The sequence below is a fragment of the Prunus avium genome, chromosome 1 (genome assembly GCF_965620075.1).
Source record: "Prunus avium chromosome 1, drPruAviu1.hap1.1, whole genome shotgun sequence".
In the NCBI taxonomy this organism is placed as follows: Eukaryota; Viridiplantae; Streptophyta; class Magnoliopsida; order Rosales; family Rosaceae; genus Prunus; species Prunus avium.
Window position 1 is genome coordinate 16,728,565 of NC_142284.1, and position 72,089 is coordinate 16,800,653.

Below are 72,089 nucleotides of genomic sequence, written 5' to 3' on the forward strand. Positions count from 1 at the left end.
AACCCATAAATTAGGATAAATGGGGCAATCAATGTACGGTACTCAACGTTTGAGCAGCATTGTCGGATGTAACCCTTCGATACAACATTATCCAATACTTGACCAAATGTAAAAGTTATATCCTGGTTAAAAGAAAAAAGGTATACATTATATTATAGTATTAATAAATTCCTCTCATGGAAGCAAACAGAAAATGTCAAATCTGATATGGCTGTTCATCAATAATGGTGACATAAATTTGGATTTTCAATTGTTTTACTCTCCAATTTATGAAAAGAATTAAACTTAACTTCTCGAATTAAAAAATCAGCCAATTTAGTACTCGAACTCATTAAAACAACCAATTCAACCATGCTGTTAAGTTTCTCGAATTTCATCCAGTATTCTATCTTTAGGTGATGAATTTCAAAGTAAATCCTCTCAAGATCTTTAGGGCTTTATAGGAAATCATAAAGTTTGACTTGGTTCCAATAAAATGTCTTGTAATTGAAGAAATCAAAACACATAATAAATAACCATGAGATGTGGTGTGGTGGTAGCTCACCTCATTCCTTAACCATGAGGTTGGGGGTTCGATCCCCGTCCATGGGAATGGAGCGCATTTTGTGGCCAGCCATTTACCTCCATTGGGAGAGCTCCAGCGGCGAAAGGGATTAGTCACTACTGTCGGCGGTGGATACCCTTGGGTCTCACCTAAAAAAAAACACATAAAAAATACTTAAAAAATCTACATCAGTTCTAAATACTCACAGAAAGACCCAAAACTAGTTCAAATTTTTGAGAAATATGAACTTGGTTTTCATGAGTTTTGAAGAAACAGAAGAGATTGAATTTTTATTTTGGTTTTATGTATTTGCATTTTGTTTTACTCAAAATTACAAATTTACCCTTATTATTAAAGGAAAAATTGAATAAAAATTGAAAAACTTAACGGCAAGGGCTGAATTTGTTGTTTTAATAAGTTCGAATACTAAATTGACTGACTTTTTAGTTCGAGGGTTAAGTTAGATTAGGGTCATAGTTCGGGGGGATATGAAAGAAGCAGCAGTAGTATATCCTTTATACTTTAAGGCCCTGTTTGGTTCACAGAACGGATTTGATGGGAAATCATTTCCCATGTCATTTCCCAAGGGATGGGAAATGGTGATTCCTTTCCCATGTTTGGTAATGCCGGGAAAGTAACCCGGAAATATCACTTTATTTCCTTTCCCATGTTTGTTTTGAGTAGGAATGGAAAACAAATTTTGTTTAGTTTCCCAATTGTACCCCTATTAAAGAAATATGAATAAAAAAAATAAAAAAGAATACCAATAGTTGTTGGATAAAAACTGTAATTATGAATTGTTAGTAAGGACAAATTAGTCAGAAAAAAAGTGTATTTAATGCTAGCCTTACTTTCCCATGGGAAGGGAAAGTAAATTCAAGGAGGAAGGAAGGCTTCACTTTCCCTCCTACTTTATCATGTGCCAGGCAACGATTTCCCATGTCTGACTTACCAAACATGGGAAAGCAATTGATTTCCTATCCCCAAGATTCCTTTCCCATGAACCAAACGGGGCCTAAGGGTTTACTTATTGTTGTTCCAGTTTAGATTCCTAGAGAGGTGCATAAGATTTTATCAGAGTTCCATAAACTAATCTCGAATGACCTGCCCAATGAGCTACCTCCCATGAGAGACATTCAACACCAGATTAATTTAGTACCTGTTGCTAGCTTGCCAAACTTACCCCATTACCGCATGAGCCCCAAAGAAAATGAGATTTTGCATGAGAAAATTGAAGAGTTGCTGAAAAGTGTTCATCAAATTTGTTCGAGTAGAACGGTATTCATGTGGATGAAGACAAGGTTCGAGCCATCCAAGATGGAACTACCCCAAAATTAGTGAATGTAGTGAGGAGTTCTCATGGTCTTGCAACCTTTTACAGGTGATTTGTTAGAAATTTGAGCACTGTCACCACTCCCATTATAAAGTGTCATAAACAAGGCATATTTCATTAGGGAGAAGTGCAAGAGTCCAATTTTGCCTTGATCAAAGAAAAACTAGGTACGACACCTGTCCTAGCCCTTTCTAACCTCGAGAAAATATTCGAGGTTGAATGTGACGCAAGTGGAGTAGGTGTGGGCACTGTTTTGTCTCAAGAAAAGAAGCCAGTAGTAATTTTCTATGAAAAACTCAATGAAGCCCACCAGAAATGGAGCACATATGATCATGAATTTTATGCAGTGGCGAGGGTTTGAAACAGTGGGAACATTACCTTTTGCAATGAGAGTTCGTCCTTTATACTGATCATCAGTCCATGAAATTTATTAACAACCATAAAAGTGTCAACAAAATGCATGTCAGGTGGGCTACTTTCCTTCAAAAATTTCCTTGCAAAATATGAAAAGGCCTATTTGGGCTGCTAAACGATCTTGAACGCTTGAAAAAGCCCATACGTCATGGCAAAAAGATGAGTTTTACTCGTGGTGCTAGTCCTTTCGAAACGGTGGGTCATGGGCCCAAATCGGAGCTCGGGGCCCAAACTTGTAACTTGCCAGTTTTGCCTTTGAGCGCGCGACGTGTCAACTCCTCTTCTATTGCTTCATCCATCTATTCTACATCCAGTCCCTTCCACTTTAGAAGTAGTTGACCTCGATCTTCAACTTTCTGTCTCTTTAGCTTCAGTTGAATGATCCATTGTGAGGCCCATTCACTTTGTATTTTCACAATATAAATTGTTTTTTTAATAGGTATTCCCTCAAAGATATTCCCTGCAAAAATCACTTGAATCCGAAAATCATTTGGCCACTCAATCGATGTGGTAATAATTTTAGTGTTTTCTTGAACCACCTGGATCGTTGATTTTGCTGTTAACGCCTAGATGTCTTAATGGTTTTTGATTTTCGAATAAAGACTTTAAAAAAATGGACATTTTGAATCATGGAAATAAATTTGTATTAGACCTTACAAGGTGTCCCTCAATGAAAAGGTATATATATATATTTTCTATTGAGAACTTTTGTTGATCATTGTTCCTTATTTATTTAATTTAAATAATTTAAATTTTAATAGATTATTGTTTTTCGTATTTGTCTTTTTAAACTGTAGTTGTTGATTTTTTTTAAAACGAAGCCATTTTTGTTATTTGAAAATTTAACTGTAAATGACTTTTTGTTATATATACTAGCCTCTCTGCACGCGCTTCCGCGCTTGCGAAAGGCTTCTTTTTAAAAAAATTAAAATTTATTTTAGAATTAAAAAAGATAATGGGTAGTTGTGTTCCATAAAAATAGAATCCATTATCTGATTTTTCTTTTAATTTTAATTTTTTTTTAATATGAAAAAGTGTGAATTTACCATATTATCCTCATTTAATTAATAATTTTAATTATTAATGTTTGCATTAACCAAGGGCATTTTCTGGTATTTTGAATGTTTCACAATTCTCTGCCTTTTGCTTTATATATATAGATAATTCTTTTTATTATTCTAATATGTGTATATGGGTAGAAATGTACATGACTCACACCATTCACTTTTCCCACATTCTGACCTCATTTCGTTTCTATATATTTGTCTTTTTTTGTTGATATTAATAGGTTGTTCGGAATTAATTGTCAAAGGTCGTAAATACTTGTTGTTTTGATAATTGATTTTTTTTTTTCCTGTAATATTTTTTGATACAAAGGAGTTTTAGAGAGGTCGTAAATATTTTTTGATATTTTTTTTTTCCTGTAATAATTTCTTTTAACTGCATACACATGAATCTCGCATACACGTACGGTCTCTAAAACTTCGAAGGCAATCAACACAAGGTTAGTCCGAGAGAACCGAAAAGAAGAAAGAAAATAGCATGGAAATGAAAACACTGAAATGCAAAACTACATAAAAAAAAATTGATAAATAACAGTTTCATTGGTTTCAAAAATTTAACCTCTTGATTTCTTTCGAGAGGTTATTGAACTGATTTCTACAATATACATTAGGCCAGGACGATTGTAATTCACAAAACCCTTTTTCCTGAACAAAATTACAAGGCTGGGGAGTTGAGAAAAATCCTAAAATTTCTATGAACACACTAATATTTATGTTCTTTGTGATTGAATCTGCAGCTTCACCATATTTCTGGTACTTCTGGCAGAAGCACTTCTCCATGGGATTGGCACTTGCATGTTGAAATTTTGAGCGCTCACATTCAAATTCAAGAGCAATTCTTTTGCTCTGTTCATCAAATCCACACCCTCCTTTTGAATCTGCACTCTGTTGGGACATTTGAGCAAGCTAAGATAAGTCCCCAAGTCATGAACACATGAAGGGTTTTGCATGTTGAAGAAGTCCAATACTAATTCAACACCCACATGAGTATAACATGAGCAACTCCATGGAAACTCAAACGATCCCCCACCTCCCAAAACCCTAAAGTTCTCGAGATTGAAAACAACCCCAGGCATCTTGGTAATGGGGTCATTCACATTCACAATCCTCAAGACATTCACACCCAATTCATCACACCTTTGCTTGAACCCCGAGTTCCCTACCCTCGGGCCCCCGAACGAAAACACTGTAATCGGTATTTTCCTTCGGGAATTCTCTCGGTTCAACCCGAGCTCGGCGATGTCATAGCCAAGAAGAAGAGCCAAAGAACTCCCCATACTATGTCCTGCTAATGTTATGCTCAACTCTTCACCTTTGTATTTGTTTAGCAATCTGGACACCTCTGAAAGAAGCTGTTCCCGGCAGCTTCCTAGCCCGAACTTGCTTTCGCTTTCGTCGGACGTGTACAAGCTCAAAAATCCAGACTCCACCTTCACATCGTCCCTCGGATTATGAGGATCAAGCCGTGCCGGAGTCAATGAGCTCATTAGGTTTGCAACCCATTCAGGGTTTGTGACTGTGCCTCTGAAGGTGATTACAATATCTCTTCTTCCGAGCCTCTTAACTGCATCATCTGATGAAACGGCGACGTATCCCATCCAACGGCCACACGACTCGCCGTTTTGGATTGGGATGTTGATGTCCGGAGTGGCGTAGATGTACTTGGTGACTTCATAACCGCAACTCTCGAGCCCAACCTCTCTGAACATGTTCTTCTTGCCGTACTTGCAGTTGAGGTAGCGTTTGGAGTTTGGGTCGAGATCAAAGGCCTTGTAACACGCAGTGACAAAGTCACCGTATCGAATAATTTCTTGCCGGAGAAGTGGGTGCAATGGCTCCACCAGGTTTTCCCAATTGTTTGAACCTTGAATTTCTCTCCATTGATGAGTTAAATTACTAGTAGTACTAGTGCTGGCGGTGGTTTTCGTATTGGCTCTAGTACTGGTAGTAGTGGCTACTTCCACGGTCCCTAGTGCTGCGACAATTGTCTGTCTATCGCCAGCAATTTCGGTTCTTTTGGGCAGACAAACCTGCCCAAAAGAACCTGACCGTGGCCGAATGTTTTTAGGAAATGTGACATGCTGGTTCATATTTGTATTCTGCATCTGAATCACGGAAGCCATTTCTATAGCTCTGTTGAAGGAAAATGCGAGAGAGCTATAGAGAGAGAGAGAGAGAGAGAGAGAGAGAGAGAGTGGCTGAGTTTATGTTGTGAGAGGAGAGTCAGGGATATATGTATATGTATGTGTAAAGAGAGAACATGTGGTAGGGGAGGTGTGTGTGATAAATTTCTGTCATGTGGGTCATAAGGAAATAAAAGTAAAAGCATGTTTGGCGAGTATTTGACTGGGGACTAAATTCCACAGGTTTTAATTTAAGTGGTCGGTTGTGTTTTTCAGACCACGTACACTCGGCTTCTGTTGCGGCTTAGAATTAAAGAGCTCCTTTCTTTTCTTTTTCTTTTTTTTTTAAAAAAAAAAAATTTGGGTTTTCCTGATTCCTTGGCGTTGACTTCAAAGTTTCAAACAGAGTTTTTCGTTTTTTGGCCGGAAAAGATGCATACATAACTCAACAATGAGTGACAATAAGGTCAAATCTTGACATAATTTTGTTTGGGGTATGTCCAGTTAATGTTAACCCCACCATATTCATCACACTAAGCATTGTGATATAGTCCTGTTTATAATTGTTTCCCTAGACCTACACTATTTTTTTGCTTGTGTTTTGATTTGAAGAAAAAGGTATTTGCTAGATGTTCACACTCCTCGTTTGTCATTCTATATTCCGAAGTTAAAACACTCACAATTGTCTTTAAAACTCTTGATCGCTAAATTAATCTGCATGTACTAATTTACGTTCCAAGATAAAAATAAGTTTTTAATAGTGTTAATCATTTTTATTCTTCACAATTTTTTCACGTAGTAAGAAGTTAATTAAGAATTATTTTATAGAGATCCATTCAAAATAATTAGTTTCAAAGAATAATATTTATATAATAAAATGGATGGATAATCATGGAATATACTCTTAATCTTAAAAAAATAAAAAAAATAAATTTATCGTACATTGATTTGTCAAACCCATCTGTGAAGTTAGCTAACTTTTTACATATAAAAGTGAGTAAATTTTGACTTGGAGGGCTGCATGTTTACTTACAAAGTATGTAATAAGAAGTAGTAACACAATAATTGAGCAATTAATGTTGGGATCAAAAGAGGACCAATTATTGGATATATGCTTAGAAGAAAAGAACCACAGAAGTTGAGGAACCTTGCACGTGAACTGATCAATGATCAATTGCTATCTTATACAGACAACCTCTTTAATACAGATGAATCTCACATACACTGATAGGTCAACAATATAATCAATAAATGTAGTACAAATAATATTATTGTTACGCTAAAGAGGTCTAATCTCTCGTTTATATTTATTTATTGACTTAATTATGCTAGTGCTCATTGCCCCTCTAAAAATCATCAGGATTCACGCTATTGACCGATATTTTGCGTCTTACTTTACTTTTGGCTTTCTATCGTCATTGCTGACATAGCATGAATGAGGTCATTTTGTGGTAATTTGTATGTCATGGAGGTGCTACGTGTGAAAAAAAAATAGTTGTTTTAAAAAGGCACCTCAAAAAATGAGAATTAAAAAGGCTAATAAACCCCTTCATTCAGGTTGACAAAAATGCTAAGCGATAGAGGTTAGAAAGGCTAATAAAACAAACTGCGCCGACTATTTTCTATTTGGTTGCTCATCTTTAGCAAAATTACATGCATGCCCCAAATAAAAAAAGTACTGGTATTGTTATTCATGTTTGACGCACGCCTTGTGCGCTTGAGAATTGTGATGGTTTTGGTTGGTTCGCGTGGGAGTGACTAAAGAATATTCAACGCGGAGAGCCAAGTACTGTATTTTGATATCTCATATGATCCCATTAAAATGATGCAAAAGGTGGGGATTGTGAATAATACCTTTCTCCTTTTTGGCCCCTCAGCTCAGGTGGGCATAATGCATCATCACTTATTATAATCTATAAATAATATGTTAACGGGTCTAGCGGTAGAAAAGAACCTTAACTTGCAGAGACCAGTAATCTCATATTCGAACTTCCTTACATTTTGGCTTGTATTTTATAAAGATCTGCTCTCAGTACGTACAATGACTGCCTTTTTCCAATTTCATTTATCTATAAAAATCTGTATAAAATATAAATTGCCACTTCGGCTTTTTTCACTTTACACAGAGCATTATCCATTTTTAAAGAATATATGTAGGTAGCAGCCACGCGTTGTGGGGTTGCCATTCTTTGACTACCCTTCTGCTCTTTTAGTTCACTTTTCTTGTTTAAAATGGTGACAATCTTTTGATGGGCATATACACCATAAAGAAACCAAGATCAAGAAATGCAAAAGAATGTTTCGAATTTTTTTTTTTTTGGCAGTAGATTAGAGAAAAACTCCGGATTAATCTTTTGGTTTGATTTAAAGAAAATTTACCCTTTTTTTCATTGAGGATGTATTAGTTTTTGATGAGCTGATTTAGGGTTCGTTTGGGAGTGATTCTGGATAAGTCAAAAAAACACTTCTATGGAGAATCACTGATTTATATAATCACCTTCCCGCCAGGGACGGTACTTGGCTTTGGCTAACCTGGGCTACATCCCAGGTGGCTTTTAAAATCCCAGCCCAAAATTTTTTTATAGCCCAGCCAGCCATCCAAGTGAATATTCTAATCCTACCCTTCTTAGGAATCCTTTGCTTACACTGCTTGCATGTGGGGAATAAAAGAGAAAGCTGCAGCCTATAGCAACGGCACATAGGAGAGAAAAAAAGAAAAGGGAATGCACACAGCCTGTGGAAAAAAAGAAAGGAAAAAAGAAGAAATTTTTTAACTGTAGTTTTCTATCTACTTAGTATGTTTATATGTAAGGTAAATTTAGCCCAGTCAAGTTTGAAATCCTGGATCCGTCCCTGCTTCCAGCAGAGAGAGATTGATGAGAGAGATCTAATTTTGGTTAGGCTTTTAAACAAAAAGGATAAAATTGTATTTTAACTTTGTAATTTAGAGAGGCCCAACGAATCTATGCCTCTTCTTTGGCCTAATCCAAAACAAAATTTGATTTATAGATATTAAAACCCAAATATAAATTCTCTATGTCTCAAATTCTAATTAGTAGGGATTGTTATGTGTAATACCTAATTTTTCTTAGAAGTTTTCTGTGGAAAAGATATGTCCATATATTTTCAATGTATATATTAACACAAGCAACTATTATGTATAATTAATTAATCATTTCCACACCAATAATTTTGTCTCACAACAATTCAAATAATTTTTTCTGTAATTTTCTACTTCATTTCTTGGTGGTTTTGTAGTTGAAAATCTATATAAAGATTGTAATATAAATATTTCATATCTAAAAAATAATACAGCCAAATTTCAAAAGATATATTTAGCTGATATATAGGTATTTAAAATTCTTATAATTGATTTAAAGAAGGAAAGAAAAAGCGAAAGTGGATCAAATCAGTCTTGCGGCCGGAAAAAGAAAAAAAGCAAATCTGTCTTGTACCCACCTGTATCCACAAACTGTACCCACCTATAGCTGCATGTCTCACACAGACGCACACGAGAGGGGCATTTATATAAGAATAAATGTTAAGAGTTGTCGAGAATAAACAACTGTGCATGAAAAAGAAGATGGGAATTTGGTGGCTGGAGTGGTTGAGTTTTTGTTTATGTGTGGCAATTGGCCTTATCAAATATATACGTACTTTTGACATTGTGGGGGAGTGTTTCTTGTCAACAAAGTTACTTGAAAAAAGGTCACCTACAACTTGAAAAATTAGGTTTGATTCTTTTTTGTTTGTCAAGTAGGGGGAATATTAGGGTTTTGCATACACAAGTTTTGGCAATGCAGGTCAAATTTTGTATCTTTGCAAGATGGAGAAATTTCCCAAAACTAGTGAATCGTGATAGATTTTACTCTTGCTGAAAATGACCAAAAGCATTATAATTCAACTATTGCATTTTATTTTGTTTTGATGCCATGGGGGTTCATTGAGCTGGTGAGAGTAAATTTATACATCAATTAATCATTAGAGCCGCATCATTGATAAGATACAATTAATTTGTTTTATGATTTCTGATGATATGGGCATGAAAAAAGTTAGCCCAACAACCTCCTAATAATTTTGCTTTCAAACTTCAAATCATGTTTGAATTTCCATGCCATGCATAATACGCGAATTCCATTCATCGGCACATGGATGGTGACATGGGTTCGTAAGGATATGGGGCGGTTCTGTGTACAGGGTAGGGTCGGCGCCTGCCATTCCAAATTTTTTTTTAAACAAAAAATACCTATATATGTTATAACTCTCTCTCTCTCTTCTTGGGTGGGCAACAACATCTTCTTATTCTCATTGTCAACGAAAAGAATTCTTCTCATTCTCTCATCTTCTATATATATATATATATATATATATATATATATATATATATATATATATAATTATAGTTTTAATTTAAAATTAAGTATTCTAGGAATTAATTAGGGATGAATTATAATTTGGGGATTTTGTTAAAATTAATTAAGGCTTTGATTTTAGAAATTTTGTTGAGATGTTTGATTTGTTGTTGATATTGTTGAGATGCTCTATGACAATTTGTTTGATTTTTTGTTGGTATTTTTTATTAAAATTCTTTCTACATAAAAAAAAAATGTTGGTATGTATAGAGATGCATTTTAGGGTAAGGTTAATTACGTCCCCCGTATATCTTTTTTATGTTTATTAATGAAATTCACTTGTACCGTTGATTTTAGTATGTAAGTTTTGCCCATCCGGCTTTCATATCTTGGATCCGCCACGGGTAAGGATGAAGCAAATAATTGAGGTCTTTGTGTCATCAACCTCCTTCCAATCCTCTCCTCTCATCTTCCCTCTCAATCCCATCTTTTTTTTTTTTTGGGTAGTGACACTCTCATTCTCACTTCCATTCTCTCTCTTTTTTCTCTATACTCTAGCGCAAAAACTAAAAACTAAAATTGAAATGGTTATCAGACGGGCCCTTAGCTTTTAACTAGTTTTAATTTAATTTGAGTGTCAGATTTTCAGCACCATTGAATAACACTTTCTCTAATGTTTCAATCATGTATGCCACAAAGTTTACAAAAACAAAGTCATGCAACTTGCAAGCGTGCAAAAAAGTAGATTATTGACACATACATTTCCCCAAGTAGAAAAACCAAAGGCTGATTTGCAGCTGTAGTACTATTATCTCATTCTCCTTTTTGAATGTTTATCCTGGTCTCAAAATACTAAAGTCGCGCGGACGTCGATTTGATCTCTGAACAAATATCCTAAACCATGAGCTACTTTGACCTGAGCTTGATATACATCTTTTTTGAATATATGTAGCCTTGAATTGAAACCTCCCAAAGAAAATGGCTCTATTTCAAGTGTATCTAGCCCCCTTATTGCTATTTTGATTTTCAGTTCAACATGAAATTTCTTTGGCTGCATTTCTTCCTATCTTCGACTGCCCTCAATATAAAGGCTTTACAGCATGCATGGTCCAACACTAAGATGGAAATTTAGATTAGAACTTTAATCGATTTTGTTTTCCTTCTTCTCCTTCCTCGTTCTTTCCTATTAGCTACAATTAGTTCATTGGGTCATTGGTTTCAAATTAGTAGGCAACTAGATTTCAATAGAAGACCAAATATGACAATTCCCTTATGGAAGGGAGATGCATGTCCTAAAAGATTCAAGACCTTTGGTATGACTTAAAATGGTCATCCACCCACAGCGAATAATCAACAAATGTTATATTTTTCCCTTAACTAGACTAATACAAAGTACTTCAATCTAAGATATAAGTTCTGGTAGACTTGTTTGTGCCAAATTCTGCATTCTCGGGTCCGAATTTTTCGTGGACCAAATTGTGGCTTAAATCTTTATGCCAATTGTGGTGATTTGATATGATTTAGCAAGGAATTTAAGTGTAAAAGCTTGAATAGGGATTACGTTGTGATCAAGTCTTGCACGATAAGTAACCTTAGTTGTGAAAGAGTAAAAGTACGTACTATTCAAGTTAGGGTAATGATTAGTACATAAAGAAGATGATAAGAAGAGAGACACACACAACACAAACTATCTCAACATCTATCAAATTGACCGCATCGGTCACAACCCACTTCAAACAGCTTCCAACAATGATTCATGAGATTTTCAGCTAACAATTCCAGCTAGGTTTTCACCATTCCTCTTAAGATTACTCTACCACACACGTATGTTGGTATGATTTCCAGTTGATGATGAATCCAGCTAGTTGGTCCAAATTGTCAACTCTTCCACCCGAATCCAGTCTTTATTGCTTTCTCTGTCCTTTTCCAGCTTACCATGTTTTATTTTCTTCTTCTTCGCTATTTCCAGCGAAACTATGGCTAAAAGTCAAATTGCGGATAAGATTAAAATATTTATTCAACTAGTTTATAAAAACCACCACTAATAATTTTGGTCGTAAAAATTATAACCTTGATGTGGGAGCAAATTTCCTCCCACGAGAATATTGGCCTAAAGATTCCTTCGTCTTCTTCGCACCTCTCTCTCCCTGCAAAACAGATCGAAGTAAAAGGACCACACCCGGGGGGTGTTGGCCAAAGGCCCTCCGATGCCTAAGTTAGGATGGGTGTTTCAAGGAAAACCGGGTGGCCGGAGCTGTGTGTGGAGGCCGGAGCCTTGTGTGAGAGAGAGAGAGAGAAAGAAGATAGTGGCTAGGGTTTGTGAAATATAATTTCTGCAGAGTTTCAGTATGAATTTAGACGTACCTTAACCCTTTTGTGTAGCTAGGTATTTATAGGAGCCTCGGAGGCTAGGGTTTCAGAGGAATAATTCCGTAGATAGAAGGGAATTATTCCTCCCCTATTAGGCGAGATTTGATTAATTGGGGATTTGATTTATCTGATTTAAATCAAATCCCTAATTAGGGTAGGAATCAAATCAATCCCCATTTTAATTAGGTAATTGCCAATTTAATTGGGTAACTCCCAATTAAATTGAGTACCTCCCAATTAGGTCAAATAATCCCCAAATGTAAGGAATTATTTGACCTAGGGTGATTTAATTCGGTTCCCACACTTGACTCAAGTAGTTATTCCAATAATACGAGCCAAATTATGGCTATGATAGGCCGAAAAGTGGCTTGGATGATCAAAGTTATTTTAATGGCCAAAAAGAGCCAACCTATGGTTGTCGCCTGTACGGTTCTTTGAACATCTGGACATGGATTTGGAAATCTCTTCACCAGCTTTGGATATAGCTAGCATCATTAGAAGATTATACTGTAGTTTAATTATCCTAATCAATCCGAGAGTGTGTGATATATGTGCGCTGAGATTCACAGATGGACTCCTGTGTGAACACTTTGATATATGCTCCATTTTCCTTGGGAGTTCGTTTTCTGTGGTGGAACTAACATGGCTATAGTTTGTTTTCTGCGTGATATTAGCTGTTGTTCTTCTTTCCATGCATTAATTATTGGATTTAGTTTTTTCTTTTTCAAATTTCTCGTCTCTTCTTTGATACATTAATTCAAATCACATGCATCTGTCCTTGTTTCGTGTATCACGTTATAAAGATTGATCATTTCCATGGTATCTCTCAAAAAGAAGGCAATGTCCTGCCTTAGTGTTGTTTTCAAGTACAAGCCTCGAATTCGAGTGGATTGTCTTTCTCCTGTCACCATCCAACATGAAACCTAGGCCTCTGTAATGTATGTATGCAGTCGTTTGGATTCATTAAATTTTACCAAGCCATTCGGAGTGAGGAAGAGAGCGCCGTGAAGGAGCCATTGGACATGGCCACCAACAATTTCATACAAAGACAAGAATTGAAAAAGAAACGTGAGAATGAGATCATATGCTGGCAATTGGCATATATATGTAGATTTTCATGCCTTATTCAAACGCCCCCTAATCCTATCCCCCTCCCTAACACCCCCTTTTTCCTCGTCCCGCATTTCTCCAAAGCATGTATTGAAGAGAGAGAAATTTCATAGTAAATCAATGTTAAAGTTTATTTATTTATTTTTTGTGTGGGAATGTTTGCCTTTCATCTAACTCGTTCTCTCGAGTACTATTAAATTCTGTTACTATACACATTATTTGTCCTAGAGAATTGCATGCTGAGTTTAAGTGTTCTTGGTAATTTCTTCACTTTTCAAACAACACCTCTCTTATTACCATACCCATAAATCTTTGTTTGAAATTGTTGTTCTGGTTGGCAAAGAGATTGCAAAATCACCATCTTGTATTTTTGTTACAACAAGTAGTAATCATAGCCTCTCACATTCTTTTATGGTAGTAAAATACGGTATAGGAAAAATACAAATAAAATACGTATGTGTTTTATTCTCCAAAATTTTGACAAATTACAACTGAAATGTTCGGCCACTATATAATATTTTAATATAATATATTTAAATTTTTTAATATATATTATTTTTATTCAATAATAATATGTGAAAATTATGTGTATAATACATGAATTGTGTGTTATTGAAAATTTTGTAAAAAAATGTGTATTAAACATGAAAAATACGTACGTACGTATATAATATGAGTATTATACATTTGCTTTTTTAAAAGCATGTATTTTACTTAGTCTTTAAGACATGTACAACAAATAGATGTATTATTGAAAAATAAGTACGTACGTGTATAATACGAGTATTAAACATGAAAATGCTAAGTTCGTGTATAACACGAGGACTACAGGCGATATTACAAATGACAAATGACAAAGCATGTGAGAGATATCTAACAAATGACAAAGCATATCCCTGCCTGCTTCAATCCCGTCCCGTTTTACGTACACTATTCCTTCCAAGGGGATAATAATCACATGCTCCTGGCTTACATTGCAATTAGAATCACTCCCAAACGAGCCCCATAATTGATGTTAGAGATTCTTTTTGGCATATTAAATAATGACAATGTAATAAAGTGCACTTGTTAGAAGACTGTAGACATATTCTATCATCACAAAAAGTAGCAAACATATGCTGAGATGAAACAGTGCATTATCATTAATGTAACAAAACTGAAAATTCTGGGATCACATTTTGTAAACAGTACACCTCCTGTGCCATTAAGCTGTTAAACTAGCAGCTTAATGACAAAGACCCAGGAAAGAATGAGTTTGTGCAGCCAAAGTCTAAATCAAGCTGCTTCGAACTGCAATATATTTATCTGAAATCATATACCACCACAAGATTTTGAAGATGAAGCTAGAATTACACATTTAAGAAATCTTAATGGATAACATGCTATTTCCGAGTGCCATTGAGATGGGTCATGAACAGCCCAGTTCACATAGATAATTCTGATGACACGCAGCTTTGTGACGGTGGTCAAGCTATAGCCACGTTAGTTCCACCACAGAAAACAAACTCCCGAGGAAAAGGGAGCATATATCAAAGTGTTCACACAGGAGTCCATATGTGAATCTCAGCGCACATATATCACACACTCTCAGGTTGATTAGGAACAAGCTGGGAGCTTCGAACTTGCAAACTTCGGACCTGGTATCTTTGAGCTTGCAATAACTGTTTCATTGCATCGTGACATCTAAAAAGAAGAGTCAAACAAGAACATAAGACAACTTCTTGGCCAATTAGAAGTCAAAGAGGAAGAATAATCGAAAGGCAACTGTATTTTGATACCTCCAAGGAAGATGGTCGAGAAACATTGATGGTGACACAATAATATCTTTGAAGCTTTCTCTGTTCACAATATAAGCCTTATGACATTGTGTCTTCTCTTGGACTGCACAGCCTCTACACTGAGGCATATCGAAGCTTCTTGGTTGCGGTACTATATGAATCACAAGCCCTGGCAGATACATCTCTGGGGGATCCCTAGATGTCAAACTTTCCGATCTTGGGACACTTTCCATAAATTGGGACACAGGGTCATGATTTGAAATGACATCATTGGAAAAGGGGTTGGTGAATTCATCATGATCACTTTGAATAACTCTGTCCTCCGTCTCAGCATCATCCCACACGATTAAATCTTGATCCTCATCTTTGCACACTGCAACAGAAAAGGAATATCTGTGAAGATCCTTCGGCCACTGTGTCGCAACCCTCACACACCCATGATGATATGATAGTAGAAGTCATGTTGGGCGTTTTCAGCAAACATTTAACTTCAGGAAACTAAAAAAGTGGCTACCTTTAATATTAACCTGATACTCACTCTCATAGATGTGGTGGTTTAGTTTTTCATTTGTGATTGCCCTAGAAGTGACATCTGAAGCTGAATCCTTTACCTCGGTTCCATTTTGCTGGTACTTGCTTACATGGAGAAAATGGCGTGCAAGCCTTAGTATCATAGCCGTATCAGTTTCTGAATCTTGTGACATTGCTGTAATTGCAGCTGCTCGAAGCCGCATGATTGATCCAACTGATAGGCGTGAGGAGAATTCATTGTTGTATACAATGCTGCAGAGAGGTCAAGCACTTCAGATGTACATAGTAAAAAAGATAAAAATATGAAAACAAGTTACGGTTTTTGTTTTTTTTCTTTCTAAACTATCAGTAGCGTGAGTGACAAGCACAATTACCTTGTAACAAATTCAGAACATGCATTTGCTACAACCGAGTCCACACATGGAAGGGCCCCATATGTATAGACATGCAAATTTGGGTATTGGTGGTATAGCTACACACAAATATATAGAGAATAAAAATGAAGAAAGTACCTTCATCAAAATCAAAATGGATAAAATTGAAAATTAAACAAGGAAAACAAAAATGATTGGTATCAATACTCTAATTGCATCAGCTTGTGTATTTTTCTCAGTTTATGTGAGCTTCCATCAACCTTGAGGGAAAGGGGTCCTTGATCAACATTAAGTGTAAATTTCCACATAACTTCAAGTGAGCAGGAGATTCCATTAAAAGAAGAATTTTCAGAAGGAATACAAGAATGGTAGATAATCTACAATCTACTCATAAGTTTTTATTAATTTTATACCCATTACATACTGATGCTCATATTGCAATCATGAACCAAGGCAAAAAATCACAAGTTAATACAACTCAATAAAACCAAATTTCCTAGATGAGAGCTGGAAGTGCATAAAATATATTGAAACACATGGTCAGATTACTAACTGCAAATTCTGTCTGCAAGTAAAATTCACAAGACAAACATGATTACATGCCAACACTTGTACTTACAGCTTACGTACATGTATTTTCAAATCCTTCAACCATGAACTAGAAAAGTATGTCAAACAAACGAAAAAAAAACAATCACATTACTTTCAAGTAAGAAATTCCATACTCTGAGTCCAAGCAATGCAGCAACTGCACCTCCTAGGGAATGCCCCACTATGCGAATGCTATACCCCTCACACTCGCATCCAACTCCCAGCAAAGAAGAAAGAAGGCCACTTGAACCAGATCCTGCAACTCCAACATTTCGGTGGTAAGTGGGTGTATCTTTTGCTTTAATTCAATTTACAGAAACTCCTGAACAATGAAGCACATATTCTTTGAACACTTAAGATATGGATATGTATTCGATAGTTCAAATAAGTATCAGTCCACTTTTAGGAAACTCTGACTTTCAGAGACGGCAAGGACATGTGACTGAGACTGTGGAAATGGGTTATTTTGTAAATGCTTTAAGAATACCGAACTGTTTGTAATTTTTAGGACATAAAGGTCAATATGAAAAGAAAAAAAACACAAATAGAAGAAGAAGAGTTGGAAAGTAAAAGCTCTTCTTTACTTGCTGCAACAAATAGTAACAGAGGAGCTCGGATTTTTGTGGTTGTATCCCAGAGAAGAAGAGAAGGGCAGCAAAAAAATAATGTATGTAAATATACACCAAGGATCAACTGTGGACGTCTGCAAACTATGAAAACTGCAGCTGTCCAACATCCTATCTGCAGTCCAATGATTGGAATCATCTATGTTCTAGGTCATCTTTTATGGATCATTTCTGCAAAAGATCAGTCAAATAAAAAATCATGTAGCCATTTGATTGCCATCATCATCAATAATATTTTATCCCACAAACTGTATTTGTCTGCATACTATTGATGATCAAACGGTTTTTGACTAATTCTTTTGCATGGATAATCCTTTAGGACGGACCTAGATGGATGGTTTCAATCATTGAACTGCAGTGGGACGTGTCCAGGATAGTGGAAATCCGCACTAGTCAAAGTCTAAGAATGTCCACTCTTGCACCTTCTTGAAATAAAAAATTTATAACATTTTATTTCATATCCAAGTTTGTGGAGAGTTATTCTATCATTGTATGCTACAGTGTCTTTATCATGTATCCTATATCCTGTATCGGCATCGGTGGAACATAGTTCCTAAAAAGATCAAGGAGAAAGATTAAAATAAAATGTTACATAGGTTTTATATAGGGTAAGTTCTCTTGTCAGACTTTTATTGCCAGACAAATGCTTATGTTTCCAGACTGAAAGTGGACCACAGATTCAAGGAAGAGACTACCTAACCAATGGTCTAGAACATTTATCTGTTTATATACATATGTGATAAATGTATCTTTAAACTTTAGTTTTTTTTGGCACACAAAAGATCCAATCTACATAACTAAAGACAATAAAATATTCTAGTATGTCATAAGTGGGCCTTGATTTGAAACGCATTCTATTGCCAAATTTTGAAATGTCTGTAGTTTATAATAAAAGCTGATTAGAGATGAAATTGTTTAGAGCTTATTGTGGTCAAGTCTATCAGGAAACTTCTTATCCCACTGCTCCAGTTGATACTAATATCATTACTTTTTTTTATTTTATCAAACATACAAGTAATTAATTTAAGACACAAATACATTATGCTGTAAGGCAAAAGAATAAAGAACTCCAAGACAACATTCTTAAAGGGGTAAATTGATGTCAATTAAGGATAATAGAAGTTGGATGTGAGTATACCGAAACAGATTCCAAAGGAATCTGTTAGGACGGATCAGCATCACAGAGTCCAACAAGTTTGAAGGAGAGAGACAACAAAAAAGTCATCTATTTACCATCATCTCTAGGACTAACTTCAATTTGCATGAAGAGATCCCTTGCAGCCTCAACAATACCAGAGTGCCCATGGTGCGGGAAAGATGAAATCACGGATTGTCTCACTTCAGGATGAACATTAGGGCTACTGCAAACAAAACAAAAAATAAATGAAAATCTGAGTGCCAAATACAAATACAGTGCCTATGGTGCGGGAAAAATGCAGTAAACACAAGTTAGTGGTACAAACGGACAAAACCAGAGGTCCACAACCAGGGAAACGTTATTGCTTCATTAGTTTCATCACATCTTTTATTTTTCTCCTTTCTTTACTTATTCTTTTATTTTTTTTCATCTACAGACTTTTCACCACTGTAGTTTACAGTTTAAAGTCAATCATAAAGTTTTGAGACTCTAGTAAGGAGCAAATTATCAGACCACAAACACACATAAACATAACCACACAGATACAGATACAGATACAGATACAGAGAGAGAGAGGAAGACATACTTTATCAATCCATCCAAGTCTTCTACAGAAAGAGCACATTCCCTACATAAACTGTCAGTTATTAGATCTTCTGGGGTCTCAGTTCCCCGAACAGCAATCACCACAGATCTTAGATGATGCAGAACAAGAACAAAGTATGCAGCTTTACACTTTGCCTGAGACAGAAAATATATATAAAAGATTCTTAGATTATAAGCATGCTCTATCTCCCACAATCCTTCATTTGAAGTTCATAATGATGGAACATTCTTTGCATAGAACTCACTATTAATATTTTCTTTAGAAAAGACTAGGCATTTTATAATTTTGAACTATGTTTCCTTAGCATGTGATATTTTGTCTCTGTAAAGAGGCATATGGGGCCACAATGGTACGAAATGGTTGTTACTGCATAGGATTGGTTGGAACTTGGAAGAACCATAAAACTCACTGCATATGATGCATTTTAAAGGATTTGAAATAACTAGACATAATAAAAAAAAAATGTAGGTTTAAAATGATTCAATGTATAAGTGTATCAATCAAATACACACACACACACACACATAACACTAAAACAGATCCAATGGTTGAGCTCCCCATCCCTCAAATGACACTATTTGAGAGAACCCTCAACTGAAGAGGACTGTTGGAGTGTTGTGAGGCATTAGAGTAAGCAATGCTATCAGGATAACTCACCTGGTTAACACGCCCTTTCCTAAGTACCTCGGGGGATAGTTTAACATATTTTAGAAAAGCTGCTGCATGACCTCGCAACCAATTATCACCATCAAGTACGGGTCGCCTACGAAGGAAGAGGAAAAATAATTACCAAATATGGCAGTAAATGTCTACAACATTGCAAAAACAAATATTTTTTAAAAAAAAGAAAAGAAATTGTGATTAACTCAAGTTTAACAATGTCTATGATTATATTTGCCAAAAAATGCAGTATACATTATTACATGTGCATGAGTAAGATACCCGATGGATTAATGACCTGTTACGAGCCCATGGGGTCAAAATCCCTTGCCTATAGAGCCACACACACGGAAATAAGAAAGGATTTCTTCCAAAATCAAGCAATGGACCCTGCAGGATGCAGTGCTTATAAATATAAAAAGTGAATAATAAAGTCAAAAAAAGAAAAAGAAATGCGTACTTAAGAAAATACTTTGTCATAATACCGTGTAGGCAGCTTCTGCAAACTTATGAAGATCTGCAGCCTCCCTGATCTTTTCTTCAGGTGTCTCCACGCACTCTTCAAAGGATTTTGGTGACTGCCCCTGGTTCTGCAAAAGGGCTAGACCTGGACAATATATAGTACACACAGTGTCATGCATGCAAAACAAGAGACATGAAGGATGAAACTGGGAACGAGTAACTTCGGGTATAAATCAACTATGGATGCATTAACAAGTGAAACTATGATGTAAATAAAGGTAATATTGATGATAACAACAGCCTGATGATAGAGTTATTGCAAGTCCTGGACAACCAAGTCTAACTACTTTATCTTCTACTAGGCTGATGAGATACCTACAAAAGCCACTAATGGTTCAACAAACATCTTACTGCTCTCCCAACTGTACTGTGTTAAAGCTGCAATTAAGCTGCAGAACACCAATGAAGCCAGAGGCCTTAATTATACTAGCAGATTAAAGAGCTGAGCAACTCCAAATATTATCTTTGGCTCCCTAAACAGAGAAATGCCAAAACCGAAAGTCAATGGCTTGCTCTAAACTCTACTCTAATGGCTTGCTAGCTATGTTAACAGTTGTTGTGCAATGTAACTTTTTGCTGGATTATGTGGGTTGCACTATACATTGCACAACTTGATGCCAGTAGATAAACTCAATAGTATCAATGACTGGCTTGTCTTGTAGCCTAGGTAGGGCCATACGCGCTTTTTTCATATATTGGTCTCTTGACCTGCACAATCTTGTTGCTTGCACGGACGTTAAAAGCATAACTACAGAGGATTGCACCCATGTTTAACAACTTATAACATTTGCCTTAACCATTAACTCTTCGACCATGAATATAGTCATATGCCTCTTAACATGAATTAGATGTAATAGAAATATAAGATATAGATAATACTCCAACATCGTTGCCAAATATGTCAAAAATTCTACATTTATTTACATAATTTATTTTCACTGTCTTAAATAAAGGTCATATTTTTCATTACCTCCTCATTGGTGTGTACTGTGCAAATCCACAGGTGAAACAAATAGAAGAAATTTTGTGATAGAGAGGAAAGGTGGACTCATTGTGGGACATGATTAAATTCTTTGCTTCTCTCTGGGCTTCTTCGTCTAAACAGCTTAAGGATGTTCCCTTTAGTTTAATTATTTTGGATTGATTTTTTTTTTTTCTGGTCTAACAGTGTGAGTTTGATCTGTCCTTAGGCTGGTCTAGTGGTTCTTTGTTGTCCTTGTTTTCAGTTCCTGATGGACTTCTCTTCCACATTGCTTTGTAGTTTGTACTATATCTGTTTTTAATAAAGTTTATTGGTTCCAATTAAAAATCAGAACATGCATCATGCATGCTTATGTTATCAACTGATCCCAGCTTAAGATCTGAACGAAGACCTGTCTTGTTTAACAATCCGCATAATGTATAATCTTTTACATCAAACTAAAAATTATGACATATACACTTTTGGCTGTGTTGTTTGAGGCCTCTAGTAATGTAATACTTCTATGTAAAAACAAAACCCACAAGACTTTTAGTTCCAAGTCATTATCAAATTGCATTGGCTTAAAATGGCAGAAACCAATTACTCTCTCCCTCCAGAGATCTGTCTTGTTTTTAACCCACAGGAAAAAATCCGAGGATAATGTATTTATGAGACAGGAAAATTATCATAATGTGAAAAGAAAATGCTTTACATTCTGGTAAGGTATCTTGATGTGAAAAAGTAAATTGTGTTGCATTAGGATAATGTATATGTTTCCCAAATACATTAATTATTTTTCTTCTGCAGAATATTATATTCATCGTTGGTCTTGTTTAATAGATATTTGGCAAATGTTCTCCAAAAATTGAAAACTTCATGTAAAACAGACAAGTAGCATGAAAATCACAGTACTTTTAACTTTGAGAAAATGTTAGTAGTTATTATACTCAATAGAAACATTTAACAAAAATATATGCATATACATATACAGTCCATCCATAGAAACAGGTAAACAAATCAGTGCATGAGGGACCCAATTCAAAGGCGAAAAATAATTGTGCTTAGTCTAATCTTATGGTTTTGGGATTTGGATTTAAGATTTCTAAAATTTCTCACGTTATAGTTCTGAAAATTCTCTTTTAATGTGTTCCACTGTTTGATTCTGTGCATTGAGTGGCATGTATATGGTAGCACTTGGAAGCCACCAAAAATCAAGAAAATTCTAACTCAAAATTTAGCTAAATTAATACGAAATAAGCATTAGAATAATCCCTAGATTATACTCTCGCAGTGTGAACATTGGAGGCAAAATCACAAAATGTATGCAAGCGTGACTAGAAAATGTCAGGTACAAACAACTTAGTCATTCACAATATGAAACTTCACAAGTTCAGACAAAACCTGCCATAAGTTCCAGATGTCCTGTGCCGGCTGCACGATAGGCAACAAGATCACCTAGTAATCGAGCTACTGAGAAAACCTCATCTTCTTCCAATACACTCCTGGATAAATAAGATGAGACCAGAAAAATTAAAAAGTATAAATAGATATATATAACGATATGCATGTCACTGTCCGTGTGTTCTGTATCCTGTAAGTAAACCAAAATGCAGGACCTACAAGTATTTGACTCGCCCCATACAGCACAAAGCCTCACGAATGCCATGATCAAATACCTCCCGGTAATGAGCCTTCCATGCATCATCTTGGGTTGCATAAAATGATCTCCATTTTAAAATATCAGTTCCTGTAAAACACTGTAGTAATGCCGCAAAACACACCGTGATTACAAAAAAGCCCATTAAATGTTTCTTCCATGGAATATTGCTCGAAGCAGTCCCTGCATTACAAGCATTCCCACACTTGTGATATTCCACATGAAATCAGATTCCTATCACTTTAACATTGCCCATATGGTAAAAGGCAAGAAGACTTTTATGACTTTGTGTATTTTCTAAGTTCATGCATTGTGTTCATCTTTCATCATACCATGCAAAGTAAAACATGAAAAGTTTAGAATTTAAGAACCCCATCTCACATTTAACTTCTTTCGTCATCACTCCCATTGCTCGCATTGTCATAGCATTTAAAATGATATGGCTTCTAGTGCTGGTTCATCAAGTGAAAGATTTGCAATTTCCTACATGGTTTCTTCATATATCTTGACTGTAACAATGGCATGTTGGTGAAGTATCCTAAATTCAAAGATGCCACAACCGATACGCATTTAGAGTTTCAGATACCCATTGAGGAATATCTGTGTAGTGGGAGTATCAGCATCCAATACTCTGTATAAAAAACTTGTGAAGGTTTTTGAGGAATATCACAGGAATGGACCCAATCGCTTTCTATGGTCATTTTCAGCAACTTTTCATACATGCTTTGATGTAACAGTGCTTTGAGGGGTAAGATTCATTAAGTTCTCCTTGACTAGGTGTATTCTTATAAATTTCTTTTATTTAATAAAATATCCTCATATTGTTGATGCTTACCAATAATATATATGTTTTTCTCTACACCATAGCCAGCCACCGTCATCATTACAGTTGCAACATACAGAAACTAATTATATAGCCCTAAATATTTTTACCCAAATCCATGATGCAAACAACCAATATATTTCTGTTTTATTTTCTCTTTAAACTAATTTTTTCCACTCTTAAGTGTATGAACTCTGCAACAATGTATTAGGTCTGATTTAAAGAAACTAATGGTTTATGTCCAGATCAATACAACCAACCATTAGGAAAACAAGGTGATGTTTGCAAAAAATAAAAAAAGAGTTGAGGTCAAATACAAATTAATGATTAGGGAGAAATCTGCTAGACAAAGAAAAAGTGACCGCCTAAGAGTACATAGTTAAGGTGTATACTCATTCTGTCAAGAATAACTGTATACGAAATAAACTGCAATATAATGTATGATTTTGTTTGGGCAAAAGGCACCACATCTTCAGAATGCTTATGTTATACCAATTTATTATTCTTAATTTTTTGTGTATCTCCTTAAATTGGAAATCCTTGTCATTTGACAAAAAGAAGTAAAGGGAATGTCTTAAACATGGATAAACAAAAGAAGGAACACACCTTACCTAAAATACAATGGTTTGTTGTTTCATTGTGAGACATAAAACTAGCCATATTGTACAGAAGGTAAGAAGCACCAGCAAATTGCAGAACTGTAATAACAGTAGCAAATCGAGTCCACCAAAGCCACTTTTTATACCTAACCTGTTCATTCAGAAAGTACTTCTTCACTGTAAATACAAGCATTCTGATACAATAAGTTTATTACAAATTTATTGAAAAAAAAAAACCGCATACACAGAGAGGGAAACAGTAAAATGCAATTCGTATATTGGAGTACCACAATAAAAATATGATGGCACACACAATTCACTCCCAAGGAGGCAGAAGGTAATGTAAGTTTAACATCTTTCTGAATGGGCCCCAAAAAAGTTTCACTATTACAAATTCAACCCCCATAATTACTCAAATCATACATATAACTTATAAACACGTAGCAGATTTGTGGTATTACAATTTATCTTTAGCTGGTTTGCAGCCCCATATTCAAATTTGCAAATTCTGAAAAACCCCCTCACAAATAGTTGTATTGTTTGTCCATCTTCCATTTTTTTAATTGTTCTGTTTCTGCTGTATAAATCAAACCTACGGCAGATTTCATTCTTCGATAACTTTTGTTTTTGGTCTTAAAAAATTACCAAACATTCTGTTACATTTGAGTTTTTGGCCATATGCCTGATTTCCAGTCACCCCACATTCAGATTCATGAGGATTTTACTGGCTGAAATGCTAATATGCCTCCAGAAGAGGTTGCCAATATCATTGCACGTAAAGAGGATCCAGAAAAAGAAGGTTAAAAGCATATCCAAGACTTTTTAAATAGTTACGTGACAGCTCAATGTTCTCTCCTTCCCCTAGTCACTATTATTCACATCTTCAGTGACAGACAGGACCATCATTTTTTTTCTCTTCTGTTATAGGGGAGACACAAGGACAAGATGGGACTCAAACTCTAGCCTTGAGCTACAATCCCCACACCAACAGATTCTCACTTAATTGCCATTCTTTGACAAAGAGAAACCCACAAAAAGTGTACTTGAAGGCATGTTCATTCATAAGAACTTGCTTGGACACAGTGATGTGAACACGAAAAACACTTCCTCCAACACAAATACTCATTATACAATAGAACTGACTTCAGCATTCACCTACCACCAATAAAGAGTTTTCTTTTCTTTTTAGATAAGTAACCACCAGACAAATATGAATAGGAAACTAAGTTATCCTTGACATAATAATGCTTCATAGTCAATATATTAAACATAAACAAGTGAAGAAAAAGTATAATAATCCGATATAGCACCCTTCCTAACTCACATCCCATCTAGTTTGTAAGATTTTCATAATGAAACAATCTGGTCCAAGACCCTTATTTCCATTAATTGCTACCAAAAACTCTTCCTATTTATAAGTCTGTTGAGACACTCCCTATCCTCATTAGATAGAGAACAAGGATTAGGCATGTATATATGTAAAACCCTGCTATGCGGTGACTAACTTCGTCCGACCCATATTCGACAAAACTGCTAATACTCAGTTGATAAGGTGACTAGTTCTCTTTTGGAAAATAGCATGCCAATGATATTTTATGTATCTATCCTCCTTAAGTTTCTATGTCCTTGCAAAGAAGCTAAACATTGTAAATCCTTGCAAAAAAACTTCCGTACCCCATATCTACAAAGTGAACAATCATTCTTAATCACTCAATAAACACCATATTTCTAATCATTCGCATAACACATAGTAAACAAGTGGCAAAGCATGTATCAAATCTCCGACTGTATACTATCCCTTCAAGAGTAATCAGCACAACATCTCAAAATCCTTAATTTCATTTTCTCGGCAACCAAAAAAGAATAAATAAATCAAGCAATCAATCAAAGGGGAAAAAAATGGTGAAATACCCGTGTCTGGTGGCGGAAAGCAGTGTCAACGGCGGCAGGGCTAACCGCCGGGGAATGCTCAAGAATGGTCATGGCGGTGGCTTCTTGGGCGATGCCAGTGTTAACCATGATGCCAATTCTGACGGCTGCCATGAAAGAAACAGCCATCAGAGGAATGAGGATGTGGCGATTACAGGAAGGAAGAGTCCAGAAGACAAAGGAGCAGCCGAGAATGAAAACCACCGCATTGGCAATGCCCAAGATTATGGCGGGCCATCTCAAGTTCTTGATATTTGAGACCCGCATTGCCGCAATTCCTCTCTCTCTCTGTCTTTGATTAAAAATTGAGGGCTCGGTGTGAGGCAACGTCAGTTTGTTGGTGTTGGTGGTATATGATATAGACGCGGATGGATTGGGAGGGACTTTGTTTTTGTAAATTTTGTGTGTTTGGATGACAAGAAATTGATTGTTGTTGAAGTTAAGGCGTCTGAATTTCTGAATCGTCTCTGTTTGGACTAAGGAATTTAAAATTATATAGAATTCTAAAATGAAGAAATTTTAAGGCGTCTGAATTTCTGAATCGTCTCTGTTTGGACTAAGGAATTTAAAATTATATAGAATTCTAAAATGAAGAAATTTTAAATTTCTGTAACGTTTTCGGAGAAAGTTTTCTTAGAATATTTTCAGAGAATAAAAACAAGAAAACGAATTTGCGTTTTCAAGAAATGAAAATACGTCAGGTAGATTAATTAGAAAACATCTTCAGAAAACAAAAACAATGAAAATGTGTCTGGTAGTACAATTTGAAATAATAATATATGAGTTATTTTTATGAAAACATTTCCCATCATAATGAAAATAACTTTTTTCTGTGTACTACAAGGGCCCGTCTGGTAACGTTTTCAGAGAGTGTTTTCAGAGAATATTTTTAGAGAATGAAAACAAGAAAACAAATTTGCATTTTCAGGAAATGAAAATGTGTCTGGTAGATAATTAGAAAACATCTTTAGAAAACAAAAACAATGAAAACGTGTTTGGTAGTACAATTGTTTTTCAGGTGTATTTTTGATAATTTCAGTCTTCTTTTCTCCTTTTTCTCCTTTTCTTTCTTTCTTCCTCTTTTCTTCTTCTTTCCTTCCCAGACCCGTTCCTTTTTCTTTCCTTCTTCCTCTTCTCTACTTTCTCTTTTCTTCTTCCTTCCCTCTTTTTCACTCCCACTCCTCCTTCCTTCCATGACATGAATCCCATCAACCCACCTCTCTTGTTCCACTAATTAATGGTTGTGGTGGTTAGATTGGGTGGTGATGGTGGTTGAGTTGGGTATGCGGTGGCTGTTTTCTCTCATCTCTCCCTCTACAACTCTCTCTCTCTCTCTCTCTCTCTCTCTCTCTCGCTCTCTCTCTCTCTCTCTCCTTTCTTCTCCCTCTTTCTGATTCTTTCTCTTCTTCCTCTCTGTATTTTTTCTTTTCTTTTCTTCTTCCTCTCTGTCTTTTTTTCTTAGTTGTAGATTTGTGTGATTTTGAGTTTTTTTTTTCCTTGAAATTTTGGGGCTGATTATGGCTGGAATGAGGAGATTTGATTGTTTTGGATATAATTTGATTGGATTGTTTGCTCAAGTGACGGGTGACGGAGGAGAGTTGGCTTTGATTCGGAGAGACTGAAAACAAAAACGCCGAGAATGAAAACGACTTTCTGGCGTTTTCAACATTTATTCATACTTTCATTTTCATTCTCAGAAAACAATTTTAGCTTGTTTCTCAAAATAACCCACTGAACACGTTTTCACGTGAAAACAGAAAACAAAAACAGAAAATGGCCCTTGAAAATGATACCAAACGGGCCCTAATTATATCCAAAAACAGAAAATGATACCAAACAGAAAATGGCCCTTGAAAACAAAAAACAAAAATAGAAAGTACACATGAACTTGTTTTCATTTTATGAAAACATTCTCAGTGTTTTTTGTTTTTGGGCCACCGAACGTGTTTTTGCCTCATTTTTGTTCTCTGAAAATGAAAACAACCTCTTAAAACGTTATCGAACGGGCCCAAATTTCTATCATTTCAATTGGCAATTAAATATTTCAGTACTTGGATTTATGTATGTCGAATTTTGTCAATTACTTTATGAAAACTATTTTGGTGAAAATTAAACTCGAACTCTACCCATTTAATAAAGGGAGCTTTTATTTTAAGACACCATATAGTTTACTAATTTGGAAGATAGGAATACAATTTCATTTAATTAGCATAAGGCCAAAGACCAAAAAGTAGTACCTAATTTTACAATAATGTAATTTAAAAATATCAAAATTACACAAAATGCCACTCCTTCTAAGTCAAGCACACTATGTCACATGTCCACCTTCAGCAATCCCCCTTCCGACTAGCCGCCCATCGCCGGCCTGTTGCCGCCACCCAGCTACCATCGACATCGTCCATCGGCCAGCTCCTCCCTGTCAGCCACAGCTGCTAGCTCCTCCCGGCCAGCCACAGCTGCCAGCTTTTGGCCAACCGCCGCCGCCAACTTCCGGCCAGCCATCACCACCAACTTCCGGCCAACCACCGCCGTCCCTCGCCGGCTACTGACTAGCCATCTATGTTGCCCTCAACCTAAAAAAAACAGGAAATTTAGTATGCTTGAAGAGACTCAAACCTTGACTCTTAAAGGAGGGAGGACTCATTCACAAACCACTACACCAACCTTTTTTTTGTGATATTTTGTGAGTTACACAATATTTATATTAACAGTCAATGGTTTTAAAATAATAAAAAATTTATTTCAACATCGATATGTGCAAAATTTGTACCAACATAGCTCAAAGCATCCTTCAATTATATTGGTTGAGATTCTAGGACATGAGAAGGATCTGGAACATATTTCCGGAGCATAGAAACATGAAATACATCATGCAACCGAGACAGTTTTGATGACAAAGCAAGTCTATATGCTACTGGGCCTACACGCTCCAAAATCTCATATGGCCCAATGTAATGAGGGCTTAATTTCCTCCTGTTGAGACTCAAAAATCCAAAGGCTGGGTCCAGGCTTATTCTTAGCCCACCACAAATATTTAACCACAAGAGGAGCCTAACTGGGACATATGAGAACTTGTTGGACGCACCTGCACAAGTTGTGGGCCACACGCCACACCAAGCAAACACAAGCACCCACCACGCAAAAGGGTCAAAACGCACCGGCTCTATAAATTCACGCTTACTGACCTATCAAGTGCTATTTGGCCCAGTCATAGCTTATTATGGCATAATAGAACTCAAGTACAAGCATGAAGGAGCGCTATTCTAATGCCAAGCCATGCTATAGGCTTAAGGGGGCCCAAGCCACGTAAATATCCAGGGTGGTTGTGGTATGGATTGGTACAAGCACTCATGAGGCCCATTGAGGGTTCAAGGGATGGAAGTTTTGGGTTGCTTGGGAGCCCCAAAAACTCAAGCCCATGTCTTGGGCCCAAGCACATGGGTAAGCATGAGAGAGAGAAAAGTGATCCAATGCCTTAGGAGAATATCTATTGGTCTGCTGCAACACTTAAAAAACCCACATTAGTTAAAGCATCAAACACCTTGTCAAAAAACGAAGCAAATGAACTACTTTCAGCAACTTGACGAAACCAAACTCACAGGCCGCTGGAAATAGAGTGCCAATGACCCAATACCTTAGAAGATGCCCAACCCAGCGCCTTATAAAATATCTAGCATCATGTTCAGCCCTTGTCAAAGCTTCATGACAGAGTCAATGAGGGGTCATTGCAAAATCTGAAGGAAATTCATACGTATAGGAGAAATACCAATTAGGCAAACACATCATCCCCTCTCCTTTCCTCTGTGAGCTCTAAGTAGAAAACCAAGAAAGAAAGTGGGTGGCGCCTCACCCATATGAAGAAGGCCAGCTGCATGAAGATCTCAGAACCCCAAAGGGCTTGGCACCTATGTGCTGAGACTGGGGAAATTTCACCAAATAAGAACGAATGGGAGAAAACGAAGGAAAAGGGAGGGGGATGTTGTGATAAATTTGGGGTTCTAAATGCCTATAAAAGGGAGCTTCCTCTACCGAGCAAAGGACCATCATTCAGAGTGCGACCGAGCTTTGTCAAGTGATTGAAAATTCACTCAAGACACCATATCTTCTACTTCCATTGCTTTATCTCTTCCTAAGATAGAAATCATCCTAATTTTCCTCTTCCCCCACTCTGAACCTTTTCTCTCTGTAAGAAGTTCAGGCTTTTCTCTCTCTCTCTCTCTCTCTCTCTCTCTCTCTCTCTCTCTCAAATTGCTAAACTTGTGAAGGCTTAGCTCCCATGCCACAAGCTCCTCAACCCAAGCCATTCCATTGCGAATCTGTCACGTTTATTTGGTTGATTGGTGAAAGGAACCTAGGGTGTTTTTTCTAGGGTTCTTTACAAACCCTACACCCCTGTTTCCCAAATCTGACAACACCTTTCCAAGGCGACAACTTTAAGAACACCCAATCACCAACCTCAAACTGAAGATCTTTTCTCCTATTGTCGGCATAACTCTTTTGTCGATCCTGGACTGCCTTGAGTCTTTCTCTAATAAGTTCCACCCGTTTCTTGGTCGCCTCAATATCCTCAGATACTTCTAATCTTTGCTCACCCACTTTATCCCAATACAATGGAGTCCTACATTGTCTTCCATACAAAGCATCATATGGTGACATCCCAAGTATGACACGAGCCCGACTCGTTTCAATGTGGACATGGGCTTTGGGCCGGGCCGGATCAATGATTTTACTAAATGGGCCGGCACGACCCAACATGAAAACGTTAAAAGTATGAGTTTAAATGGGACGGGCTAGCACGGCACGACCCGTTTGACACCTCTACTATTGACAAGGCCCAGTATGGTACTTGCAGCATAAAGTGCACTGGGAACAATTTCTCCCACTAAAAACTGACTGTAGCTGCCTCCCTGAACCTCTGGCTGTACCACCTCCAGAACGGGGTCCAGAACTCCCACTCTGATTGGACCCTCCACTGGAACTGACTCCAGCTCGAAAATCTCCATAGCTACGGCCACTGGACGATCCGGAGTTGAAACTACCTCGCTTGGATGACCCTTGGCTGGGACCACCCATGTCATACTGCCATCTACGGGAATCATCTCGTCCTTAGACCATCATCTGACTACTCTCAATCAATGAAGTAGACATCTCCAGATCTCCAAAATTAACTAGATGCTATCCCACCACGATGTCGCAGATGGATGCCTTCAATCCTTTGGTAAACAACTTACACTTCTTTCTCTCATCCGCCACTAATGGTGCACACTACTTGGACAATTCATTGAATATCTTCTCATATTCCAACACTGTCATACTACCCTGTTCTAGCTGAAGAAACTCCTCAATCTTCATATTTTGGTAGGCTAGTGGGTAAAATTGCTCATCAAATGCAGTCCGGAATACTGGCCATGTAATAACTGACAGATCCTGATACCGTCTTCTGAGTTACTCCCACCAATATCTGGCATCCCTAGACAGGAAGAAAGTAGCTAGGACCACTCTACGCTTCTATGGAACATCAATAACATCCATAATGCTTTCCATCTTTTCTATCCACTCTTCTGCCACCGTAGGATCACCATCACCATCAAGCTCTGTTGCCCCAATTCTTCTAGCCTGATCAGTATAATTCAAAGATGGATCTCTGGAATGCTCGGTCCTAATAAAGCCTAAGTCAGTAACTCTAGTGTCTGTTGAAAGTTTGGATCAACCGGTAAAGTGGGCATCACCCATACAGCCCCTGCTGGACCTCCAACAAACGACTGCTCAGCAGGTTCCGGTGCCGGCTCAGGAATCAGGTAATTTTTCGGTTCGGGTGGGGGATCCTGTCCCCGGAATTGGGACGACTGCCGAGTCCCTCTACGAATGCCACTACTCTTAGGGCACATGATTCTGTCACAAGAAACAGGAATTTATTAAATCCGGATTGCACACAAAGTGTAGAGTCTACAGGAATTTAAACATAATGCTCTAATACCAAGTTAACAGGACCCGACCCAAACTCCACTTTGAAATTTGAGCCGGACCTTGTGCATGCTCGACACATGGCAGATGCCGAACACACTTGACTAAATTGCCCATCTAACCAAAACTAAAATTGACTTCAAGGTTGACTTCTACCGAAAATTCGGCAAAGTCTCCCCTGTAAATAGTCAATTCCCAAAATTAATCACCTGTCAAACACACATTTATAATCTCAACCACCAGCATGCTTAATCAATCCCAATCTAGCAAATTCACCAACGGAAGCATACAGCCTCAAGCCTTACAAAAATCCTAGGACAATTTTCAGAGCAAAACTAACTGGATTAATTTACAAGTAAAGTTCAACTACATAGAAAACCTACACAGTAAAAGGATGGAGCAGAGTGTGGTATCTGCCCGGTGGTGGCGCTTTGGTACACGATTACTACCTGGGGGCGCAAAACATTCAAAAATGTGAGTGGACAAAAATAAAGCTTTTAGAAAATAAGATATCAACATACTAACCTCACTATTAAAACATTTAGAAACTTAACTAAATTTATATGCTATATTTGTACAAAACCATTAATGCATATCTATATTTATATAGTCATTCACACATTTATACAAATCATCAAACTGCTCTAAAGCATTGAAAAATAAAGATTTCTTTTCCACCTAGGTGTACCCATCATATATCTGTCAATTCCATAATTTACCGTTCAATTCACACATTATTCGTTAATTGGTGGTGTCACATAATATGACACGTCCTTGCAGGCCTCGGTAACACAAAGTCGACCCGAGCCGCAATTCCTCGCAGGATTCAAGGGACACTTAGTCAACCTAATCCGCATTCCTCGCTCTGCACGGTCTGGATATCTCTAAGACTCCTAGGGCAATAGTCAAACGAGTTGACATATCCGAAGGCAACTTTATAACCGGAGGCAACTTGGGTACCTATGGTGGTTTTTAAAGAAATATACAAGCTTATTTTGAAAAACCATAATTTTATTTCTCATCAAAACTTTAATCCTGTTGTTGCCTCATATTTCTACTTTCCAAGCCATTCACATTTGAAACATACAATAAAATATTTAAATTCCATTACTCATGCTTGAAAAGTGATAATCTTAAACAATTTATTAAAATCAAACAATGCAAGTTTAATTACTTAAAAATCATTTATAAAACAAAAGTCCACTCACTGTGCGTCCGACCTAGATGGACCCTTTGAGGGTCCCTCCTGCGGGTGTGACGGTGCCCGGGTACCTGACTTAAGCCATTAAAATATTTAATTAATAAAATTGCTCAATATAATTATTTAATCCAAAACCCTGACCCCCAGTTTCTAAAAGTGCGTGTACTCAGTTTAAGACAATTCCTAAGCCCATTTAAACATTCCTAGCAGTTTAAAACGATCTGGAAAGACCCGAGACTCAATAAGCGATAATCTCTCAAAAAGTAAAACCGGGACCCTATGGGGATCATTTTATTCAACTACGGGGAGGTCCAATTTGGACGGCAACCGGTCGGAATTTCGATTTGAAATCCAGCCAAAACCTAAGTTTCAAAATTGGACTCCTAAACCCAAATATCGTTCAAATCCTACCCAACAGGCAGCTAGAGCGTGGAAAAAGAGGAAGAAATCTCACCTGATTCGTCGGAAATGGGCCGTAGTTGGAGCGGTGCCGCGGCGGAAAGAAACCAGTTCGAACTAGTCGATACCGCCAGCAAGACTTGAGTTTTCTGGCCAGGAAAAGTGGTGGTTCGTGATCGTGGGCTCGAGCCCGTTCGAATGGAGAGAGAGAATCGAAGAGAGAGAGAGAGAGAGAGAGAGAGAGAGAGAGAACAGGTTGCGCATGAGGAGAGAGAAAGTTCCGGTTTTAAAAAAATCCAACTTCAAAATATTTACAAGTTTGCCACTGGATTATTTTTTATCGCAACTTCTTTGTTACGGCTCCTATTCGAGCTCATTACGTGTCTACGGACTCATCTCAACATGCCATATGCAGTGGTCCAATTAAAATTTCCAAATTCCTTCTCGTACAAAAAGTCAACTTTTATACTAATAAAATATTTCAGGGGTAGCATAGTCTTTTACCAGAATAAATTAATAATTAAAAATTAAATTAGGATCAAGTTATTACAACAAGTACTTTTCAAATGGACAAATAATATCAAGGGCCCTCTCGCATTTGAATGTCTTGTAGCGAAAATTCTATGGTGCGCTTGGCGCATGGATTCGCCATTTCTTAGGACCGTTGGATGAGTAGTTCGGGCATGTAAAGTAATCCACACCATTGCTTGTTGGTTACCGGTTAACTTATTGTTGTAGGTAAAACAAAAACAATTGCTCCCTAAATTGAATTTAGGGTTTTTTCTGTTAAATTAGGCTTGTCGAATTATGGCTTCTAAATTGAAATGGGGGCTGAGGTAGATGATTTATTCTGTTAAATTTAAGGCCATCAAGGTGGTTTAGATTTAGTTTTCAATTTTGATTTTAATTTCAAGGATGAGCTGTTTGATCGTTCTGCATATTATAAAGTTCTTATGGCAATTTGTTTTTTTGTAGCGAAATTGTTTCACCCGTTTTGTTGTTCCTGTGATGGTAGGGTGAAAATCCCCATTGACCCGAAAATCATGGATGGTCAACATGTCAACTCTGTTTAGTGTGCAAGCGTGCCACTATTAGTAGTAAAAATCCTAACAGACTTATGAAAAATAGATAACTTGTGCCCTAAGTTAGACTTTAAACAAGTGATTGTGAATTTGGGCGAGGAATGTTCTCTCAAGTAAGTTCTTTTCTATGCCTTAAGTTACCAAACTATTGATTCTTGGATCAATTAATCTGTATGGTTTGGACTGATCATTATAGCCCACAAGAGAGTATTTCTCACCTTTCTCATCAAAGTTTTCTCTCTTTTGAGAAGGGATATGTGCATATAAAATGCTGCCCAAAATCTTGATGAAATCCACCTTTGGTTTAAAATGATGCCATGCTTCAAAAGGAGTCTTATCTTTAACTGCCTTGGTTGGAGACCGATTAAGAATAAACACTGCTATATGAATTGCTTCAGCCCAAAATGCATTTGGCAGACCCGTTGCCTTCAACATGCTTCTTGCCATCTCGACAATGGTTCGATTTCTTCGTTCGCACTCTCCGTTTTGCTGTGGGGTGTACCTTGCTATCAACTCTCTTTTACAAACCCATATAAGTAAAAACCCATATAAGTAAAATGCCCAAAATAAAACAAATAGGCTATTTCCAGCAACTTGACGAAAACCCATTGGATGCTGGAAGTAGCATGCCAATAACCCAATACTGTACACAAAGCCCAGCTCAGCGCTTTGTAAAAAATCTAGCATCGTGTTCCACCCCTGTCAGAATTCCAAGATGGTCAACGAGGAGCCATAGCAGGGACCAAAGGAAATCTATATATGTGAGAGGAGTACCCCTTGGACAAATGAATCTACCCATTCTCTTTTCCTCTGTAAGCTCCATTTTGAAAACCAAGAAGGAAAGCAAGTGGCACCTCACCCCCATGGGGAGGTCCAGCCGCTCAAAAAAACCTTGGAACCACAAAGAGCTTGTGACCCATACACTCTGGTTGGAGAAATTGCACCAAAAGGGAGTAAATGAAAAAAAGCAAAGGAAAAGTGGGAATGGATTGACGAAATTAGGGTTCTAAATGCCTATAAAAGAGAGCTTCCTTTACCCAGAAAATCACCATTCCAGAGCAGGACCAAGCTTTGTCAAGCAAAACTGGAATTTACTCTAGACACCCCATCTTTTATTTCCCTTGTTTTTCTCTCTTTCTCAAATAGAAATCCTTCGAATTTTCCTTTTTCCACTCTAAGCCTTTTACTTCTGAAAGAAATTCATGCTTTTATCTCTCTCTCAAATTGCTAAACTTGTGAAGGCTTAGCTCCCATGCCACAAGCTTCTCAAGCCAAGCCCCTTATCAACTTGTCACGTTTATTTGGTTATTGGTGAAAAGAACCCAAAAGTATTTTTTTTAAGGTTTCAGAAAGCCTTTCAAAACTCTTTTGGAAGCCTAGTTCTTGAACTCATGCATTGGGGAATTTTGTTTGTCTTCCTCTTACGGCAGTCCAAGCCCATTCGTCAGGTTGCTGGAATAAAAAACCCCTACAGATGGATACTTGGAAAACTGTGGGTATGGTTTGGGTATGTTGGAACCCGGTCACCCTTGACGGGGTATTATCGTAGACCCTTAGTGGGGTAATGTGCGCACGTAGGACTTGTCACAGGTGCACGAGTATTGAGGATTCTGTTGTGCGTGTTGGTGAGCCCAGTCCCCTAGTTGGACGGCTCGTCCCTGGCCACATGGTTGTTGAGGATTCCTTTGTGTGGTTCAGTCAAACGATTCCCGTGTTGGATTGTTTTCCCCGGTACATTATGTGTACTATCATATGTACCTCCCCTTGGATACTAATACTTGGAAACATTGGACATGGATACTTGGATGCATGGAAATGGATAGTTGGGTAGTCTGCACAGGTAGGACTTGTTACAAGCGCACGAGTATTGAGGATTCTGTTGTGCGTGCTGGTTAGCCCAGTTCCTCGGATGGACGGCTCGTCCTTGGCCACTTGGTTGTTGAGGATTCCTCCATGTGGTTACATACATATTAAATATATGTATATGTGAATTCGTTTCGGGTTGTGATTCTTGAACTGGTGCTTTGTGAGTATCTAATTGGGTATGAACGTCTGATTGATAGTTTGGTGATTGATAGTTTAGAAATTGAATCTAAATTTGATTGTTGGCATTACTTTAAATACTCGTATATTATCTGAATCGTGATTGTTGATTTAAGAACTATGTGTGGCTTGATCTCTCACAAAAGGGTACGTAGGTAGCCTGGGATTTAACCTAGATGCCGCTACAAAAAAACTATTAAAGTTATGCATTATCTACCTTATGTGTCTGGGTAGATTGACTATGATTTTATGTCACACATTTCTGTTCAATTGTCCCGTCTATGATTTTATGAAGTTTAAATGAGAACTATATTGGTATTAATCGTTATGGCTTTTCTATTGTGCATGCTGTCAGTTGGGAGATTTTACATTGTGATATTTACAGGTGAAAAATTTGGTAAATGTTTGTTTTTCAGGGGAGACTCTGCCGAAATTTCGGCAGAAAATCTCGTCCCTCTTTTCCTTGATTTGAAAAAAATGCTATATCGTTAGTAAGTGGGCCCAACATCAGCTTGATGTCGAAAATACCACAGGATTCGTCACGGATTTCGAGGAATTCGGGACGGGTCCTGTCAACTGGTTTATTCTCTCTTAGTAGTGCCTATGAGGTGACCCGTCAACTCTTGTTGGCTGATGATGGTTTGGGCACGTCTAGTAGTGAGAGTTTCGTTGGGTTTCCCTCTAGAGTATGGAAGAAACTCTGGAATATTCATGTTCTGGCCAGAGTGCGATTGTTTGGTTGGCGGACTTTCCTTGACATCCTGCCTACCAGAGAAAAATTGTCCCATAAAGGGGTGTCGCTTGATGTCGCTAGGTGCCTTTTCTGCGATCATCCAGATGAGTCTCTCTCCCATACTTTCCTATTCTATCCTTTTGCGGCAATGATTTAGTTTGCCCACAGAGCCGGCCTTGGCCCAGGGCTACCAGGGCTACAGCCCCGGGCCCAAAGCTGAGGAGGGGCCCATTTTTTTTTTTTTTAAGCCTATGTATATGTGTATATAAAAAACAAAATAATAATAAAAGAAATAAAAAGGAGAATCCAAACCGTACCTGTACCAAAGAGGAAGCCAAATCAATCTTCAATCACTTTTAATATTCTCAATCTCAAGAAACGTATTGAAGATTAAGTAAAGTCAATTATTATTTATTAATTATATAATCTATATATATAAAGCAAAAGGCAGAGAATTGTGAAACATTCAAAATACCAGAAAATGCCCTTGGTTAATTCAAACATTAAGAATTGAAATTATTAATTACATGAGGATAATATGGTAAATTCACAATTAAAAAATTAAATTTAAAAACAAAATCAGATAATGGATCCGACTTTTATGGAAAATAACTACTCATTTTTTTCTTTTCTTAATTTCTAAAAACTAAAATATAATATAAAACAAGGATCGAAAAAACATGGGGAAATCAAGTAATCAACAGACCTTCTTAGCCATAAAAAGAAGAAGAAAAAACCCAATCAAGAAGTTCATAACGCAAGCAAATTTTTTTTTTCTTTTGGTGATTCTCGTCTTCTCTAATACAAAGTTAGAAAACAAATCATCCACAAGCTAGACCAAGTGCCTTTCTTTGAAGGTAATTTTATTTATTTATATAATATATAGAATCTAGATGTAAATTTTTTGTAAATTGTAATACATATTTTTATTAACTTTTTGTTTTAAATTATTTGATTCAACAGAAAACTTGGTTGGGATTATTGTTCTTTATAATTGGAAGTTTCAAGTTGAAGAAAATATGCTCAAAATCCAGGTTTTATTGTTCTTCGTTAATTAGTTTTATTATTTTTTATTGTGTTGTGTTTATTATAAAAATTAAAAAATGTTTCCTAATAAACAATTTTCTGGAAATTTCAAGAGACAAAGAAAGAAAAAAGAAGAAGAATTGCTCAAAATTTAAGAGGATCTTTGAATAAATATTTTGTTAAACAATCCAATGCTTCACTTGAAATCTTTGAGTAAATTCTTATAATTTTAATAAAAATAATTAGTTGATAAATATATGTATATATATATATATATATATATATATATATATATATATATATATATATATATATATTTTAATTTTTACTGAGAAGTGAGCTTTATGTATCGAGCAGACTCTGATCTCCTTCTGTAATTTTTTGCTTCATTACTTATTGAATTATTTCACCGCTTACCTTTAAAAAAAAAAAAAAAAAAAAAATATGCGGCGACCATTCTTCTTCTCCCAGGTAATTTTAATCCTCGTAATCTAGGGTTTAACAAATTGCTCATCAGTTTTCAATTTCAGTTATTCCCCTTCATCTTCCATTAGTCCTTTAATAATTTATTTTTTTAAAATAAAATAGTAAGTCATATACCAAGCATGTAACTTTTCAAACGAAATAGTGGATGAATTCGAAAAAATTGATGGTAAGAGCTAAATTGGCTATTTATATAAGTTAGTGTGCTAAATTGACTGAAAAGTTAATTTGATTAGGGTCATAGTTCAAGGGTAAAATCGTTGATAATCCTTTCCTTAATTAAGTGCAGCTTAAACTAAAACTCATAATGTTCTACCTCCCAAACTAAGACTAGGATCAACCAAAAATAACAAAATTACACAACATCTTTGCATGCATAGATTATAATTTATAATTAACCAGTCTCTGAATACAACATTAATGAAAACCAAACATATGCATGAGCATAACTCAAAAGGTTGATTCTATAGCTTCTAGTGCCTTTATGGCAGCTCAATGTTGTATTTAAGATGAATTATAATTTGGTTGGATGGAAGTTGGAAGTGAATGGACATATTTGCAGTTGGGGCAACAAGGAGAAGACTTGGAGAGAATGACAAGGAGATGGCAATTGAAACAAGCCAAAGCCACCATGTTACTTTGTGGCTTCTCATTCTTGGCCTCTTCGATTGTCTTTAGGCTTGGGCTGGATCGCTGATCAGAACTTGAACCTGAGATGGTTGAGATGTTCAGCTCAAGGTTCACTGCCTGGTCCATAGGCCAGTTCCAACTCTTCCTTGAGGTCTTTCTGTTTAGGTAGTACATTTTTCCTGACTGCACAATTGATTATAATTTTTAAGATAACTAATATTTCACAAAATTTATAGATACGATCACGTGATATAACTCGTTCATATGTACTGTAATATAAATAATTATTTTATTAACACTACCTATATAAGTAATTATTTATATAACACGTGAAGGAATTAAACTATATTTTTCCATATCCTCAATATATATATATATAGAGAGAGAGAGAGAGAGAGAGAGAGAGACCTCAAGATCAAGACACTGCTCCCAATCCTTTGGTAGGGGGTCTTTAAGTTGAAGATCAACACTTGTTTGAAAAGATGCTTCAGTCTTCAGGAGTTGGTGATCTTGGAAAAGCTTCCTCTTCCTAGAAGTGTTGCTTTCAGCTGATTCCAATGGATTATTAGAACGACTAATGCTTTTCTGAAACACCGGCTGTGCCTGTGTTGGAGCTAAAGAGAGCTCTGGAAGTTCCATACTTAGCTTGGATTCTTCGCTTCTTTGAGCTATCCTTCAGGAAGTGAGGTGATTGAAAAACTAAATAATAAAAAGAAAAAGAGAAGAAGAAGAGAAACCAAATTGAGGAAACTTTGAATGCAAAAGAGAAAGTATGGTGTAGGTAGGGCATCCAAAATTATCCTCTCAACTTTTTGGACTGCAGAGGTCATGCAAAGGGTGCTTGTCTACTTAAGAGTGTTCTTAAATTGGCTTACATTAATAGGACGAGGGCAGGCCAGGCATTTAAGATGGCAAGTAGATATCACTTTAATGCCTCAAAATCCAACTCTCCCTGGCAGCATTTAAGACCAGTCTAGACATACCATCTCACTATCCAACTCTAAAGCTAATATTTTCGTTTTTTCTTGCCTGCTAAACTCTTGGCCAGCTTTAATTTAACCCATTCATGTTCTTTAATAAACAAAAGGACATCAAATCCTCTTTCGGTTGCGTATGCAAACAATTCTCGAGAGGTTAATTGTAGCAATAGTCTTTGAACTAACATACGAGAAAATGAAGCTTAGGATTATAGGATCCAAGAAATGAATTTATGAACTAAAGTGAAACTCGGGTAATAGTTTAGAGGTTATTTCTACAATTAACCCAAAAGTTTCTATTTCATTTTTTGAATCTTCTCCAAAAACTATTTTCATTTTTCACGAAAAACCTAGTTATTTTGAAGTTCTCTGAACAATTTAAGTTGGGTAAAGCGACTTGAATGTTTGACCTACAAACCATCGCCTATTATAGATGGCGTGGCGTGTGAACTGAACAATGACGTACTTATGGTGTGTGTGTAAGACCCTGATAGTCTGACCTCGCACATGATCAGTCCATGTAAGTTCTTGCGTGACCTTGCACCATGTCAAAGACGGTAAACGAGACAAGGCGTGGTCGGCTTTCGAATAAGCCAAGAATTTTGGCCCTGTGACAGTGTCGATGAAGCAAGCAATAATATACTTATGGATGCTTGCATCCTCCTGCTTAAACCCAACATAAAAAATGGAAGAATTACGTACGATCGTTGGATGCAAAGGTGAATGGGGCGAGGGCAGGGGAGGTCAATTTTGTTATAGAAAATTGGCTAAAAGTCACTTTTGGTCCCTGTAGTTTGGCACTTTAACCACTTTTGACCCTGTAATTTCGTATTTGTAGCAATTCAAGGACAAGTTAGTATTCCTGTCAATTTCTTTGACAGTGCAAGGGGCAATTTCGTCAACCCAAAATTCTTGAGCATAGAAGCTCGTCTCAAACTCACCTAATTTCATATTAGGGCTTGAAATTGGTCATTTGGATTTAGGGTTCTTCAAAAATTAGGATTAGTGGTTGAATTTCGAGCCCGAATATGAAATGGGGAGAATTTCAAACAAGCTTTTACACTCAAAGGTTTTGGGTTGATAAAATTGCCCCTTGCATCGTTAAAGAAATTGACAAGAATACTAACATGTCCTTGAATTGCTACAAATACGAAACTACAATGGCAAAATTGACGGAATTGAAACTACAGGATCAAAAGTGGTTGAAATGCCAAACTACAGGGACCAAAAACGACTTTTGGCTTCGAAAATTTAATATATAAACAATAAAATGAACATATATTTTTTCTTGGTTAGGCCTCAAAGGAAGTGTTGATTATATAGGAAGCCAATTTGTAGTCTCTCTTTCTCTTTTTGGCTAGTCTGATGCTGAAATCTACAACACACAAGAAGCCAATTGGTACATCTCCTTCAGCTTCTGATAGAATCACGAAGCCATATGATACCACAAAAATGAGACATGAGATATTTCAAAAGCAGACACCAGGTATCAATGGGGTGCTCAACCGAAGCCCGTCCTGAAGGAGATCAAGAATCTGCAAGTCATACGAAGATAATATATTGAAGTTCATGGCCATTCCAAACAAAACATAAATTATTTCTTTTTCTATGGACTGTGCAAAAAGGAACCGTGGCAATATTTGTTAAAATTGGTAACTGCTGCAACCTAGGGCATGAATCTCACACATCCAGGCATATATGCTGCAAACCAGAAACATTTCTTACTTATTTCCACGGGTTTCTTTCTCAAGAGGTCCCAAAAAGGGGTGTTTTTCAGCAATAGGTCTGAACTTTTCTCACATTTTTAGCTAGCGCTGTTCCAAAGCCGAGTGATCGGCCAGGCCAGGCAATCTGCCTGGATCTTTTCTTTTTCAATTGTTTTTTGTCAACTTTTTTAATGCCCTAAATCCGAATGTGCCTACTAAATCCTAACTCAGTAAGAATATATCAATGTCACTCAATTAAATAGCTTCCATTTCATTTTCAGATTCCATTTTGGGGCTTAGGGTTTAGGATTTAGTCTTACGATTTATGAAAGCCCTAACTCCTCCAGACCTAAACCTGTATATCTTATCCAGACCTAAACCCCAATAACTCCCTAAGAAACTATAATTTATCAAATTCAAAAAATCATTCATTTCCTAAAAGAACTAAAATTCTTAGAAGTTGTAAAAAGTCATGAATCAGTTGCTCAGCCTGACATGGTTCAGCACTTAGGACAGCCAACTAAAGGTCAGTTTTGTCCAAATTTACGAATCAACAGGGATTTTTCGGAACCTATCATTAATTTACTGTATTTTAAGTAATATGGAACAAGAAAGTTTGTTAATATAGGTATGCATTCTACATGCTCAACCATTAAAAAGTAAATCTTCAGAAAACAATATATTCCCTTAGAAAACAGATACCATAGCTTTTGTAACAAGTAAACGTTGAGGACTTACATCCTCTACCCATTTGCAACTCTACCAGACTGTACCTAATTATTAATCTTGTCCATCCAAAAACTGTGCAGAGAGATTTCATTTTAACAATCATGGCTGCCAAATTTGTTCATCATAAACAATACATGTGATGTGACGAGTGAGAATAGACTGAATAGTCAGGTATAGTTTGGTACAGTTTTGAAGGGGTAGAGGATCCTGATCCAAACTTTTAACTTTTACAATTATCTCATCTATAAATTCTTAAATTAGTTCTTTAAAGCTTTCACTACTAAGAAGCATGGACACGGATACGGTTATGGCGATACGATACGACACGATATGGAGATACGGAAAATCTCCAAAAATTAGGATACAATACGTCATGGATACGGAAATTAAAATATAATAATAATAATATATATAATTTAAAACATGTTTTAAATAACATAAAATTATAAATATAGTGTATCATTCTTGGGCTTTCTTTTCATTTTCATTTTCTTTTTTATTATAGCTTGAGCTTTCTTTTTTGGTTCTTTATATTTGTTAGGCCGGTATAGCTTGTTTCATATCTTTTTAGGCCCATTTTAATATTATTGATTAAGACCCAAAACCCATAAACAGATCTTTAATTATTTTTGGTCAACATATCTATGTTTTTTATAACCACGACATCATTCATTTGAGAATTTATATTAAAAAATAAAAATTACGTCTTCTTCTTCTTCCTCGAGCTTGTGCAGCTCCTTTTTCTTTTTCCACAATCTCTCTTCTCCTCCTTCATCTCTCTCTCTCCCTCCTCACACGCAGCAACCAGCGTACGTCCTATCTTTTCTTCTTCCTCCTCTCCTCTCCTCTCCTCTCTCTCCGAATCTTTCCTTCTCCCTCTCTTTGTTGGCTTCAAGATTGACTAGAAACGTATCCAAAATGTCTGATACTCGTGTCCAGAACCTAGGATACACGTATCCGTTAGTCAAGGATCGTATCCGTTGACTCCAACATGTATCCAACACATATCGGAGCATATCCGATGCAGATCGTATCCAACTGCGTATCTGATATGGGATACGGACCTAAGTCCGCGTATCCGTCCATCTTAGGAAATTAGTGAAATTAGGAAGCAACTGCATTGGGACCAATAAATTATGTATACACCCTACTCTACCTACTACTTTCTTTCCCACCAATTCCGATATTAATTTTACCACAAAACGTTTTCTACAACAACACAAAGAGTTGCATATTTTACTGTAAACATCTTTCGAAAAAGTTGTGGCATGTGTTTAGTGTGCACGTGTATTCTTTACGATGAAAAAAGGAGGCAGACATGACTGTTAAATTGGAATCTCTCTGCATAATAACAAGAAAAATGGAAAAGAAAAAAAAAATCAGAGAACGATAAATTTGTGAGTAAACTAAGACTCAGCTGTCCTGTCACCAAGTGAAGTTAAATTCAATTACTTTACACTAACGATTGAACTATGGGTTCAATGTCAGCAGACCATCCAGTGAAAATCAAACGGCTTTGCAGCATAGAACATCTTAAGCAATAAAACAACATAAAGTTCAACTCACCAGAACAGAAACCTTATGATCCATCCCAACATTGGAACTTCATAGAGGAACGCCTTCACAGATGGCCAAAAACGACTACAAGAAAACAAGAAAAAGTCAATGCAACAAAACTGACAGAAAAAAAATAAAGGGATGTAGTCAACTCAAATTTCTGTATATACTTGCAGACTACATGGAGTTGAGCGAGACACTTCTACACAACTATATATGGACTATGGAGTATGAGAAAGTCAGACAAATTTCGTGTACCGATTTATAGGGATTTTTGTGGCGGAAGTAAGGTCTATATGGTTCATAAAACACATCATATATTCATGTGACTAAATTCCATATTCGAAATTAGTAATCACTGCATAATTTAGTATATATGGAAAACCAAAAATCCAAAAAAACCATAATACAAACAAACAAATACACATTTGTTATTAAAAAAATTAAATACCAATTAGGAAAAACAAGCACATAGCTTCCAGAAGGGATATAATATTTCTCAGTAAAAATGTCTTCGAACTCTCTACTCCATTTGACTGTACCAGTATTCCCAAATTGCACAGCTTATGACACATGGATGCTTTGATTTCCAGAATAAAATCTTCCTTACATTCTCCATAATAAACAAGATATAGGGGGAAAACGACCACTTAAAACTGAGTTCCATTATACAAATGCCTTGTATATTTGTTAACCGTGAGATTGGTTGAAACGCTTCTAACCTAAGAGATACAAACTGAACACACAAGCAGGACAAGAAAAATTACGTCACCAACTATCCGTGCAAACTAGAAGCTCAACCTCTAACATAATCTTAAGTCAACACCTTTGTCAACAACTTATTATTAGGTTTGGGAATAAGTTGTTATGATGCTGAAGTTAATGAAGATCTCCTAACTACTTAAATGCATAAATCAAAGCTGACTTATCCCCAAACAACTCCATCATGGCATATTCAAATTTCAGAAAGTTAGTTGTTTGGGCCAAAAACAATTCTTACTGAACATCATTGAGTCACTCTGTCACACGGAATTTATAGGTCTGTACACTGTATTAGCAGAATGAAAAGTTATAGTGTTACTATTTTCATTTCTTCATTCCAAAAAATCCCCACCTCTGCACATGATTATTCTGGAACCCATTAAAACTTGAAAGGAATCCCCCCCAAAAAAAAAAAAAAAAAAATCACAGTGACAATGCAAATCAAAGATATGGACTTGTATTTCTGTGTGTGCAAGCCTATGAGTGAGTGAGAGAGAGAAGGTCTGAAGGGTCGACCTCCAACGATTGGGAACCTTTTAAGTCTGCACTATACCACCACCTCCAAAGTCTACAACTCTATCCTTTAATTAACTCCTAATAATCACATGATTATTTGACTCGCTCTGGCTATCTAGAGTTGACAGAAAAAAAAAAAAAAAAAAAACTCTGGCTATCTGGAGAGTTTTGCTACTACAAGATTCCTATGGAGTCTTTCAAACTCACTTCGGAACACCTAGATTTAGAAGTGAACTAACTTCAATCCACACCCACGACAATCTAAATTGACTACAGCTTGAAACTATATTATTCAGTGCAGCGGACAATGTTGAGAGCAGAAACTAACCCAAACAGAACAAGACAACCATATATTTCCAAGATTATACCAACTATTGGCCACCGAACGAAAAGGAAAAATAGACCAAGAAGAAAAGATGCAGAACCCTGCAGAAGAAAAAGAAAATCAACATTAGATCTATCTCATACCAGATAACTTAAATTTATACAACACAAAATGTAGATATCCGGTTCTTTCATATTAAAAAATGGATAACCAGTTATTACTCAAAGCCTATCAATGCCTTATTTTGAAAATACTTTTCAACAAATCTTATAAACAGATGAAAGGATACATATTCAGGTAGATCCACGGTATCAACTTCTAAATCTGTCATTTAGAATTGGACTTAGATACCTTATATTTAGGCATTAGGTCGATAGTTTGTTGTCTGTATATTTTAGAATATGTTTTGAGGTTGTTTGCTTTTGAAAACATGTCAAATCAAAATTTCTGCAAAATATGTTTCTGTAGAATTTTAACTGGTCAAGGTACCTATTCAAATGGTTGAGATTTTCTCAACGATATTTTATGGTACTTGAAAAATTCAATTTCTGACAGAATCACAAGGGCCAATTGATCATCCATTAGGAGGCCAGTCAATCAGCCCTGTTTTTGTTCTATGTATTCCTTGTTTTGTTTTACCAGAATTGTCCAGAGAGTTGGCCTGTCAGTTTCGCCTTTTGACTGGATTACATTTTAAAGTCTTTTTTGGTTACAACTTTCCACACCTCCCTTATTTGATTTTCTGAATGTTTTAGGAATGTCTAGGGCTTAGGAAACTAGGGTTTCATACAATATATGTTTTTAGAAATCTGTAAAAGCTTTTGCAACCTTGAGCCTCTTTATGTTTCTTAGAGTTTACTTTGAGGTTCCATTTTCTACGTTGTGCCTTTCATTAATTTCTGTTGTGAGTGCGCACATTCATGCTCTAGAATACCCCTTTTGGTTGCTGGTGTCTTGGTGTAGGGTTTAGTGGGGTTTAGGATACCTAGGGGGAGCACGCCCCCAAAAACGGAATCTGAAAATGAAATGGAAAGCAAACTAATCGAGTGACATTGATGTAGTTCTTACTCAGGTACATTGGTGGGTTAAGTATGGTTTAGGAGGTTTAGGGGTTTAGAAGTTAAGATATTCCCACTAAGTTACAATTTTGTTTGTGTCATTGTTTGTCACAAGGTTGTGGACCACCAGCTAAATGCAAAAAAAGAGTGTAGGCTAAAACTAAGTTCTTTTTTGTACCTATTGCGAAAAAGAACGCCCAACAAAGAATTTACTGTTGATTTTTTGCATCAGTAAAGAAAAACCATGGATCCTTCACTGGTGCTGATACTCTAGTATCATCCTTGGGCTTTCATACTAGCATAACCACACTACTAAACTAAACCAGTTATGGAAAAAATAGAACTTAAAAATAAACATCCTAACAAATGGTTCAGTCTAACGGAAGCCAAGTACCTTTATGTTTGCTTTGCTAGTGATGAGATTCCATGTCGAACGGAAGCCAAGTAAAAGGGCCACTCCAGTCAACCAAAATATCTGTGTTGGAGATACAAAATAAAAGAAAATGAAAGGCCCGTCCTATACATAAAGTCAAAGAAAGATTACAAATTAAGGAAAACTCTTACATTCCCCAGAGCAAGCAAACCTCTGTCAAAGAAAAGCACTACACCGAGAAATGTGAAACATAGACCAAACCCAAGGAGACCCAGCCCAATCTCTGCAAAGTTTGAGCAAAAACGTTATGAGCCACATATCATTTCTCTGATGCATAATGTGAAATAACAAAAACAAAACAAAAGCGCTGCTTACTTTTTTGCTCGGTTAATTCATAAGCCATCTTAGGAATTCTAATTCCAATTTATGGTAACAAGCGAAAAGCACAAACTGCAATATGTAGAGAATATCAAACCCAATGAAATGCCCAGTTGGAATAACTACAAAATTAAAAGAAACCCAAATGGAAATGAGAGAGAGAGAGAGAAGAGAGAGAGAGAGAGACCTGTAGAAGGGCATCAGCAACGGTGATTTGGAGAGGAAAGCTCAATGCTTTGTTTTTTTCCTCACCACTGGAAAGTTTAAAAGTTTGCTAAAGAGAGTGGTTTTGACTCTTTTTTATTCCGGGTACCTTTATACCCACTTACCCAATTTTAAAGACCCACCCAGAACCAACCTGTTAGTGTTAGCCCACTTGTGTGAATGATGAATGATCTAGCTGGTCCAACCCAAACTGAGTGATGTGATTCAGTTCAACTCAAATTAATCGGTTTTCGGTAGGGGTGCGCATCAATCCGGCAGAATTGATGAAATTGGCTGATCCAAAATGTAATTACCAGTTTGGATTGGTTTTGATTAAGAAAAAATTAAACGGTTTAAAAATTGAACCGGACTGTATATAGTTTAGTTTAATATAATTTCGAGCTTTTATAAACCGACTTAAACCAAACTAAACCATTTATGTATATATTTATTTGTTTATATTTTATTTTACATGTGTAATACTTTAATTAGGTAATAACTATATATGGATATTTGAATTGAGCTATATTAGTTATTGACATTTGAAGTTTTAAGACATGTTGAGCTTTAGGATGGTTTTGTACTCGAGGCATGTTGTAATCCCGCTTGTTTTATATATATTGCTTGGTTGGCGGAATTTATTCTTGTGAATTGCTTGAAGTTTTCTGATAGGGTGGGTAGCCTTAAAAAGGTACATGCTGCCAAAATTTCGAAAGGATCTTTACACAAAATTCTCGTTATATATTGCTTTAACAATTTTTGCAAGGCTTGTCTAGTTGTTTGGCCCAAAATGCACCCTCTTGTCATGCCTTAGAGGGGTCAAACCAATATGTGCATGATTTTTACAAAGATTCTCGTGAAACCCATGGATGTCGTGGGCATCCTACGTAATTTTGCTTAGGCGTGGCACTTGTTAACAGTTTGGGATCCCATCCTAGTGACTTTGCTTGGCATGCTTACTGCTAAGTAGCATTTTTTTTTTTAGAGAAAGGGGAATTTGAAACATAGAAAGGAAAAACTCCATGGGCAAATTTTTTTCAAAATACTCCTTCATTTTCATTGCAAAGTCCATGTCACCATAATGGTGCATTTTACAAAAGTTTTTCTAAAAACATAAGGTAAGGATATAGAAGGAGTTCATATCTAAAATGAAAAGAAATGCAATAACAAAGGGGTGGGGCACAAGGTTAACTTAGCAGTAGTAAGGCTTGAGCCACTTCCCGTTAATGGGATCCGTTAGCATGCCTTCCTTGACAGAGACCAAGCGATAGTATCCACTGCTGTAAACTTCTTTGACTGCAAACGGGCCTTCCCATTGCAGGGCAAACTTGGAAGGTTTGGACATTTGCCTTCTCACGTGCTCAGCAAATTTTAGCATGAGGTCTCCTTGCTTGAATGCTCAAGGTTTGACTGTCCTGTTATAAGCTTGGCCAACAGTTTTGTGGTAAAGTGTCGTCCTCCTTTCGGTCTCCGCCCTTTTTTTCGTCCAAAACTTCTAGGTCCAACAAGCCCCAGTCCTCATATCCCATTCAAGGTCGTTAACGGCTGATACTCTCGTAGTAGGGATGGTGATCTCGATAGGTGAGATGGCGTCGGACCCGTATACAAGTGAATAAGGTGAGAAGCCTGTGGCACTTCTTGGAGAGATGCAGTAAGCCTATAAGGCATCTGGCAGATGAACACTCCAACCCTCTTCATACTCATATACCATTTTGCTCAGAATTCTCAGTAAAGTCTTGTTGGTGGCCTCCGCTTGACCATTTCCCTGTGGGTAATAAGGCGTGGAGCGAAGATACTTGATACTGTAGCCACCAAGTGTCGAGCTTACTTGCTTGTTAACAAAAAGGCGTGCCATTGTCAGTGATGATTTTGTATGGGATTCCAAACCTGCACACGATGTATTCCCGAATAAAATTTGAGATAGCAGCCCCCGTGGCCTTCCAAAGAGGAACTGCCTCGACCCATTTTGTGAAATACTCAGTGGCAATGAGGATCCATATGTAGCCGTCAAAAGGTGGATGGATAGTCCCAATTAAGTGAAGGCCCCAAGTATGAAGAGGCCAAGGAGTGCGCATGTCCTGCAATAGAGAGGGAGGCTTGTGGCTTAGATTTACATGGATTTGGTATGTGTGGCACTTCTTCACAAAGTTGTGTGCGTCATTCTTCATGGTAGGCTAGTAGTACCCAAAACTCAGCAGCTGCCAGTGAAGCCTCTTCATTCCCTGGTGCTCACCACATTCTCCAGCATGTATTTCTTGCATGAATTGATGTGTCTCTGATTCTCCCAAGCATTTTATCGGCTCACCATTAAACCCTTTACGATAAAGAGTCGACCCGTCCACAAAGTACCTTTTTACTGTCTTTTTAAGCTTGTGAGCATGTTTGGTTGGTAGAGTCCCTTCAATGAAGAATGCCAAGTATGGAGCCCTCCAATCCTCCGCGAATGAGATGGTGAAAGATTCTTCGATAGAGGGTATCGTAGAACACCAGAGGCAATTGGCTCAAATTTCGGCTGCTTGTTTCTTCATTTCTAGCCAATAATAACCTTTGCGTTGCAAGCGCCGATACAAGTTGATTATTGGCTCCAAGCTGTAAGTGGCATCATGTACCTCCTGCAGCCTCTTTTGTGCTTCTGTCATCCCTATGCAACGGGTCAAAATACCTCCCGGGAGACATCTGTAAAGTTCTCCAAAGATGATTACATAGTCTTTCAAGTCTTTGATGTCGTTTCCTTCACCTAACTTTTCCTTCACTGCCTTTCCCCAGTCCCTTTCTTCCACCGACTCCTCCTGAGTCATTGCTTCGACTACTGGCATGTCTTTCTTTATTATAGTAATATTGGGTTGCTCTTTGACAAATGAGAGCTTTGACCCCAATGTAGCCAAAGCATCAGCATATTTGTTAGTGATCCCTGGAATGTGCTCCAGCACAATTTGCTTGAAAGAACTAATAAGCTTTTCGACAGATGTACAATATGGGGCCAAGGTTGCCTCTTTCACAGCAAAGCTCCCTTGCAATTGACTTAGCACTAAATTTGAAACACTAATGATCTTAATATTTTCTACACCCCTCTCCTTTGATGTAGACAATCTCATAACAAAAGCTTCGTACTCCGCCACATTATTCGTACATGGAAATTTCGCTTAAATGAGAGGGTCGTGGCTTGCCCCTCAGTGTTAATGAGTACCACACCTGCTCCTCTGCCATTCGATGTAAAGGAACCATCAAAGTAGAGGGTCCATGGTTCCTCCTCCGCGACAATGGCAACCATTTCCGGCAGCTCTCCTAGAACTTCTTTGGAGAGGATGGACTCCTCTGCTTCAAGAAACAGGGCCAGCATATCGATCACAACTTTTCCCTTAATAGCTCTAGGAGTTATGCATGTGATATCAAACTCAGACAGTTGTAGCAACCAACGTGCGAGGCGTCCTAACAACATCGGTCTTGTGAGCAAATACCTTTTGGGATCAGACTTCACTATAAGCTATAACTTGTGAGCATGGAAGTAATGTCGCAGTCACTGTGCAGCATAGACAAGGGCAACGCATAAGAGTTCAGTCTTTGGGTATCTCGTTTCATCTCCCCTTAACTGTCTACTCACATAATAAATAGCGCTTTCCTCCCCGTCATGGTTGTCCTGGGCAAGCAAAGGCCCAACTACGGTGTTTGTTGCAACCAAATAAAGCTTGAGTGGAAGTCCCGGAATAGGCATCTTTATGGTGGGTAACTTGGTGATCAGTTGTTGCACCTGATGATAGGCTTCTTGGCATTCCTCGCTCCACATATACTGCTTGCCTTTCTTAAGTAAAGGCTTGAAAACACTCATTGTGGTAGCAAGGCCCGGGATGAAGCGCCGAATGTATGACAGTCTTCCTATGAAACTTTTTAATTCCTTTGGATTCCTAGGCGATGCAAGGGAGTCTATGGCTCTGGTTTTTTCAGGATCCACATATATGCCTCGTTGGTGCACTTGGAACCCTAAGAACTTGCCGGATGAAACTCCGAACGCCCACTTTTTTGGGTACATTTTCAATTCATACAGCCGACACCTTTTTGGCACCCTCCTTAGAACTTCTTGATGGACTTCTATGATCTGGATACGGGACTTCCATGTCTTCGTCAGTGAAGACAATAGCATTATCGTTTTCCAAAAATGATCATTGTGGTTGAGCCATGAAGCAATGAGGACTAGACTCTGCAGAGATGTTCATGAGGGCTACATCAGATGCATCTCTTGCTTGTGGTCCAAAGCCAAGTTGATCAAAGAGTGACTTGAACTTTGGATTCCTCTAGAGGACCTGTGAGGCAGTAGGCCGCTGTTTCAGACCTAGGTAACGCTCCATCACACTCGTTTCAGCTTCTGTGAGATTATGAAAGGTCACGGTGGCTGTTTCCTGCTGAACAAACTGTAACACCCAAGAAAAAAATATATTTATTTAACCTTAATTATGAGTTTTAAAAAAGAAGAAGGCAACGTGTAAGCCAAACCTTCATTCTTTCCTTCATTCTTCCACCCTTCTCTTATACATTCTCTTCAAAAATCTAATTTTGATCTCAAATTGGGATGAGTTGTTCATCTATTGGAGGTGAGTCGCCTAGTCTAGGCTAAGGATATTAATTGCATAAACTAAGATAAGATTGGGGATGAAGGAAATGAAATTTTGGGTGAGGAAGAGAATGGAGAATAGGAGGAAAAGAAGAAAAAATCTCAAAGGTGAGTCAATTTCGAATTTTTGGTTTCAACTTTGTGGTTGTGTGATTTTAGTCCCTTAAAGAGTAATTTGAGTCACTTGAGTGTTAGGGAAATTAAATTGGAAGAGTTTGAACTTCCATTTTCGGGTTGGTTGGATAGAGCAATTTTTTAAGTGTGGGTGTTTATGATTTTGGTTCCATTTTGAGTTTTTGATGAGTTCTAATGATAGGTATGAACTTTAGAAGAGTTTCAGAAGCCTTAGGAACAACTTGGCAGTGATAGAATGGTTGAAAACAACTTAGAAACAAATCTGGAAATTTGCAGTCCGCGAGCCTCACTTTGGCTCTCTTTTTCTCCCAATACTCTGAGTGTTTGAGGAAGCCATTTGTTGGGTTTTAAACCAGACTTGGCAAGGAACAAAACACAATTGGTTTCGTTAAATTTTGTTGAGTTTTGATACGTCAAACACATGTGCAAAGTTTGGAAAACCAGCCACGAGTCCAACTTTGGAGCTAGTTTTCTCCTTCGTTTTAGCTCCGTTTTCAGTTTGGATTGTTGGGTTAGAAACTAGAGGTATTAAGCTTCAAAACCACTATAAGTTTGCCCATTTTCATTGACGTTTGGTTGGTCAAAATGTCTCACAAAATCTCAGATTTAATCTGAAAAACAGGGGAAGTTGCAGGATTTTTAGGGAAAACGATGAGCAGTAACCGGAAACAAGCCCACTCTCGGCTCCGGCGAGTGGCGGTGCGTGCCGGCTGTTCCAGCAACCTCCGACACCATATATTTAGTCCATTCAACTTGATTTCTCAATCCGAGTCCGATGGTATATGTTTTGAGTCAATTCGAGGGTTGTGCAAAGTATCGGTTGTTGTGGGACCCACAGGACCCAAATGGTAACTTTTGGATAACGGGTGTTGTTGGCCTTGTTTCGGTGTTGACAGGGCATAGGACAGAGTTTTAGATTATTTTGGACAAGATTTAGCTGCTTTGGACCCGGGGTTGGTCCTAGGGGCATTTCGTCATTTTCAAGCAAAATCTTTGAAATGCATAAGGTTGAGGTTGGTCTTAGGTGAAATAGAGTGAAGACTGCTCAATAATAACTTGGATTTGAATTTGTTCAAGAATTGGATCAAAAGTGTAGATTCAACAACTCCGAGAACTTCCGAAGGGTAAATTTGGTACTTTAGTTAGCTAGACTTGAGGTAGGGTTTCCTGATTTCCCGATGATTGGACTATGTCACTTTTAATCTCGGTGCTTATATATAGTACTATAAATATGAATATTATTGTGGATTTGCTCGGTGAATATTATTATTGATGTTTCTTCGTGGATATTATTTGACGTTGGGTGAATATTATTATTCATGTGATTAAATATGAAATATTATTGTTATTATTCTGCATAGATAAATGATGTTTGCACTGCATTACATATGCATCATAAATACAGTGGTGTTTGGGGTGTGTGTGTCGTTTGAGGTATATCTAAAGGGTGGGAGAAGGCCTTAGATATATCTGAGTAAAAAAATGTGGAATATATTCAGGTGACAGGAGCAGGACTTGAATATATTGAGGTGATGGGAGCATGCCTCTAATGAAAAGTAAAAGTTGAGAAATTCGTAAATAAAAGAAAAATGGGTTAAGAGACGAATGGGCGGTAGTTCATATTTTAGGATATTCGGAGCCACAGTGGTAAAACGCATGGGATATGACATGCAGGCTTGTTGCCCTAAGGTATGAATTAGTGAAATTAGAAGGGAGTGAGTTCATGGCATCACCGCATATGCAAATTTATTTATTTAATCTAATTGCATAACTTATATATCTTGTGTTGTTTGATGCATGACATTTTGCTTAACTGTGATAGTTGACCTTGAGGGGTTTGACGGTACTCTACTGGGCATTAGAATGCTCATACCCTAATAGATTGTGCATGATTCAATGCGAAGTTTGAGGAAGCGAGTTTCAACCAAGCTATTAGGCTTTTGTTGTTGATTTTTGTAATTAATATTTGTAAGTAGTCAACCATTTGATAAAAATCTTAGTGAGTATTTAACTACGAGCTACCGCGACTCTGATTTTGTGTTGTTAAGTAAATTTGTAATATTTGTGACTCTATTTCTCATCATATCATGGTTGTATGATTTTATTCTTATGACTATGGATGACTCACACCATGATTCGTGAATATTCCTTATTTTTGAATCAGGTTGTGACACAAACGAAGTCCCCAAGTGGCGCTCTTTCGGCATGTCTAACATGAACACTTCGCTGCTTGAGCGGTCCTCCCATCCATCAACAAGTGGCCATGGGGTGTTATAACTTGAATGTTTTGAATATTTACACCTATAGGCCTTCTCCATGTTTTCACAAAGTTCCTAAATAGCCTCCGGTGGCTTTGGATCGTTCTTCCACGGGTGGCACAATTCATCGTCGTCAAGCAAGTCATCGGAGCATGTGATGACAACGGCTATCTCTTTTCCCCTTCGTTTTGGCAAAGGGTCTTCGTCAATGGCTTGCTTACTAGAGGGGAGCTCAAGAATTCCCTCATGTATCTTGGCATGTAAGATCCTCCTCAGAGTTTGACAAGGAGTGGTTGGATGCCCCACAAACTGATGATAATAGAGTACCTAAGATCACCATTTTCCTCTCTGGTAAGGACTTTGTAAGGCATGGGGGGTTTGATTGTGCCATCAGCAAACATTGTGTTGAGAATGGCGTGTAACTCTTCGTCTTTGCACAGCAGTGGCCGATATGTTTCCCTGTCTTTCCTTTGCGTGAATTGTAGTCACCGGATGGCTTGTCCTCCACAGCTAACATTTGGTGTGCTTCCTTCTTCTTGCTCCTCCACGTTCTCTGTCCAGTTGGTTTGACTGACATGCTTGTCTTCCTTACTGCTTCCAGCAGTTGGGAAAATTGGCTGACACCAATATTTTCTAGATAGACTTTGTAGTCTGCCACAATGTTATGTATGCATATCTCCACAATCACTTCCTCATCTTTCTCATCGTAACAGTCCTGAGCCAGGTCCCGGAATCGGTGCACGAAGTCCATAGGGTCCTCTCCATGCTTTTGGCGGGTGTTATTGAGCTGAGTCGTAGTGACTTTTTCCTCATGCTGGAAGTACTTCTTACAGAATCTGCCTGCCAAATTTTCCCAGAAGCAAATAGAGCCTGATGCCAATCTTGTGTACCATGTATAAGCATGGTCAGTGAGGCTTTTCAAAAACTCTTGGAGACGGAGGTTATGATCACTTGCGTGAGGTCCTAAAGCGTCGATGAAGTGGTTGACATGCTCTTTCGAGCTTCCTTTCCTTCCGTAAAAAAGGACGAAGCTTGGTGCCTCATAACCTTTGGGATACGGCTGCTTGAGTAGGCTTGATGGATATGGTGGTTGAGGGACATACTTCCAATCTTCTTGGCTTTGACTTAGTTCTTTTTCCAACATGGCAATGACATCTTCCTGTGTGACAAAAGATGCCCATTTTGTTCAGAACCTTTTCCAGCAGCAATAGACTCTTCTTGGGGGGTTCTTGCGTTTTCTTCGCTTGGCTTGGAGACTGAGCTTTTTAGTTCTTTGATTGTGTACACAATCTCCTTCTAAGTTTCCCCCATAGCATGGGTAGCTGCAACGAGGTCTGTGAGGGTGAAAGCTCCCTCACTTGCTTGTTCTTCTTCCTTATGAGTGGCATTTTGCCTTGATTCCAAGTCACCACAGTCCAGCTCGTCTTAGGAAGCCATGGTATTGCTTCTGGTCTTCTTTCTTGGAGGCATTGGTGAAGATAGCAGCATGTTCCCCAGTGAAGTCACCAATTTATGTAGAGGTCTTTTTGTTCCAACAGCCTAATGAATAGGCTTGGGCTGCAGTAAAAAAAAAAACAGATAAAGTTGCCCATGTGCCTGAGTTCGAGAACCAGGCCCCAAGAGTGTTTTAAAAGGTTCGTGGAGCCTTAGAAAATACTTTGGATCCTTTTCACCAATGAACAAGACGATTGTGACAAATCAGTAATATGGCTTAGCTTGAGAAGCTTGTGGCATGGGAGCTAAGCCTTCACGAGTTTAGAAGTAGTGAGAAAAAGCTTGAATTTCTTATGGAAACGAACGTTTAAAGCAAAGGGGAGAGAGATTTGGGGGCCACCCGGGGGTGCGGGGGGGGATTTTGACTAAGGAAGAAAGGGAGATGGAAATTGAGAATGGGGTGTCTTGAGTAAATTTCCAGTTGCTTGACAAAAGCTTGGTCGCATTCCTGGATGGTGTGTTTGCTGGGTAGAAGGTGCCTCCTTTTATAGGCGCTGGAACCCTCAATTTTATCAAGCCACCCTCTCCCTTTTCCTTCACTTTCTTCCATTCAATCTTATTTGGTGAAACTTCCCCAACCTGAGTGCATAAGCACAAAGCTTTTTGGGGTTCCAAGATCTTCACGCAGCTAGACTTCTTCATGTGGGTGAAGCGCCACCCACTTTTCTCTCTGGTTTTCCTATTTGAGCTTGCAGAAGAAAGAACACATGGATAGGAGCGTTAGTCTAATGGGTATTCCTCATGCGCATATGAATTTCCTTTGGTTTTTGCACTGGCTTACTATTTGACTTGGTTTTGAGGCTTTTGACAATGCTAGATACAATGCTGGATATTATATAAGGTGCTGGGCTGGACTTTTTCCTAAGGTATTGGGTTATTGGCATTCTATTTCCAACGGCCTGTGAGTTTGGTTTCGTCAAGCTGCTGGAAGTAGCTTATTTGCTTTGTTTTTGACAAGGTGCTGCATGTCTTAACTGATGTGGGATTTTTCTAAGTGTTGCAGACCATTAGATATTCTCCTAAGGCATTGGGTCACTTTTCTTTCTCTCTTGCTTACCCATATGTTTGGGCTCAAGAAATGGGCTTGAGTTTTGGTTCTCCCAAGTAGCCCAGAACTTCCATCCCTTGAACCTTCAATGGGCCTCGTGAATACTCATAACCATCCATATCACAACCTGCTCAGTAAGCCCCAAGCATTCGCGTGGCTTAGTGTCAAAATAACGGTCTTTCGCTTGGCGTTGCATGCTTATTTGGCGTGCTTATGCTTGAGTTCTACTACGTTGTAATAGGCTATGGCCGGGCCAGATGGCACTTAACATGTCAGTAAGCGTGGGTTCACAAAGCTAGTATGTTTTACGGGCTCATTTTGACCTTTCTGCGTGGCGGGTTGCTTGTTTGCTTGGCGTGACATGTGGCCCACCACTTGTGCAAGCGCGTACGACAAATTCTTGCATATCCCAGTTGGGCTTCTTTCTCAGTTAAGCGTGGTGAGCTAGAAATATGTTTGGGCCCAACCTTGGATTTTTTGGACCTCAACAACTAGAAAATCATTGTTTAAGAGAAAGAAGAAGCCATGAAGTTTTTTGTGTGGAAGAAAGTACTTTGATACTCTAACCAAAGAGATTGATATATAGTTATTTAAATTTTGTTGTTATAATGCAAAAATAATAAAAAACACAAATAGAATGCATTTAATGAAACTAACCTAGGCCTTCTATTAAGGGATATGCGTTAGAAAACCAACTCCACCACACACACTTTTGTGCCATCATGTAGCACGCTAAAGTATATATACAATTCTTGTAATATTAATATATATATATATATATATAATATAAAGATTTTTTTTTTTCCGGAGGCCCTCAAAAATCGAGGGCCTTATGTGGTGGCGCCACTTGCACCACCCCAGAGGTGCCCCTGGTATTTCATAATAAATGGGTCTAATATATTAAGATATAGGGTAAATTTTACTTTACTACCCGGAAGTTTCCCAAAATTCAGACTTTAATAAAATTAATGAAATTACAACAAGATACTTATCTTTTGGGATGTAGAAGATCGTTCTCCCTGATACTTGAGTAGAATAATAGTTTTAGGTTGAGGCGTGTCATTCACTGTCCTTAAGAGTAGATTTCGCCCCTTGGAGACAATGTCTCGGTGTAACAAGGTTGTATGGCGCCCTACCCTCCAGGATACAACAACCTATGACCCTCATAAGCGTACACTCGCAATACTTGGGTCGGATGAACAACTCGAATCTTTCCCTTGATAAAAGAAAACAAATTGGAACACAAACTGGAACACAAACTCAAGAACGCAGAGAAGAAAATAATGAAGAAATGTGTCAATCTGATTTCTCTTCCCTTTTTTTAACGTATAGCTCGAATGGTTTATTATATAGGAGATCACCAACTCCAAGTGAACGTTGGGTTTTTAACCAAGCAATTAAACCACATAAAACACTTGCACGTTAAGAACAAAATTTGATCCCAACTAAGCAATTAACTCACGCAATAAAGATTGGAATCAAAACCTTCAGCAACTATTGTAAACCAAATACATTTAACTTATTTGAATGATAATAAATTGATATAAAAAGTAACGGTAATAACTCAATTAAAACCAAAGAGGAGATATCAAAACCGACAAAGCTAACAATTAATATAAAAGTATTACAGTTTTAAAGAAGTAATCAAACCACTCAAAAATATGGAAATATAAGTTCAACATAAAATAAGTAATAAAATAATTTTGTATTTTGAAATACTTAAAAAAATTCAAACATTTTGATCCCAACTTAAAATATTTGCTTGTATTTTTACAAAAGTCCGTTCAGTTCAGTCAAACCGTCATATGGGAATATGGAAACTGTGAATTGGATGGCATGCGGTGGTTTAGTTCGGTTCACCTACTAAGTATCGAGAAAATGAAGAAGAAAACCAAACCAGTCGGTTCACTCCAGTTCAGTTGTCGGTCAAAAATTCCAGCCCTACCTATGTGTGTGATTTTCCCCCTTCCCCTTTCTAACTTTTGCCAACAAAAAAAAAACGTATGTTTCTCCCATGTTGAAGTTGTGCAAAAAATGATAGTATTTTCACTCATCTTCATTACCTTTTTCTCTTTTGTAATAACAACTTACAACAACATGCACATAGTCTGCATGTATAATGTCTTAGAAGTTGTAGGATAGCGAACGTAAATGCGTTAAAAGTGAGATAAATGGTAATCACCTTAAGACTTTTAGTTTTAAAACTAATTATTTAAATCATTTAATAAACTAAGGATAAACCTATTTGCTTGACATAGAGACCTTCACATCATCACTTGATGTTATAACCTATCCATGTTATGACTAGTGAATTTGTGAGATCACATTTGAGTATGATGATCACACCCTTCGTCAGATCATGACGTTAGGCTAATGTGAGAATGTGAAGGTGAAAATGTCTCACATTGGAAAGTTGAGAAACCTTGCAAGGGCTTATAAGGAGTTGGGCTACTCCCCCCATTGCCAATTGATTTTGGGGTGGAACCTCAACTTCCTCCATGGTATCAGAGTGAAAGCCCACGTGTGAAAACCCAACGGCCACACATGCTCCACGTCACCTAATATATGTTGTTCATGTGTTAGGCTTGAAATTTTGCCACACGTGTAGGGGCGTGTAAGAATGTAAAGGTGAAACTGTCTCACATTGGAAAGTTGAGAAATCTAGCAAGGGCTTATAAGGAGTTGGGCTACTTCATGCATTCCCAATATTTATCCTTACCCCTTATCCAATATGTGGTGCTCACGTGTTGGGCTTGAATGTTTGATTCTGATGTGGACTTTGCTCCATGTGTGGCCCACTAAATGAAGGTCCCATATGCGGAGGTGTGTTGAAGAATATAAGTCCCACATTGGAAACTTGACTAAAGAAAATACAACATGTAATGAATGGTTTCACTCCTAATATCACCGTAATTTCAGAGAGGCAGGCCAAAGCCCCACAACTAGCAACACCGATATTGTCTCCAACGTAGCCACCTACAAAGGCCTCGGTGTTATTAGAAGTGGTTCCAATCATTATATGTTGTATTTCATTTAGTCAAGTTTCCGATGTGGGACTTATATTCTTCAACACGACCCCTCATGTAGGACCACTACATAGTGGGCCACATGTGGACCCAAGTCCACATCAAAATGAAACATTCAAGCCCAACACGTAAACACCACGTATTAAGTAAGGGTAAACATTCAAGCCAAACATGTGAACACCACATGTTGAGTAAAGGGAAAGGGTAAAGACTCAATAATTCGAGCCAAGTCTTTGTTATGCTCATGTGTCCAAAAATGGACCAAACCGACTTGGTCCGAATTTGATTTTGCTTCTTCTAGTGAAAAAATCGAACCGGACCAAACCGATTATGTATTTTGTAATTTTTTAAATAAAATATCTAATCCCAATGCTAAATTTCTAAAACTAATCTTTCCCCAAGCCCATCTTTTCTAGGCCCAATCACCTTCATTTGTATAAAATTGGGCCATTTGTGAATTTTTGAGTCCCAAAAATAAAAATAAAAAGTTTGGTTTTCTTTTTCAACAATTCAAAAATAATAATAATAATCCGGTCCAAAATTGGAAATCAAACCGGCTTATAGGCAAAACATACTATACCAGACTGGATAATTTTTTCGTCAAAATTAGATCGAACCAGACTAGATGTATAGTATTAGTTCTGATTCCGATTTGGGATGAGAACCGGACCATGCCCACCCCTATATGTACCACCTTCAGACTCATCTCATTATTCAGTATCCCATTTTGTTTTTTGGAGGTTTTAACTTCACCAGCTTTGTTGACAGTTTTTTTTCTAGCCTGGCCCTGGATTTTCATTTATTTAGGCCCATAGAGAGTCGACTTCGATGCCCTTAGACGTTTATTTAGGCCAATAAAAGGTACGTGGTGCCCTTAGATGTTCTGAGCTGCACATGTGCTACACTGATGTATTCAACGAGTCTATAGCCTTGGCCTACATGCCAGGTTAATCTTTGAAATTTCATTATGATGGGGATAGACTACATCCTTGTATTTTGTAAACACCGATCGTCGCTCCTACTGATTGAATGGTCTAATGAAGTGTTCGGATCACGACGACGTAAGTGGTTTGTGCCCGCCATGTCACAGGAAGTCCAATGAACCTTATCATTTAGAGGAAGGAGAAGTCATAACAAGGTTTCCCTAGGTGAACCTACGAAAGGATCATTGTCGAAACTTGCCTAGAAAAACTACCCGAGAACTAGTTTCAGAGCGGAGGATAAAGGATCTTATGGCTCAATGTCCCTTTATATCAGGAAGGTTGCATTCCGTCTATGCAACCAACCTTTTTGAGCGTACAAACGAACATCGGCGCGAACTGCACCAAGGAACTTGAATAAGAGAGCACTTCCCAATTGTCCCAAAAACGATGTACGCGGGTGGTCAAATATGTCAAAATAACTCTCGACAACGGATATCTTGACGCTCACATTGATGAAGAACATAGCGAAATGTGATACTTGGTGTTAAGTGCAGAATCCCATGAACCACGAGTCTTTGAACGCAAGTTGCTCCCAAAGCCACTAAGTTAAGGGCACGCCTTCCTAGACGTCACACGTCGTTGCCCTCCACCACTCCCTCGAGATTGTAGGATGGCCTCATGTGCGCTCCGTCATGCACTTGTCATAAATACCAAGTCCTCGGCAATGCATGACAGGACAATCGATGATTGTGAAACCTTGGTTGCCTGTCGTGTGCGGTCGTCGCGCATCTAAGGCTTGAAGAAATCCTTGGCTCCGACTGAGCTTTCAACATAACATCAAGTCAGGCGGGGTTAGTCGTTGAATTTAAGCATATCAATAAGCGGAGGAAAAGAAACTTACAAGGATTCCGTAGTAATGGCGAGTGAACCGGGCATAGTCCAGCTTTAGAATTGGGCGCACATGGCATCTGAACTGTAGTATAGAGAAGTGTCCTCAGTGGCAGACCATACCCAAGTCCACTAGAAGGTGGTGCCGGAGAGGGTGAGAGCTTTGTTGTACCCGGACCCTGTCGCACCACGAGGCACTGTTGGCAAGTTAAGTTGTTTGGGAATGCAGGCCCAATCGGGCGATAAATTATGTCCAAGGCTAAATACGAGTGAGAGACCGACAGTAAACAAGTGCTGCGAAGGAAAGAACAAAACGACTTTGAAAAGAGAATAAATGAGTGCTTGAAATTGTTGAGAGGGAAGCGGATGGGGATTGGCGATGTGTCCTGATCGGATGTGAAACGGTCATAAGCCGGTCTGCCAATCGGCTCGAGGCGTTGACCTATGCGGATTGCAACGGAAGCCAAAGTCGGGGCTATTGATATGCCCGCAAAGACACCGTCGACGCAATCGTGGTAGAAATAAAGTCAATCTGTTATTTAACTAACTACGAAAGCACTCATATGTGTGTAGGTGACTAATGTGTACGTAACCGACTGATGAAAGCAAAACTTTTAAAATAACTATCTTCACAATTTTTTCCTTTTATTGTCACAAAAATTACTATGTTATGGTAAATTATAAATTAATACTTTAAGAGCGGTAGGGCTGAGTTGTGTTCATGGCCTAATTACTTTCCTGAAATATTCGTAACTTGTCCCAAAATTAGACAAAAGACAAACAGAAAAAAGCAAAAAAACTTTTGGGCCATTTTAGTCTAAAATGTTTCTACAATTGCATTGCATATAATCTAAAATATTATGAATTAATTTTGAAAAAATAGACAAAAGGTCCAAGTGACAACCAACAATTAATATAACATGCAGATAGCGGAGAGAGGTTGTAATATATGATAATGGTCCACTATAATCCATGACATATTGTTGCTTGTGTTGATTAAAAAAGTAAGACAGATACCTGCTCTGGTAGTTGAAGAAGTCAATGTTCAAAGAAGATTGCTTGCGGAGATTAGGAAGTCGATAAGAGCAAGCTATAGATTCTACTGTTCAAAGAACATCACGTGCGTTTCTGGTGGTGGAAGAAAATTAATGTCATAGAAGAATTCAGATGCGTTGGAAAGAAATTTCTTAGAAGATGCAAAACAGCTCATGATGCTTGTTAGGGATAGAGACTGACTGGATATATTAGTAAAACATTATAGTCGTGTAATGTGTACCACACATAGGGGAAAACATAATCAATGAGGATATTGAAGCTGTTATACGATTTACCTAAACACAACCTAAACATGTCGATATTTCGTACAATTTAATTAACCATTTGCCAAGCTGGTATGGGGGTTTTCTCGGAAGGTCACAATATTAGTATGTGTCATCTAATTATTTCTATATACCAATTGATGACTCCAGATAGCATCGATACCTTTTATGATAAAATGCTACACATGATGGACTATATAACTAATTAAGTTGAAGACGGTATCAGTCTTGCATCCAATATTTAATAGGTTACACAAGCATATTAGTTAGTGATTACATTTTCAATATAGGTGACACTTAACAAATGACAACGGTCTTTATTTCATTTAATTTAATCAATTGAGATAGGTACATTAACAATAATCTTTAAAGAATCAGATAATGTGAATTTTATATGACTGAAAAATGCTCTAACAAAGAAATAATAATATGACAAAATGTCCATTTCCCACCATGATTGTTTATATATTTGAATCGCCACATCTGTACAGAAGAAGGTTTACCAGATCTAACCTAACGACAAAAATCATATGCACGTCCGTTAATTTTGCTGACTGGATACTTTTTTTTTTTAAGGCAAGCTAGTTTTCTTTTTATTTTTCTTTGTTTTGTTACACTAATATTTTCAATATTAAATGAGCATGTGATTCTTTAATTAAAGTCGTGACAAAGATGAACAAATATATTAATCTGTTGTAATTATTAAAGTGATCATCAAAATTATGCTTTTTACGATGTAACAATTCTTATTTGTCTCTGTTTTGTCGGAGGGTAGGTTACTTAATTAACTGGACGATCAAACTCTATATATGCAGAGATACTCGCTTAACCTTCTTGGTCTTCGATCTCATGTAATTTTTATATTATTTTTTTGGTGCTATAGTTATGACACAAAACTTCTACGGTAACCAGCATCCTATTTAGAGATTGTTTGATAAAATTTCTAACTCCGCCACTAGTGAATTCATTCGCTCCACAGGACTCATTTTCCAAGCCTAACAAAGACAAATTAGTCCGTACGCATCATAGATTATATAAATAGAATACAGTGTCTTGATAAGCATCTTCCAACAAATAGAAAACCTTTGCAGAACTTTTACCTTCTTAGCCTTAGTGCTCATGAATCATGATGATTATCTTTTTTCCTTCATTAAAAAAGACCATTATATATTTTTTTTAACACAAGCGATAGTGTGGAATGAGGGATTCGAACTCAAATGCAAAAATAACTACTATTAACTACTTGAACTTAAAACCCCTTGCATTTTATATATTTTGCTTCGCAAGAGTACTATTATTTTACTAAAAAAACCAAAACACAAATCTATTAAATTAAATGAGCATCAAATCTGTCTTAGTAAGCACCCGACCTGTTACATTACACTGACATATCCACTGACCCAGTTCGAGCTGCAAAATTAATTAAAAAATATTTCGACATGAAGGCATATAGGTGATATGCGCTCGATGTAATCCTTTATTATTATCTCTCTTCTCTTTTCTTTTTGCCTGCTCTGCGAATCAAAGGGTGGAGTTGACTTAATTAAGGGCTTAGGATCCATCCATGCAGATTGATCCATACGATATCGATCGGGCTTAATCCCACTAAATTATATATATATATATATATAGGGGGCTTCTCCAATGCGAACTCTAAGATGCGAACTCGTTGCGAACTTTTGTTTTTAACCGTTGGAAGAAGAGCGAAAAGAAAGAAAATAAAGCCACACAAGCCATCCAACGGTTAAAAACAAAAGTTCGCAACGAGTTCGCATCTTAGAGTTCGCATTGGAGAAGGCCCCTATATATATATATTTTTATATATATATATATATATATATATATATTTATATATATATATTTATATATCTTGATCTTAAGATAATATTATGCATGCAGTGCAGGCCAAGCCATAAATTATGTTCATGAGGTCAACCTTAATATAAGATGAAAAGAAATTGAACTCATTCAGTAACATAACATCTTAATTACAAATTCTTGAATTCTCTAAAAAATAAAAGCAAGGTGATAAATGGAGGAGAATGTAAATTAGAATTAGGAAAGGAGGAAGGCTCGTTATAGATCTTTCTTATTCAAAACATGTTTTTTTTTAAAAAAATTAGTGTTAAGTTGCTATAAGAATATGGTAGTGTTAAGTTAATGAAATTAATGCCAACGGGGTCTAGTCCAGAAAGGGTCTTGACTTGCAGACCAATGATTTTTTGTTCGAATTTTTATGACATCTTTGTATAGGGTGTGTGAGAAACCTCCCCTCTCTCTTGTAGTTTATCGCTTGTATTAAAAGAAAAAAATCATGAAGTTAATTGGTGGAAATGGTAGATCCAATTTGATGTCCTCTTCTAAGGGTTCATTGGATAGGCATAATTTGGGTTTATTCAAAGCTTCACTATTGTTCATGTGAGGCGTACGAAGGGGTTTGATTTGATCATTAATGATAAGACGCCAGCACGCAAATGTTAAACAAGATTAATTAAAATTTTAAACTGTATATATAATGACTTTTAGAAATGTAAACTTGATCGACGTAACGTTAAGAAAGGGGCAGGTCTCATCAGAAAATAGTTAAATATTAATATTCCTCACACCGATGGCCCAACGAAATGTAAATTATTGTGATGGAGACCTAATATTAAATTTCAAAGTTTATCAGAAGATTCAACTTGGGACATGTACACTTGGAAAAATAGTAAGAACCTTCCTTGGAAAAGCCTATCTAACAAACTTTTTAAGGAATGGTGTTACTGCCACTTCATTTTGCTCACCCTAGTCCTCCTTTATTACAAATTTAATCTTGCATAAAATTTCAATTCACTTTAAAAGACAACACCTAAAACCAAAAGAAAAAAGTTTTGAACCTTTGCCATGATGACGGTTATCGCCAGTAATGTTTAAAACGAAATAGTAAAAATGTGTTGAAATGTTTAAGGGGGCATGAATTGAGAAAAAAAAAAATTGTTTTATATAATTTTTTTTCACTCAAGGTATATAAAAAAATACTTATCCCCATACTCAAGTCTCCTCTTCTTCTTTTGTCCTCTATTATTCCAAAAAAAGGATGGTTTTACAAGAGCCTGACCTCTTTTCGCAATCCTCCAAATATATCTTATTCATTATCCGTTTTGGATTGGTCAAAATCTTGTGGGGATCTATAATGTACATGAAAAGTTGTTCGCTAAATTATGATAAATTACAAACAAAAAGACAAAAAAAAAAAAAAAGTTAAATAAGAGGAAAATAGGGGCATCAAGTTTCGAACGAATATTGGCTACGTATTTCTGGCTTGCGTGTGTTCATGAACTAGAGTATGAAGGCTTCTTAAGAAGCAGCATGTGCTTTTTCATGTTTGGACAGATCACGCATGAAATTAAATATTAAATATTATTATTTCTTTCAATTTATGAACAAGAAGGAAAAAAAAAATATATGTGAATAGAGGACATAATTAAAATTTCTTAAATTAAGGTTGCTTCAACCACAATCCACCAAATTAATTAATTTAAATTTAATTTGGTGGCCCTTTTCAATTCGACAAGCAAGCAAGAACACAACAGCACTTGGTAGAGAGAGAGGACCACAATTTGTAGGTTTTGGAGTTTCACTTAACGTTAAGTTGCTGGTTCGAATCCGTTAGGTTGGATTTTGTTCTAAAGTACTTATCTTTAATAAAATATTTTTTATTGAAAGGGGCGATAATATACTAAATATACACACACTATACGGATGTTAGGACTCGAACACAAAATCTTTTTCTAAGAAAGCAATTACTCAATGGAGTTGATTTTCCCACTCCCATTTTCTCCACTTACATCCCCTTATGTTTTTTAATATTTTGTAATCAATTTTTTTCTTTTTGGTTCTTTCTCTTTCCTATTTTACCCTTGGTGATGTGGCAAGTGAGATACCCAATTTGGTGTTGATGTGTGAAAAAAATAATAAAGAATTCTTTAAAAATAATATTTTTAAACCAAAAAAAAAAATTAATATCCCAAACCCCAGCCACGGTCTTTCTCTTCTCCCTTACGCACCCACCCCTCCGTCTTCTCTCTCCCCCTCTTTCCCCTCTTTATTCGACAACAACCAAGCCCACCCCTCCTCATTTTCTCTCTTTCCCCCTCTTTCTTCAACAACCATCCACGTTTTTTTAAAAGTTTTGGGGTTTGAGTGTGGCTATCAGTGGGGCGGTAAGATCGTTTGTGGGTGGCTGCGTTGGGGCAACGATTTCTATTGGTGGGTGGGTGGCTGTGTGGGGTGCCGCATGGGGGTAGGTTGAAAAAAACTTGAATTGGTTGAGCTGAATCACAGAGTGTAAAGCTCCTTACTTGAAGCAAAAAGCTTCAGACCCGAGCATTATAAATTTCTCTTTGTTAGCACTTAGCAAAAATGTTACAAGGAAGGACAATAAGTCAGAGACTTTTGAGAATTTGGTGGGAATAAAGCATTATTTTGACTGATGTTGTTTTTTAATTTGCAGAGAGAGGGGTAGAGAAAAGGAGTCGAGGGAGAGCGAGCCATTGATGTTGTTGGGGTTGGGGGGCAATGCAGTGGTGGATGGTGTGGGTGGTAGTAGGACGGTGGGGCTGGAGTGCAGAGATGGGAGGAGGAGGGGGTTGATGAAGAGAGGGGGTTCTTGGGGCTGGGGAAAATATTTTGTTTTTGGGTTTAGGGGTGGTAGTAGGACGGTGGGGCTGGAGTGCAGAGATGGGAGGAGGAGGGGGTTGACGAAGAGAGGGGGTTATTGGGGCTGGGGTAAATATTTTGTTTTGTAATATATTAATTTTAAAGAATTCTATATCCATTGAAAAAAAAATTATTAAAAATGAAGTGTAAGTAGGAAAATTAAATATAAAGAAAAAGAAATAATATAAAAGAGAAGTAAGGTAAGGATAGAATAGGAAAGAGAAAGAACAAAAGTGATTAAAAATATTTTGAAAAAAAAGGTAATGTAAGTGGAGAAAATGGGAGTGGGAAAATCAGTTCCCTTACTCAAAACCCAAGACCTTTTTTTTTTAAAATAAAAAAATCTAAAGAAAATTCGACATAAAGCAAAAACTTATTAAATTATCCTTAACAATTTGCTAATTACAAAAATAATCAATGAGAAGGACTTGAAGTTTTTTTTTTGTTTGGTTTTTCTTGATTATTATCTTGCAATTGGCCAGGTGTAGTTTTTTATTGGATAAATATTCTAAAGGCAATAGAAGCTTTTGAAATTGAAGCGGCAGATGATGGAGTATGGTGTTTGGTGTTTGGTGTTTGGATTATACTTCCACACATTCGAATATTCGACATATGTAAAACTTTCTTGATTGCTACATAAGCTCCTTGGTCAATTTGTAAATTAAAAATAGAAATTTGTTAAATATGTTATGTCATGCCCATAGTATTACTATTTCCTTCTTCTAGAATGAAAGTTCTATGCGTTTTTTATGAGAAAATTGTTTATGTTGTTGGACTGTCGACTGTGAATATAAACTAGTAATTACATAGATTTTTGTTTAGGTGAATAGTAACTTTGGCACTACAAACATACTAAATACTTGAATCAGAGACAGAGCTATAAAAAAAAAAAAAAAATTGAATGTGCTAAGAATGAATCACGTATTGGTTGAAGGGGCCATGACCACTCTAGATCTGCATGTGTCGACTCAAATAGTTAGAATTAAATAAATGTGTTTCAAGTATATGCTAAGAGAATACTACCTATTATATGTTTATGGGTCCACTCATGAATTAGAAAAAAAACCTACGAACTTTTTACACAATTTTAATCATCGAATGAATCGTCGTCGCAACGATTGAAGATACAATTGTATAAAAATACAGTTGTGTTAATTTCATAACTAACAGAGCTAGCTGTGAATTCAAATCATCTAGTATAGTAATAGTATAACCAACTATGAAGCACATAAAACCATTAATGTATGCCAATAAAATACAATCTATGCCTCCATACCTAAACTGGTTTGGGAAACAAGAGCAGGTGGATGCATGATGTGGTCCTTTAAAGATCTTAGCATAATTAGCTACTCAAAATTGGTAACTCTTTCTTTCTGTTTCTCTCTCATTTACTCTATGATTTCAACATCATAACCAGTTGGTCCATTTGGTAGGGGCTCTCCTTTTTCCTCGTGGTCTTAATATTCCATTTCCAAACAGTCACAATGAGAGCAAAAAGAAGGGTTGCTATTTTATTTATTAATTTGCTTGGCCTCAACAACTCATACCCAATCTTCAACATTTGTTCTATTTAGACTTTTTCGGAGTTGTTCCATCACACGGCATTTAATAGTCAAAAAGAGTGAAGGGATAGGTTTTTAACTTTTACAACATTTTCTTGATGCTCATTGCAACACTCAATTAACCCTAATTGTAGTTTTTGACCGCAAGTATTTCCAGTTATAGTGAACTGATTGGGGGGCAGTGTACCAACAAAAGTGACATTGTACTAGTTTTGCATTTTATATCATGCAGAAGACGACGTAGAATATTCTAGTTATACTAAACTGATTGGGGGCAATTGCTCCGAACCACTATACGAGTGGTTTTTTTTTATGATGATTCAAAGACTTTGCTTATTGTATGTTTTATCTTTTGAAATATACTTGAAAAGCTTGACTTGTAAGCAAAATAAAAAATAAAATAAAAATTGAAATTGTTGGATTTTAGTATGTTTCTTCTACCATGTGCACTTGGGTATGTTTCCAACCACTATTCTTAATTACCCACCGCCCCCCTAAAATTGATCCACTGTGGTCACAGACCATATAGTTATGGTGGAATTAGATGGATGTTTGAATATTAAATTGTTTAATTCCCATTTTGCCTGTGATTTGATCTCTAACCTATAGTCCATTAATGGATGATTTAAGTGTTACAGAAAGGTGAAGTCAACCAAACCCCAAGTGCCCATTTTGGGAGAAAAAGAAAAAGAGAAAGGAAAAGAGAAAGGAAAATTTTCAAGAAATCCTATGTGTTCATCAAAGAAACATCCTTTATGGGTGGTCCAGTAAGCTAGGTCATTTTCATGTTCGTAGGGGGCATCTATTTTCATGTTCGTAGGGGGCATCTATTTTCATGTTCGTAGGAAGCATGAATTATTATTTCTTGCACGAAAAAATTCATCTCGAATCACAATAATTCTCTTTGTATATATAGCCCTTTTTTCTTTTTCTTTTTCTTTTTTCCTTTTACACTCTTGTTTGTAGCTTATTTCACCTACAAAAGCTGCAAAAGCCCACTCGATTGAAATTCACATGTTGTTGGCATAATTGTAAAAAATCAAATGCATTTTTTTTTTATATACAAGCAATCTAATCTAAACTAAATTACGGAAACGGGATTTCGAACTTGGGTACAGAATCATATACATTTTAAAATAATAAAAAATTACCAAATTCTCAAGTCTTCTTCTTACCTAAGGGGGGGCTGCCATGAACTTGCAATATTCTTTTTGTTTTGCTTTTGTTTAACTTGCCACCAACTTGGTTAGGTTCTTCATTATTGGCCTTTTTGATTTACTTTAGCTTTTTGATCTCTTTTGCTCAGACAATTTCATAATTAATTAATTTTATAGAATAATATATATATCAAGAACAAAGAATTTGAAAAAAAAAAAGAAGAAGAGAAAAACTGACATATATGCATGTTATATGGAAGCTTCACATGGCATTTTCTAGCAACAACTGGACGGCGCAAATCAGATCTCACCATTTCCTGATATTAAAAACTTTCAGAAAGGTTGACTATAATACCAAATACATTGATGATTAAGTGAGGATTTGATCCAACGGCTGCAATAGGCGCCACCAAGGACCAGTCTGACATCATCAATTCATCATTGATAGGGTTTGTCCACATAAACTTCTCTTTCTTCTTCCTATTGTTTTTCTCCTTTTTTTTGTCTTTTTGGTTTCAAAATTCATAGACAAGAGAAGGAGCCCAAGAAGTGGAATTATAAAAAAGTAACATGAATGTATTAATATTTTAGCATTATCAACCAAAATTAATTAAACAAAATTGAACAATTGGAATAAAATAGGTAAGGCCAGCTAGAGTGACCCAATTGGATGTATTAATCTAAGAGAGTCCAATAGAATTAGTCCTTTATGACAGCTCTCTC

General features: G+C 37.1%; 4 protein-coding genes and 1 non-coding gene across 11 annotated transcripts; 1 reads left to right on the forward strand and 4 right to left on the reverse strand.

Moving 5' to 3' along the window:
• Window positions 1-3,940: 3,940 nt before the first annotated feature.
• Window positions 3,941-5,542, reverse strand: DGL (alpha/beta-Hydrolases superfamily protein). Its single transcript, XM_021972987.2, has one exon. It carries the CDS (start codon window positions 5,476-5,478, stop codon window positions 4,066-4,068), a length of 1,413 nt encoding a protein of 470 aa, XP_021828679.1. The 5' UTR covers window positions 5,479-5,542; the 3' UTR covers window positions 3,941-4,065.
• An 8,887-nt stretch (window positions 5,543-14,429) lies between these two features.
• LOC110769080 (lipase class 3 family protein) lies at window positions 14,430-26,622 on the reverse strand. Of its 6 annotated transcripts, none has more exons than XM_088247083.1 (14): window positions 26,089-26,620; window positions 24,185-24,328; window positions 22,719-22,855; window positions 22,500-22,600; window positions 20,101-20,222; window positions 19,914-20,005; window positions 19,613-19,718; window positions 18,935-19,089; window positions 18,444-18,571; window positions 16,719-16,846; window positions 15,994-16,091; window positions 15,603-15,871; window positions 15,089-15,461; window positions 14,430-14,993 (listed from the first exon to the last, which is right to left on the reverse strand). In XM_088247083.1, exons 1-14 carry the CDS (start codon window positions 26,371-26,373, stop codon window positions 14,888-14,890), a joined length of 2,244 nt encoding a protein of 747 aa, XP_088103209.1. In that variant the 5' UTR covers window positions 26,374-26,620; the 3' UTR covers window positions 14,430-14,887. The 6 variants fall into 6 exon arrangements, with proteins under 6 accessions (XP_088103209.1, XP_088103207.1, XP_088103208.1 ...); XM_088247081.1 differs by having other exon boundaries at window positions 16,719-16,840; window positions 22,719-22,938; window positions 24,190-24,328; window positions 26,089-26,618; XM_088247082.1 differs by having other exon boundaries at window positions 15,627-15,871; window positions 22,719-22,938; window positions 24,190-24,328; window positions 26,089-26,616.
• Window positions 26,623-39,383: 12,761 nt separating this feature from the next.
• Window positions 39,384-40,921, reverse strand: LOC110745797 (uncharacterized). Its single transcript, XM_021945939.2, has 2 exons — window positions 40,076-40,921; window positions 39,384-39,850 (listed from the first exon to the last, which is right to left on the reverse strand). Exons 1-2 carry the CDS (start codon window positions 40,304-40,306, stop codon window positions 39,542-39,544), a joined length of 540 nt encoding a protein of 179 aa, XP_021801631.1. The 5' UTR covers window positions 40,307-40,921; the 3' UTR covers window positions 39,384-39,541.
• Window positions 40,922-41,901: 980 nt separating this feature from the next.
• LOC110745795 (Got1/Sft2-like vescicle transport protein family) lies at window positions 41,902-48,385 on the reverse strand. 2 transcript variants are annotated; one of them, XM_021945938.2, is made up of 7 exons: window positions 48,236-48,385; window positions 48,046-48,120; window positions 47,862-47,953; window positions 47,692-47,772; window positions 46,243-46,340; window positions 44,646-44,720; window positions 41,902-42,179 (listed from the first exon to the last, which is right to left on the reverse strand). In XM_021945938.2, coding segments are annotated over exons 2-7 (375 nt in total). In that variant the 5' UTR covers window positions 48,074-48,120; window positions 48,236-48,385; the 3' UTR covers window positions 41,902-42,178. The 2 variants fall into 2 exon arrangements, with proteins under 2 accessions (XP_021801630.1, XP_088103444.1); XM_088247318.1 differs by lacking the exon at window positions 41,902-42,179 and adding an exon at window positions 44,278-44,420.
• A 13,834-nt stretch (window positions 48,386-62,219) lies between these two features.
• Window positions 62,220-62,374, forward strand: LOC148297426 (5.8S ribosomal RNA). Its single transcript, XR_015833339.1, has one exon. It is a non-coding gene; the product is annotated as a 5.8S ribosomal RNA (ribosomal RNA).
• The last annotated feature ends 9,715 nt before the right edge of the window (window positions 62,375-72,089 follow it).

Excerpts from the sequence above, each read along its gene's own strand:
- DGL (XM_021972987.2), bottom strand. The coding sequence starts at position 5,478 with ATGGCTTCCGTGATTCAGATGCAGAATACAAATATGAACCAGCATGTC.
- LOC110745797 (XM_021945939.2), bottom strand. The coding sequence starts at position 40,306 with ATGGAACTTCCAGAGCTCTCTTTAGCTCCAACACAGGCACAGCCGGTG. Across the intron at positions 39,851-40,075 it reads AGCAGTGTCTTGATCTTGAG|TCAGGAAAAATGTACTACCT; the intron begins GTCTCTCTCTCT and ends TCAATTGTGCAG.
- LOC110769080 (XM_088247084.1), bottom strand. The coding sequence starts at position 26,373 with ATGCGGGTCTCAAATATCAAGAACTTGAGATGGCCCGCCATAATCTTG. Across the intron at positions 20,223-22,499 it reads ACATCTGGAACTTATGGCAG|GTCTAGCCCTTTTGCAGAAC; the intron begins GTTTTGTCTGAA and ends TATATTGTCCAG. Across the intron at positions 16,092-16,718 it reads CTGCATTGCTTGGACTCAGA|CTATACCACCAATACCCAAA; the intron begins GTATGGAATTTC and ends ATTTGTGTGTAG.
- LOC110745795 (XM_021945938.2), bottom strand. The coding sequence starts at position 48,073 with ATGGCTTATGAATTAACCGAGCAAAAAA. Across the intron at positions 47,954-48,045 it reads TGAATTAACCGAGCAAAAAA|AGATTGGGCTGGGTCTCCTT; the intron begins GTAAGCAGCGCT and ends CAAACTTTGCAG. Across the intron at positions 46,341-47,691 it reads CTAGCAAAGCAAACATAAAG|GGTTCTGCATCTTTTCTTCT; the intron begins GTACTTGGCTTC and ends TTTCTTCTGCAG.